General features: G+C 44.3%; 1 protein-coding gene across 11 annotated transcripts; it reads right to left on the bottom strand.

Annotated features, from left to right (window-relative positions):
• Positions 1-6,342: 6,342 nt before the first annotated feature.
• ADNP2 (ADNP homeobox 2) lies at positions 6,343-39,149 on the bottom strand. Of its 11 annotated transcripts, none has more exons than XM_053571658.1 (6): positions 38,741-38,875; positions 34,440-34,585; positions 32,057-32,220; positions 30,253-30,373; positions 16,654-16,743; positions 6,343-10,871 (listed from the first exon to the last, which is right to left on the bottom strand). In XM_053571658.1, exons 4-6 carry the CDS (start codon positions 30,358-30,360, stop codon positions 7,734-7,736), a joined length of 3,336 nt encoding a protein of 1,111 aa, XP_053427633.1. In that variant the 5' UTR covers positions 30,361-30,373; positions 32,057-32,220; positions 34,440-34,585; positions 38,741-38,875; the 3' UTR covers positions 6,343-7,733. The 11 variants fall into 11 exon arrangements, with proteins under 11 accessions (XP_053427633.1, XP_053427628.1, XP_053427625.1 ...); XM_053571653.1 differs by lacking the exon at positions 38,741-38,875 and adding an exon at positions 37,349-38,467; XM_053571650.1 differs by lacking the exon at positions 34,440-34,585 and having other exon boundaries at positions 38,741-39,149.
• Between the last annotated feature and the right edge of the window lie 20,869 nt (positions 39,150-60,018).

Below are 60,018 nucleotides of genomic sequence, written 5' to 3'. Positions count from 1 at the left end.
GCACAGAATGAAAAGAACCAGGTACCACACACTCGTGTGGCAAGACAAGACCTGTGTCCACTCATATCCTTCAGGTTTAAAGGGACAAACCTCTGGTACAGCAATAACGTGGGTATTAGCTCTTATCTCAGCTTCTCAGAAAAGGTGCCCCAGCCACCAGGGACAAAAGGGGAGGTGCTGCCTGACTCTCTCCTTTCTTCCCAAGAGGTCCAATGTCCTCCAACCTGGGGGAGGGAGGGGCTAATGACCCCATCTTTTTGAACTTTGAGTAAATCTAAAATGACAGCTGTGAAAGCAGGCATAGGCTAGGCCTGTGCACCCGAAAACTGAAGTCCCTGGGCTTCCCCGAGGCCAGGGTTACAGGTGAGACTCTACAACCATATTGCAGTTTTCCCATTGTGATTCGTAATTCACCTAGGCTTCAAGACTGAATCCACTTTGAAACAATTTCTTACTCTCCTTGCCATTCTTTGACTTTTTCTTCTATCTACAGGATCTTCTAGGCTTCCAGATTTGAGAACACTATTGTTAGAGAAGATGGAAGCAAAATGCAAGTTGAATCACTGCCTAGTTTCTGTCCCTCAACCTTATTGCTGTTTTAAGAATAGCTTCTGTGGTGTTCAGCCATCGGAGCCACCTCTTGCCACTCTCTCTGGCTGGCACCTCCAGAGAGCTCTCTGGGGTTTTTGAAACTTTTCTTAAGACTTGTCTTCATTATGAGGTAGCACAGCTAGGAAATAAATCAATAATCCCAAGTTAGACCTGGCTCTACCAGTAACCCTACCACATAGCCTCTCACACAGGACCGAAGAGAGGACAGAGAGATGGGTGTGTGTATGGGTGCTGGCCAGCAGGCTCCGACTTGCTTTCTAAGTTGCCCCCAGGCAGCAGTCCCCAAATCAGCATAGGTCTTTGAGGTTGATAAGAGAATTCTCATTTTAGCTGTGTATTATGAAAAATCTGGTAATATTCTAGACTTTTAATCCTTTTCCAACCTTCTAAGTCTCACATTTACACGTTTTATTCAGAATTCGTGGATCACAAATTTTAAAACTACAGAATTTAGACTCTGAAAGAAAATTAACTGGGACCACCGTAAATAGTATGTTTGATGGCACATTCACAGAATATGAAAATAGCTATATTGCTAAAGTGATTTTAAACTTGTAGTTAATATTAAAGACTAATACTCGGGACAAATTATCAGAAATTGGAATTCTTTCTTTTTTTTTCTTTTCAGTTTTTGGTCAGGGCTGGGTTTGAATCTGCCACCTCCGGCATATGGGGCCTGCACCCTACCCCTTTGAGCCACAGGCACAGCGGGAGAAATTGGAATTCTAAAGCTGTAATTTGGTATCTGCATAACAGAATACCTAAATTGTAGTACCAGTAGGTATGCTACAAAATAAAGTTTTATAATTGGAACAGTGTATTTCTTATTTACTTTTACCACCTATGAAAAGGGATTAATTTGAGGGAATTATTAGTTTAAAAACAAAAACATGAAATTCAATGTAAGTTTTAAAATCTTAAAAAAAAAAAAAAAAACGGGCGGCGCCTGTGGTTCAGTGAGTAGGGCGCTGGCCCCATATACCGAAGGTGGCGGGTTCAAACCCAGCCCTGGCCAAACTGCAACAACAACAAAAAAATAGCCGGGCGTTGTGGCGGGCGCCTGTAGTCCCAGCTGCTCGGGAGGCTGAGGCAAGAGAATTGCATAAGCCCAAGAGTTGGGGGTTGCTGTGAGCTGTGTGACGCCATGGCACTCTACCCGAGGGCGGTACAGTGAGACTCTGTCTCTAGAAAAAAAAAAACTAACAGTTCTTCATAGATGGAAATTTTATTCCTTAGCTTAAAAAAGTTCAGCAGGTAAATAGCAAACCCAGGTGCATTTATTTTATTTATTTATTTATTTATTTTTTGGCTATTCTCAAGCTCAGCCAGGACTTCCCTCCAATGTCATGTTTATTACAAGAGTGTTTAGAAGGGGAACTGGCACACAGCAAGTATTCCGGTAACCACCTTTGTGACTGATGTTTTCACCAGGAAGAGGATGTTGGGGGTCAGGATGCCCTGTACACGTCAATGCCCAGAGAGCCACATGCACATCTAAAGGTGGCACTGTGTTACTGCTAAGCAGTGTCACACTGGCCAAGTCACCTGGCATTTGGAGTGGACCTTCCCAGTTTCCAATATCCAGAGAAACTCAAGTTCTGAGCAAACTGGGACATCTGGTCACCCTACCTGATCTTTGGTTTCTTCCTCTGTAAAATACAGATAATACCCACGTTGTAGGATTATAGTGAGGGTTAAATGGGATAAGGCAACAGAAACCAATTGAGAACATGAAGCCAGGCTACCCAATTACGACCCTTAGCCCTGTCCATCACAGTTGGCTACTTGCCCTCCATGCTTCAGTTTCCCTATGTGTGAACCCCTTCCCCCACCCCCAGCATCTGGCTTTATTTCATAGTATGGAAATCGTTCAGGCCACTGAGACAGGAGCAGGCTTGTCAAGTCACCACTGCATCGCAGCTCAGTCCTCTCAAGAAAGCCACCCCCAAGACACAAGATGCGTCTACATTTCACCTGTTTTATGACAGGTTCCCTTTCCCTCATCAATTTTATTAAAACACCACATACTGGCTTCTTTCAGATGACTCCCTAAGTCTGGAGTTTGGTTAGAATGTTATGCCCACACAAACCAAACTGTAGCTCTGCTGTCTGAGCTCTACCACAACACCTGATGTAACAACAAATAAAAGTTGTAGGGAAAGGCGGCGCCTGTGGCTCAGTGAGTAGGGCGCCGGCCCCATATGCCGAGGGTGGTGGGTTCAAACCCAGCCCCGGCCAAACTGCAACAAAAAAATAGCCGGGCGTTGTGGCGGGCGCCTGTAGTCCCAGCTGCTTGGGAGGCTGAGGCACGAGAATCGCGTAAGCCCAAGAGTTAGAGGTTGCCGTGAGCCATGTGACGCCACGGCACTCTACCCGAGGGCGGTACAGTGAGACTCTGTCTCTAGAAAAAAAAAAAAAAAAAAAAAAAGTTGTAGGGAAGGGCGGCCCCTGTGGCTCAAAGTGGTAGGGCGCCGGTCCCATATGCCGAAGGTGGCAGGTTCATACCCAGCCCCGGCCAAAACCCACAAAAAAAAAAAAAAAAAAAAAAAAAAAAAGTTGTAGGGAAACTTAAAACCAAGGAATAGTCAATTCAGAATTTCCTGTTTAGAGGACAGAAGGCACGCAAATGGTACAGACCCAGCTCTTAGATGAAGCAGTAACTGCAAAGGCTGTGCCATTAAAATATACAAATACTGTCTCAAGTTCTCTTCATCAGTATCACCATTTTTGTAAAACTGATCCTTTACTAAAGAAAAAAAAAGCCAGTTTGAAATTGAACAGAATGTAGTACTCTACCGATTCTAAGTAAGTGTTTCATGAAAACATGACATTAAAAAGCTAAAGGGGGGCTCAGAGCCTGTGGCTCAAGCGGCTAAGGCGCCAGCCACATACACCTGAGCTGGCAGGTTCGAATCCAGCCCAGGCCCGCCAAACGACGACGGCTGCAACCAAAAAATAGGTGGGCATTGTGGTGGGCGCCCGTAGTCCCAGCTGCTTGGGAGGCTGAGGCAGGAGAATCGCTTGAGCCTAGGAGTTTGAAGTTGCTGTGAGCTGCGATGCAACAGCATTCTACCCAGGGCGACAGCTTGAGGCTCTGACTCAAAAAAAAAAAAAAAAAGAAAGAAAGCTAAAGGGGAAGAATATTAAATGGTACGGGACACTTCAATCAGGTCTGATAACAAAGCTGGCCTTACAATATTGATTTCATGCCATATGCATCATTTCCCAAATTTGGAGAGTAACACATACAATAATGGCCCGTTATTCTTCTCATGTCATTTTTCTTGCTCTTCATTTCCTCCAAGTCCTCTTATTTTTTCTGGAATGGCCATCAGAGCTGTCACAATATTACCCTTGACATCCTGAATGTCATCATAATGTCTTCCTTTTGATACTTCCTTTATCTTCAGATAAAGAAAAAAAGTCATTGGCGGCCAGATCAAGTGAGTAGGGAGGGTATTCTAACACAGTTATGTTTACTGGCTAAAAACTCCCTCACAATGCTGCCAAGATTTTCCTAATTGATACTTGGTCCACAATGCTTCTTGGTCAGCTGATGATTTTGACACATAATTCAATGAATTTTTGTAACGTTTTAATCGATTCTGCTCATTACTGGCTACAGGCACTTTCTCTCCCCTCAGAAAAACATTTCATCCATTTGCACACTGCAGTTTTCTTCATGGCATCATCCCCATAAACTTGGACTAACATGTCGCTGCTTGCATTTCTATGCTTGGCACGTTTTAACAAGAAATGTAATGTTTGTTCATTCCTCTAATTCAAGCTCCAACATTCTGACAGCACACAATGAAGCAACTCAGCAAGACACCACCACACATCCACATGAACGCAAGTGAGAGACAGATACACTAAGGTTAGAGACCTCACCAAGCTGTTTGTACAGTGCTGCCAATGTTAAGCCCATAGTGGCAAATTCATGAACCTCATTGTCAGATCTCAGTATGTGGGGGAAAAAATTTGAACTTCTGTTTCCAAATTTTTTAGTACAAGGTCACTGATGCCAACAAATTTCTCTACACCTGGTTCCAAGAGTTCCACAAAGCTGGTCTGATTTCTTTGGTTCTTGGGCACCCACCATTAAACTAACCATGCAATGCCCCCTGTGCCCCAACACCTGATGCAGAGATGGTGCAAACACACACACCTTCCAACTGACAAGGTTCTGTGCAGTAATAATCTGACAAGAGTTGGGTTTGTTGGTGTTCTTGATGGGCATAAACCCTCATTTGCAGGGTTTTACTTTGTAGATCTAAATGTTAATGTGCAGCACGTGCTGAACACAACACAGAACAGATACAGAAGCACCAAGAACAGCTGGTAAACTTCTGCCCACTTCCTAGCAATTCAAGCAGTTGACAAATGTTTATTATTTACTAAAAAAGACTTTAAAAGCTAATGTAAATACTAGCTTACAGTTTGGGGGCTGAGTTTTCTTAATTAGTGAGGGTTAACTATTGCTTTGTTTAGTGAACACTAAGAAATAACCACGCAAAAATCAAGACTGCTTAAAGAGTAAAGAATCCACAAAAGCTGAAACACTGTGCAGCATTTAAAGATTTCAAACACGTGTTATTTCTAAAACTGCGGCTGCCACATACATTAAATGTCATTTTTTTATTCATTTATTTATTTTTGAGACAGAATCTCACTCTATCACCTTGGCTAGAGTACTGTGGCACCATCCTAGCTCACATCAACCTCAAACTCCTGGATTCAAGTGATCCTACTCCAGCCTCTCAAGTAGCTGGGACTACAGGCGCCCACCACCATCCATGGCTATTTTTTCTATTTCTAATACAATCAGGGTCTCGCTCTTGCTCAAGCTGGTCTCATTAAGCAATCCACCTGGCTTGGCTCCCAGAATGCTACAATTACAGGGGTGAGCCACCAGGCCCAGCCTAAATGTCAATTTTAAAGTATACAACTTCTTTTCATCACTGTCCTTAAAAAAAAAAGTCTTCCTTCTGAATTTCGTTAGTTTGCAGAATCTTTACCACTGAACTATTAAAAATCTGTATTTTTTCACTTTCAAATAAATTCACTTACTTTCTTACATTTCCAAGAACTGCTTTTTGAACTATAGCCTATTTGAACTATAAGCCTGAACATTTAGTAACCAGCAACAAGCATAACATTAAAAGGCCAGCATCCAAAGGCCACAGTCAAAACACACCTGGAACTGGAACACCTTTGCCCCAGTGGTGCTGACAGTTCTGTCCCTCAAGGACCATTTAGCAATGACAGTTTCAGCAGCCACAACTGAAGTGGGGGCAGGGCATAGTGTTATGGGCATCTGGTGGGTGGAGGCAGGATGTTGCTCAATGTCCTACCATGCACTGGTAATCCACGACAAAGAATTACCTGGCCCCAAACATTCATAATGCTAAGGCTGCAAGGTCACCTGCCGGCCGACAGCAGACTGCCCCTCCCCACCAACACCCACCAAACCAGTGCTGAGACCCTATTTACAGCCTGCTTTGGCACTGTGGGGACCTCTAGCAAATATGAATCTCTAGCAAATCTATTTTCTGACCCTGGTATTTAATTAGCCCTTTCTGATTATGCTGACTTATTTTCACATGAGGACAAGTAGTGTTCTTTAGAAAAGGAATGTGTTATCTATTTCTATGTTTAGATTATTCCTCAGAGACAAACGTTGATAATGTTTTAACTGTTAAAAGAATTAAATAGTTCTATTTGCAGTGGTGTAACAAATTTTAATTCAAAATAGACACTCTGAAAACAATACCTTAAAAAAAAAATAATAAAGTTCAACAAGCTCTTTTTCAATTTACAACAGAAAACACCAACAATCACAGATCGGTTTCACAATTGCTCAAAAATGCACATTATAGCAATTACATGCAAGTATATTTGTAAAAATTCATATAGTAACATATTTCTCAGAGGCTGTCACGTCCTCCAAATATTTCTATCTAAAGATGTTAGACATGTTCCTCTGTTATGCATCACCAGCAATATGACTTATGGTCTAAACTGGTCTCCCTTACTGGTTCTGGTGTTTTATTTTAGTGGGAAAAAATGAGATTTAACATCTAAAGGACACAACAGAGATTCTTTAGCAGCACACTGTCCCACCCACCCAGACACGGGGCTGGAGAAAAGCCAGTCTCCCCAGGAAGCACTGCCTCTAGGACATGCTATCAAGGACTCAGTCGCCAACCTCAGAGAAGCAAACCCCGGACCACACACTTCACCCTGTCCCCTGAAAACCTAAGTTGAAGTTTGAGGATCCATACTCAGGGGCAGTAACTTTATTCCTGAGTATCATAGTCCTTCCCTTTCACTAGTTTATCAGCAGTTAGTGTAGAAGCATTTTTGGATGTGTTTTTTCAATGTTTCTTCTAAAGGCACTAGAGATTTACTTTCTTACCTTTGAATAGAGAAATGACTTATCACTGTATCAAAAAAGGGGGAAAGTCTACACTGAAAACTGATCTCAGTATCTACAGAATTACTTCATTTGTAAAAATAACTCTTGGTTTGTGAGCGACATACCAGACCTCAGATTCAGTATATTTTTAACAAATAAAAACACTTGGTTTTCTATGAGTTATGATAAAAAATTAAAAAACACAAACAGCTGTTAGGACAAACCTGAAAAAATGTAGATCAAAATTGTAATCTAATAAGCAAATAGCTTATAAAGAGCAGCATGGGTTTCCAGTCCGCCCTCCAAGAGCTGCCCGCTCTGCGGGCCGGTGCCCACAGCTCCACACACAAAGCTGAGGGGGATCAACATCCAGCTCACAGCTATCAAGTATTCTGCAACTGGTTGAAATTTCCTTAAATGAAAGAAGAAATATTTGTACATTTCTGTTTTTTTCCACACGATACTAACAAAGCTGGGAAAACAAGGCGTGCATGAAATACCAAAAGATTTAATTTACATGACAAAGGTGAAAAAAAAGAAAAGAACTGTTATAATAAATCTGAACGAACTATTTGCTTCCTTATATAGAAGCCTTTTTGAGCACCTGAAATAAATCTAAAGAGCAGCATAAAGACCACTGGAATTAATTCAACACAGTGAAAAAACTATTACCTAGTACTTTAGATTCACTAATTTTTTTTTTTTACAAATTCTGTGGTTCATATTCAAAGTTCAATCTGTGTTTAACATTTTTGAGTTTAGACATGTCAAAGCCTAAAAGTACAGAAGGCTTGTGATTTTTTATTGCTTTCATGCAAATATACCTTCTTTTTCCAAAAAATGAAGCCACATCAATTTTCCACACCCATAAAAGTGAAGATAACAGTTCTATTTCCTTTTTACTAGGATATGGTCTCTTATGGAAATAATCTTTAAGAAACTGTTTCTTTTCTTCATAAGAACGGTCTTCGTACTTCTTAGGATCTAATGCTAAAATCTGAAGAGCATCATCACTAGCGACCAGCCCCTCTGTCCTGGTTTCATTCCTTTGTCTTTTAAAAGGCACAACGCTGGCCCCTTTTTCCAGAACTGGGGCTGCATCCACACTCAGGACAAGAGGCGTGTCCTCCCCAGCCCTTTGGGCTTCAGCCCCTGAGTGGCCGTCGGGCAGCTTCCTCTTCACAGAAGAGGCAGTGTCAGGGACCACCTCACCATTCACCAGGAGCGACTCACTGTTTTCCACAGGGTCAGGCTGGCCCTGCAGGTCTGAGCCGCTGTCCTTGGGGGCACTCCTGCAGCGCAGCAGGTGGACGGCAATGGCGGCCAGCGTCATGTTGCCAGTGTAGACCCCGCAGCAGTGAATGCACTTGAAGGCAGGGGCCTTGAGCACTGTGTGCACCGTAGGCATGATGTGGTGCCTCTCTTTCAGATGCAGCTCATATGCCTCTGGCGCCACAAAGGTGCCAAAGCAAAAGGGGCAGGTTGACACCTGCTTGCTAGGGCTCCTGCACGTGCCCTCGGCTGGAGGCCGCACCTTTACATATACAGGCACGAGGGACTTGGAGTGTATCCCTGCAAGGATTGCCAGGTAGACTTCCCGCTCCCCAAGTTCCTCCTTTGGCAAGACAGTAATGAAGTCCAGGTGGGGAAACAGCAAGTTGCCGTTAGCATCAATATCTAGCTGGAAACCTTTGTTACTATAATCCACAGGTAACTTCTTCTTCCCGAGGTGAACAGTCCGGCTATGCTCTGAAAGACTTCGGATGTCATGGAACGTGTGTGGACAGAACAAGCAGCCCAGACCATGCATTAGGAGGTGGTGTATAAGCTCCTCCTCAGAGACCAGACATTTGCAGGAAAGACAGCGCACTGTCTTCTCTCTCATCCACTTGAGGAACGGCGCACACGCAGCCAGTTTCTCAGGCTCAAGCTTGTCACCAGCCCTGCACTCACTGTGCTTGTGGGCCACCTCCATGTGCACCTGGTAGACATTTGAGGGGAAGAGCTCATTGCAGACAGGGCATGTCTTCCATTGCTTGGCCTGCCTGAGCGCCTGGCTAGCATCTGCCACAGGGGAAGGGGCCTGAATGAACACGCTCTGGGAGGCGCTTACCAGCACAGGTGGCGAGGGCACACCAGGCAGGGAGCTAGCCACTGGGGCAGCTGCACCCGGCGGCAGGAGCTGGATAGGCACCTGTGGTGGGGCCACCGTTGCAACCCCTCCAGGGGGCACTGGCAGGGTGACAGACACTGGGGCCAGCGTATAGGTTGGAATCCCATTCACTTGCTTCCCTGTAGGTATGAGCTGTCTGAGAATAGAGCCTGAAGTGAGGAAAGTAGTATTCTGTGCCGAGCCAGGTCTAAATGGCTGGCTCACAGGCAGAATGTTGGTGCTGACAGGCTGACTGAGTTGCAGAACCCCAGGCCTCATAGGCTGGCCCACGGGGAAGACTCCTGGCATGACAGGCTGATTGAGCTGAAGAACACCAGAATTCACACCTTGGCTCACAGGGACAACTCCTGAAGAGACTGTCTGGTTGGGAGAAAGTAGCCCTGACGGGACGACCTGGCCAGCAGGAAGAACCCGTGATGGGGCCGTCTGGCCAACAGGGAGCACTCCTGACTGGACCATCTGGCCAGGAGGAAGAACCCCAGAGGTTGCTGTCTGTCCAGGGATAACCCCAGCCGGGGTCATCTGGCCTGAGGGAATAACCCCTGCTGGGACTGCCCGACTCACAGAAATCACCCCTGGTGAGACAGCCTGAAGAACCCCAGGGGTGACAGAGTGACTAACAGGAAGGACGCCAGGCCTCACAGGCCCCACAGGCTGCGTGAGGGGTAAAACCCCAGGGCGGACAGTCGGGCTTATGGGGAGGACACCAGTTCCGACAGGCTTGTTTATGGGTCCCACAGGCTGACTCAATGGCAGCACAGGAGGATTTACAGCCTGAGGGAGGGGAACCCCATGAGAGAGAAAGACGGGTTGCGGTGTGGAGGATGGCAGGCTGAGGGTACTCTGGCCCATGGGCAGAGGGCTAGAGACCAGAGTCACACGGGACTGAGCAGAGGCTGGAGGGGATTGAGTGAGGCTCCCGGGAGCACTCGGGGCCAGAGTCACAGGCTGCATAGCAGCTGGGCTAGGACTGCTCTGAGGCAAGGCCAGGCGGAAGCGTGAAGGCGGGGCTGCCACGCCGGGCACACTGCTGCTGGGGGGCGCCGCCACATGTGCTGTTGGCTTGGGAGCAATGTGCATCTGCTTCAGAAGTCCAGTCCTCTTAATATGTTCTGAAATCACAGATCTAAGCTTATTTTCCAAATCCCTGTGTATATCTGATGTCAAAATGTGATACATCAATGCATCCTGGCTGCTGGCATTGGCACTGCACTTTTTACAGTAGTATTTGTCAGATGATGGGATCTTCTCTGCAGAAGGAGTGTCATTAGTTTTCGGCTGTGTACCTTCCTCTGTTCGCAGCCCAAAGTAGGTGTGAATCAGGTAGTGAAAATGGGCCACCAGCACATGCTTCTTCATGCTATAGTACAAAGTGTTTGAAAAGTTACATTTTAAACATGTAAAACTTATCACGTCACTCCTAGGCGATTTAGTTTCGCCCAAAATATTCACTGTGTAGTTCTGAACTTTCCGAATGGGTGCATGGAACATTCTGAAGTGCTTTCCCACAACTTTAGGTTGAGATGTAAACACACAGTTTGGGCAAGGGATCACCAGCTCCTGGTCAATCTCATCTTCATGGTAACGATGTAAATGATTTTTGAATGAAGAAAGAACTTTTGTAGAGTATTTACAGAGGCCACAACAGTATGGCTTTGTTCGGTATCTCTGTTAAAAGAAAAGAAAGGTTTTAGGCAAAATTTAATAAAAACTATACAGAAGATGCTCTATCTCCCCGAATCCATGGCCCATCATGTTTCTCTTAGATACTTTTACATTATTCCTCCTCAAGGAACAAAGTTTTTCTAACCCGGAGTTGGCAAGATTTTCTGTAAAGGCCCAGTAGTAAATATCTTAGGCAACTCCAAAGTACCCACAAATAATATGCCATTTGTGGGCACAGCTGTGTTTCAAGAAAGCTTTACTTATGAACACCAATTCAAATTTCATATACTTTGCATGTGTCATAAAACAGTATTTTTATCTTTTCCTTAAATATTTAAAAACCTAACAAGCTCGTGGGCTGTGCAAATATAGGATTTGGCCCACAATTTATAATTTGCTAACCCCTGGCTCTGAGCCATCCACTAAAACCCCAAATCTCATTACTTAGGCCTATACTTCAACTACATTAATTAAAACAAACCTAGTTAAACTTTCTGTAAGAGAAAGTTACTCCTCCCGCATCCCATTTTTCTTGGTTCCAATGTTGTTTTTACTCCAAATTCTAAAACCTCTGGAATTTATCTACAATTAATCAAGCTTTCAGACCATTACACTATCATTATTGTCCTTTTATTTCCTCCATTCCTAGAGAAGGTAAGGAGTCAGACAATGCTTTGTGCATGCAGGTCCCACGAACTATATGACAGTGAAGAGCAGTGCACCTTGACTCACACAAGGAGTGAATGATCCCGAGACTGCAGAACATGATGCTGACCATATGGATCTTCAATTTAAGGCAAGTAAGGGTGAATTCAACAAGCTCGGGGCCTAAAAACAGACATCTATGTAACAGGGAGTGCAATCTAATCTGTCTTGATGAGTACTAAAACTTGCACCACTGTCACAGTCTCCTGGGGTCCTGAGACCCTAGAGCTAATGAGGCTTCGGATGCCCATTGGCATCCTACAAACCAGGAAGCAGAGACCTGGGCAGATGGAACGTTCTGTCCCAGGCCCCAGAACTGGCCATGGCATTATCATAGGGACCTCCCACCCTTCTTCTAAATCTGTGTTCTCTTGGTCACTCTCACAAACACACACACACATTTATTTCCATTCTTTTAAGACTCTTGTCATCCTCTCTCCCTCCTAGTCATGCAGTTTGTCTTCTGGGTCATGGGTTAGAAAAATCATCTAAACACACTGACCATCATGTCACCATCTTCTCAGCAATTCAAAACAATCTCAGGTTCTAGTATTTCAGGTAGGATATATAATAGTCCTAGGGCAACAGCCACAACTTCAGACAAAGACTAAAATAAAAACCTATGCTTTTTCGTATTTTACCGTCTCTGAAAGCTGGATGTGTCATTACAATTGATGGTTCACATCACAATATAGTTTAAGTATCACTTTTTATTAGTAGTTCAATAAAAATAGTGTTTTATACTCAATGAAATACAATACTGAGAAACTGTATACACAAAGAAAATTATACTCCATCCGAGAACTAATAGAACTTACTAACAAATGTGTTAGTATCTATTAGTGTTGAGTAAATCATTAGGTGAGGCAAACATTTCTTAAATATGACACCATAAACACAATCTATAAAAGAAAAGGGTGATAAAGTAGACGACACTTTAAGAAATGAAAAGACAAGTCACAGGCTAAGAGACAATATTTGTAAACCACCTAATGATTTGTATCTGGAAAATGTACTGTGGACATATTCAAGCTCAGTAAGGAGACACATGATCCAATTTTTCAAAAAATGCTTAAAAGATGGTATCTGGATGTAAAATATACACATGAAAAGATGCTCAACATCATTAGTCACTAGTGAAATGCAAATGAACACCCAAAGAGATACTATTACACATCTACCAAAATGAGACATCAGCAGATAAGTCAATACATACAAAACCTGACAATATAAAATCTGGCAGGAACACAGAACAGCTAGAACTCTCACACTGCTGTGAGAAAGCCAAATGTACAACCACTTTGGAAAACAGTCTGGCAGTTTCTTAGAAAGATAAGTATGTGTTTAACTTACCATACAGCCCTATCCGTTCTAAGACATTTACACAGAGAAAATGGAATCAGTAATCACAACCACCTGTAAAGGTTCTAGGACCGTGAGCAGCCATGAACAACCTGAGCCTAAACAGCAGCTCACCAGTGAGAGAGGAACAAGAAAGGACAGAAACAGGGTCACAGCACGAGGCATGGCAGAAGGACCAGTTGCAGCTTTCCTGCTGTGCTTCCTTAAGACCTGAGACTCAAGCTCCCATGCCTTGGGCCACCTCTGCAAGCCACTCTGTCCTCATCACCTGTGAAAGTCTAGCATGTTTCTCTGAGCCCTTGAGGACCTCACTGCAGTGCAAGCCACATAATCCACCAGGATTATGCAACTTTCCCTCTAGATCTTCCCAAACTGTCTTCATCTCTAAACCTTTCGTTTAGGTTTAGGGACAAAGGAACAAAGGACAGCAGGAAAACCACCTTCAAAACAAAAACATTGACCTAGCAGACTCCACAATCTTTCCCATTTCAGGCAACGGTGCTTTTATTGTATTTGAATATGGCTCCATTATAGTATGTCCAATCTCCATAATTTCAAATTATTACTTAGTATTTTATGCCTATTTTATGCCCCTACATACCCCAACAAAAATATAAACTCCTTGAGGAAAAGAACCTTAACTTTTACCTCTTTGTACTCAAACTCTGTTACCTGCTTTCTGGTAGGATTTAAAAACATGCTTATTAATGAAAACATGTCATTTTATTTATTTATTTTTTTGTAGAGACAGAGTCTCACTTTATGGCCCTCGATAGAGTGCCATGGCATCACACAGCTCACAGCACCCTCCAACTCCTGGGCTTAAGCGATTCTCTTGCCACAGCCTCCCGAGACTACAGGCGCCCACCACAACGCCCGGCTATTTTTTTTTTTTTTGGTTGCAGTTCAGCAGGGGCTGGGTTTGAACCCGCCACCCTCAGTATATGGGGCCGGCGCCTTACTGACTGAGCCACAGGCGCCGCCCCATGTCATTTTATATACAAGTTAGATTACAGAATTCAGGTGAGGGCGGCGCCTGTGGCTCAGTGGGTAGGGCACCGGCCCCATATACGGAGGGTGATGGATTCGAACCCTGCCCCGGCCAAACTACAACAAAAAAATAGCCGGGCATTGTGGTGGGCGCTTGTAGTCCCAGCAACTCAGGAGGCTGAGGCAAGAGAATTGCCTAAGCCCAGGAGTTTGAGGTTGCTGTGAGCTGTAACGCCACAGCACCCTATTGGGGGTGATAAGACGACTCTGTCTCTTAAAAAAAAAAAAAGAATTCAGGTGAGAAAAATCAATGAAGCTTAAGATTCATGAAGTCGAGGCCTGTCTGTTAAATGAGGCTATTTTAACAGCCATGAGTCACGCTGCACAGAATAACCAGTCCCAGTAGAATCAAGGAGGCTGGCAGATGGCAAAGAGGGGATGTCAGGTCAGAGAGGATCAGAGGCTAAAACAAGGATTCAAGAAAGTGGCTAACAACAGGAACATCGTTGTCAAAACAAGGACTAATTACAGAAGACACATTTACAGCTAAAATTTGCAAAGCAAGCATGACCTTGACAACAGAAGTTAGCAGGGAAGGAGGGATGACTCGGTCAAATCTGGGGCTAGTTTAATCATGATGAAGGTGCTGTGTCTGGTGAAGGGAAAGGGTTCCCACCAAAAAACCATTCTAATGCAGAGAATTTACCAGTATGCCACATGTTTTAGCTTAAATTTGCTTAGGTTTGAAATTTTAAATTATTAGAAGTGTTCTTTGATTCAAAGGCCTACATTTTTATTTTAGTTTCTGAAACCAGGATATACATTCATTGCATACACTTAATGTCACAACATTTTGTTTTACTCAGAACGGTAATTAAATCAAAGGTCTTTCTTACTCCAGTGGCATCTTATAATCAACAATAAATATTAAGATCCTTAAATATGAAATGTCTGATTTCAGGGCGGCGCCTGTGGCTCAGTGAGCAGGGCGCCGGCCCCATATACCAAGGGTGGTGGGTTCAAACCCAGCCCTGGCCAAACTGCAACCAAAAAATAGCCGGGCGTTGTGGCGGGCGCCTGTAGTCCCAGCTACTCGGGAGGCTGAGGCAGGAGAATCGCCTAAGCCCAGGAGTCGGAGGTTGCTGTGAGCTGTGTGATGCCACGGCACTACCAAAAAAAAAAAAAAAAAAGAAAGAAATGTCTGATTTCAAATCATTAGTTCATTATTTATCAAACAAGAAGAAGCACAATTAATCAAAATATTCACCTAAACTATGAACACAGTTTTGTGTATGTAGCTTATACATGCCAGCAGTGAAGAAGCCTGGAAATGAAATCACAAAAGGCCCTCCTCCACAGCTTATCGAGAACTGAGACTTTTTCCTTACAAGAAGTGGTCCAAAGCCTAGAATGAAGTGGTGGTCAGCTGGTGCCAGGCTGGATGACACAGATTTTCCAAGTCCAGCCCTTGTAGTTTGAGCAGTGTCATTTGTGTGACAGTGTTGTCTTGCAAGAGGGGCCTCTCCCTACTGACCAACCTCAGCTGCTTAACCACAAAAACCCTCATCGTGTCGTCTACCTGGTTGCAGTGACATCCACTGCAATCCACTACCAGGTTTCATGAAACAATAGTGGATAATATCAGCACTGAGCCACCAGACACCATTAGCTTTTTTTGATGAATATCTGGTTTTGGACTGTGTTACGGCATCATCTTTATCCAACCATGTGCTAAAATGTTTGCAATTGTCAAAAAGAATCCATTTCTCATCACATGTAACAATACAGTGTATAAATGATTCACCTTTATGTTGTGACAGCAAAGAAAGGCAAGTATCAAGACAATTTCTCTTCTGACGCTCACTTAATTCATGCAGAACCCATCTACCCAGCTTCTTTACCTTGCTGTTTTGTTTCAATATGGTTGGAATAGTTAACATCAAACCTTGCTTCTAATTCACATGTAGGTTGAGATGGATTTGTTTCCACTACAGCTTTCGGCTCATCATTATCCACCTTGCTTTTGGTCACCCACGTGGCTCATTTTCAAGATTAAAATCACCACAATGGAACTTCTCAACCATCGATGTCCTGTGTGTTCATTAGCCACATCCTTCCCAAACATTCTGTTGATATTTCAAGCTGCCTGTACCACATTGGTTTCACGATGGAACTCACATTCAAAAATAACATGAATTTTTACTTATCCGTGGTATCACAAAAATGCCTCTAAAAAAATTTGAAAGATAATCACAAAGCAAAATGTATGTTTGGAAGAGTAAGGAAGGGCGGCGCCTGTGGCTCAAGGAGTAGGGCGTCAGTCCCACATGCCGGAGGTGGCAGGTTCAAACCTAGCCCCGGCCAAAAACCAAAAAAAAAAAAGAATGGAAGAGTAAGGAAGTACCTTCACAATAAAAATAAAACAAGAAGTATCAAAGTGAAAGGCTAGAGATGTCAACTGTCAGTACTTCAGGAAACCGGACATTTCATACTTATAACCTAAGTTTCGCTGTATCCCTGTGTCCACTACATACAAAGAAAACTCTCCAAGCATCAATAATCCTGCATTACCCAACACTGAACTTTTTCTTCCTTCCTAAATGGCTGCATTAGGCCTCCTCCCCATTCACTCACCAGCAACCCCAAAAGGTGTGATGTCCCTCGGACTAAATTTACACTTACCCTAACTTTTGAGGAAACATGAAAACCAAATACAAAAAATACATACCACTTTCTTCCCAGATGGTTCCCAAAGAGAAACATCTCCCCATGTTGTGTTACAGAAGTACTTCTCTCCTGGATCAAAAGCTTTAAGGTCCTTTTCAAAAGGGAGGAAAAAAGAGATCATTATGCAAATTCAGAAGATAAAGAAATATTTAATTAGAACCTGACAATATGTGTCACTCGAGAAATCTACATGAGAAAAGAAAGTACAGTCATCCCTCTATATTCAAGGGGACCTGGTTCCAGGACCCCCTGCAGATGCCAAGTCCCTGATATGAAATAGTGTGATATCTGCATAGAACCAGGTACCGCCTCATTGCTGACATGAAGAAACTTTTACTAGTCTGGATAGATGGTCAAACCAGTCACAACATTCCCTTAAGCCAAAGCCTAATCCAGAGAAAGGCTCTGACTCTTTTCAATTCTGTGAAGGCTAAGAAGAGTTGAGGGAGCTGGAGAAGCTAGTTCATGAGGTTATAGAAAAAAAGCCACATCCATAACACACACTGCAGAATGAAGTGCTGAGTACTGATGGAAAACTGCAGCAGGTAACCCAAGAGAGCTATCCAAGAGCACCAATGCAGGGGTACACTACACAGCAGAGAGCAAAAAGCAGGTTTTCAGGGCAGATGAAACACCCTTCTGAGGAAGAAAGCACCACCTAGAACTTCCATAGCTACAGAGAAGCTGAGCACTTCTGCTTCCAACTTTTGAACAGGCTGATTCCACTGTCAGGAGCTAGTACAGCTGTGACTTTAAGTTGAAGCCCGTGTCCATTTACCCTTCTGAAAACCCAAGAGGCCTTAAGGATGACACTAACTCTACCTGCCTGTGCTCCATAAACGGAAGAGCAAAGCCTGGATGAAACAGCACAGTTTGCTGAGTATTCTAAGCCCACTGCTAAGACCTACTGCTCAGAAAAAAAAGATTCCTTTTAAAATATTGCTGCTCTTTAACAAACCTGGTAACCAAAGAGCTCTCATGGAGATGTGGCAAGGAGACTACAGTTTTCCTGCAGCTAACTCAGCATCCATCTACAGCCCCTGGATCAAAAGTAATTTCATCTTTAAAGTCTTATTATTTCAGAAATATATTTCATAAAGTTAGAGCTACCATAGTGATTCTCTGATAGATCTGGAAAAAGTATAGTGAAAACCTCCTGGAAAGGATTCACCATTCTAGATGCCATCAAGAACATCTGTGGGCTCGGCGCCTGTAGCTCAGTGGCTAGGACTCCAGCCACATACAGTGGAGCGGGAGTGTTCGAATCCAGCCCCGGACAACTACAACCAAAAAATACCCTGGCATTATGACAGGTGCCTATAGTCCTAGCTACTTGGGAGGCTAAGGCAAGAGAATCGCTTAAGCCCAAGAGTTTGAGGTTGCTGTGAGCTGTTGACGCCACAGCACTCTACTGAGAGCTACATAGTTGAGACTCTGTCTCAAAAAAAAAAAAACGAAAAGAAAAGAAAGAAAGAAAAGAACATCTGAGATTCAGGCTGGGCACACTGGCTCACGCCTGTAATGTCAGCACTGTGGAAGGCCGAGGCGGGTGGATTGCCTGAGCTCACAGGTTCGAGACAAGCCTGAGTCAGAGTGGGACCTCGTCTCTAAAAATAGCCAGGCATTGTGGCAGGCACCTGTAGTCTCAGCTTCTTGGAAGGCTAAGGCAAGAGAATGGCTTGAGCCCAAGAGTTTGAGGTTGCTAAGAGCTATGACGCCACAGAACTCTATGGAGGGCGATAAAGCAAAACTCTGTCTCAAAGAAAAAAAAAAGAAAGAACATCTGTGATTCATGGGATGGGGTCAAAATACCAACATTTTGGTTTGGGAGAACTTGATGGTTGATTCCAACCTTCACCGATGACTTGCAGAGGTTCACTTTTCTATGAAAGGGGCAACAAAAAATGCCTATGATTCACTTCATTGTGATATGCTTTATTACAGTGGCCTGGGAGTGAACCTGAAATATCACCAAGGTATGACTGTACGTGAAATTCTAACCAAAGACATTTTCTGAAAACTCTTTTTCTCACCTACCACCTCTTCAATGTCATTGATTCTTCCTAGCCTCCACTGCTAATAGTTTTTAATTTAGAATACACATGACAAATGCTGCTAGGAATAATATTACTTTTAATTAAATCTGAACGTTATTTCTCACATCAGTATCTACTAACATTAGTAGATACTAACTAAAGTTAACAGTAACTTAATGGGGAGGAGTACTTATTCAATCTTCAGACAATGCTTCACTCACTTATGAATTCTCAGCCCTAACCCAAAAAACATCACAATTCCCCTATGGCACAGAGCATAATATAGTAGAAATCTCTACTTTGGGCAACATACATACGCATACACAGAAAGAACAAACACGTCTTTTACTTTCAAGTTTATGGTACTTCTGGGTTTGGGTTATTAAGCAAGCAAATGCTCATTTCTTTTATATTTTAATGAGTAAAACATATAGTCACTATTCAAGAGGTGGGCCCACTTAACAAGACTGATTAAGCATCAGAAGTAGTGGTCCAGACTGATCCAGTACACTCAGACATACCAGATACTTTCCTAATGCTAGTTTTTTTTTTTTTTCTTTTTCTTTTTAAGACAGAGTCTTACTTTGTCACCCTCGGTAGAGTGCTGTGACATCACAGCTCACAGCCACCTCAAACTCTTGGGCCTTATCTCAGCCTCCCCAGTAGCTGGGACTACAGGCGCCGGTCCCAATGCCTGGCTACTTTTGGAGATGGGGTCTGGCCCCTGCTCAGGCTGGTCTCAAACTCACACAGATCGTGAGCTCAAGATCAGCCCGCCAGAGTGCTTGGATTATAGGCATGTGCCACCGTTCCTGGTCCCTAGTACCAGTTCTAAGAAGAGAATTCTCATTAGATTTTATATGGGGAATTCTGAATGCAACTATGGCCAGGCCACAGGTGGCTCACATCTGAAATCCCAACACTCTGGGAGGCAAGAGGATTGCTTGAGGCCAGGAACTTGATACCACCTGACCAAGAGCTAGACCTCATCTCTACAAAAATTAGAAAAATCATGGGCGGTGCCTGTGGCTCAAGGAGTAGGGCGCCGGTCCCATATGCCAGAGGTGGTGGGTTCAAACCCAGCCCCGGCCAAAAAAAAAAAAAAAAAAAAAAAAAAAAAATTAGAAAAATCAGCCAAGTGGGCGGCGCCTGTGGCTCAGTCGGTAGGGCGTCAGCCCCATATACCGAGGGTGGCGGGTTCAGGCCCGGCCCCGGCCAAACTGCAACCAAAAAAAAAAAAACAGCTGGGCATTGTGGCGGGCGCCTGTAGTCCCAGCTACTTGGGAGGCTGAGGCAAGAGAATCGCTTAAGCCCAGGAGCTGGAGGTTGCTGTGAGCTGTGTGAGGCCACAGCACTCTACCGAGGGCAATAAAGTGAGACTCTGTCTCTACAAAAAAAAAAAAAAATCAGCCAAGTGTGGGTGTGCACCTGTTGTCCCAGCTAGGAACGCTAAGGCAAGAGGATCGCTTGAGCCCAGGAGTCTGAGGTTACAGTGAGCTATGATGATACCACTGTTTTCTAGCCTGGGCAAAAGACTGAGACTCTGTTGAAATAAAAAATTCAGGGAAAATACGACAGAAAATTTCACAAGATCCTTTGGAGCATCAAAATGTAATTCAGTGCAAGCTCATGTAATTTCACTTCAGTTTTATGGTGCTCAAAATTGATTCATGGGCAATAAAAATCTAGAAGAGGGTCTTAAACACTGTCTGTTAGAATTACCATGGCCTAGGATAAAGCAAAGATAAAACAGAATTTAAAAAAACAAAATAATTTCTTTGAAAAGATCAAAAAGTTTACAAAATGTAGCTAGACTGAAGGAAATAAACAACACAAATAACTAAATCAGAAATCTAAGTGGGGGCATTACAACTGATCTTACAAAGGGATCAGAAGAGGGTGCTATGAACAACTGCTAAATCAACAAGATGAAATAGACAAATTCCTTGAAAGTCATAAGTCACTTAAAAATGATTTTATATTCATGAAGAAATAGAAAAATTTCAAATTTCTGTTATAAGAGATTGAATTATTAATCAAAAACTTTCGGCCGGGCGTGGTAGCTCACGCCTGTAGTCCCAGCGCTGTGGGAGGCCAAGGTGGGTGGATTGCCTTAGCTCAGAGGTTCGAGACCTGTATGAGCAGCAGTGAGCCAGAGTAAGACCCCGTCTCTACTAACAACATCAAAAACAGCCAGCACCGCCAGAGGAAGAAGAAAATGAACAAAAAAGGAGTACTTCAAACAAAGAAGAATGAACAAGCAAATTGAAATTAAAAATTAAAAAAACTTTCTAACAAAGCAAAGTCCAGGGCCAGGTGGCTTCACTGGTGAACCCAACAAGACATTTAAAAAAGAATTAACACCAATTCTTCTCAAACTCTTCCCAAAAAAACAGAAGAGGAAGGAATACTCCCAAACTCATTCAAGACGGCAGCATTACCCTGATACCAGAGCCAAATAGAGATATAAAAAAATTACAAATATTCCTATGAATACAGATGAAAAATCCTCAACAAAATACTAGCAGACCAAATCCAACAGTATACTAGAACAATTATACACCACGACCAAATGAGATTTATTCCAGGAACACAAGGAGATTTGAACATAAGAAAACCCATCAATGTAATTCATTACACTAATGGGATACGGGGCTCACATGATCATCTCAATTGAAACAAAGAAGGGGTCTGATAAAATCCAACACCCTCTTATGATAGAAACTGAAGGGAACTTCCTCAGCATGATAAAGGGCAATTATGGAAAGCACACACAGACCATCACACTAAATGACAAAAGACCAGAAACTTCCCCTGGTATCAGGGACAAGGATAAGGATATCTACTTTCACCACTACTGTTCAATATGTACTGAAGTTCTAAACAGCAATGAGGCAAGAAAAAGAAACAAAAGGCATTCATATAAATAAAAGTGAAACCATATTTTCAGAATTTATATTCTACATATAGAAAATCTCAAAAGAGCCACAGGAAAGCTACTAGAACTAAAGACAAATTCAGCAAAGTTGAATGTTATAAGATCAACACACAAAAATTAGTTGTGTTTCTACACATTTGCAATGAAAAATCTGAAAAGGATATTACAAACACAATTCCATTTATAGCACTATGTAAAATAACAAAATACCTATGAATTTAGTCAAGCAAGTAAAAGACTCATACACTAAAAACTATAAGGCATTGTGGAAAGAAATTAAAAACCTAAATATATGGCATCAATATGTATACGGGTATAGGAAGACAGTATTGTTAAGATGTGTTATTAGAAAAAAAAAAAAGATGTGTTATTAGGCGGGCACAGTGGCTCACACCTGTAATCCCAGCACTCCAGGAGGCCAAGGCGAGGTGGGTAGATTGCCTGAGCTCAGAAGTTCAAGACCAGCCTGAGCAAGAGCGAGACCCCATTTCTACTAAACACAGAAAAATAAGCCAGATATTGTGGTGGGTGCCTATAGTCCCAGCTACTCAGGAGGCTGAGGCAAGAGGATCACTTGAGCCCTAGAGTTTGAGGTTGCTGTGAGATATGATGACATGGCACTCTACTCAGGGTGACAGAGTAAGACTCTGAGTCAAAAGAAAAAAGAAAGTGTTAATAATACTCAAAGTGATATATGATATGATATATATGAGATCCAACAGTTAAGTTCATCAACTTAACCTAGAAAAAGTGCTACCTACCTCACTGTTGAGTATCACTACGTCACCTTGGGAAGCTGGGCACCAATGCCAGAACCTAGTCTACACTTCAAGGCAATTTTGGAACTCTTTTTCTGGAACAGCTATGAGAACTGTCATCGTATAAGGTCGAACCTCACTGCTGAGTATCACTATAGACACCTTTGAAGTACTTACTCCCCTTGGCCATCTGGTGACCACAGTGATATTCAGCAATGAGGTATGTATCACTTTTTCCAGAATGAGTTTGTAAACTTGGCTTATCTTGTAATCCTCAGCAAAGTTCCAACAGTCTTTTACAGAAATGGAAGTCAATCCTCATGTTCATATGAAATTACGAGAAGCCCTGAATAGTCGAACCGATAATGAAGGGAAGAACGAAGTGGGACAACACTCCATTTCAAAATTTACCATAAAGCTATAGTGATCCAATCAAAACAGTATAAAACTGACAGACAAATGGACCAATGGAACAGAATTAAGAGTCCAGAACTAAACCCATACATCTATGACCAACTAACTGATTTCCATTGACGGTACCAAGTCCATTCACTGGGGAGGGGAAGGGGCAGTGGCAGTCTCTTCAACAATGCTGGAAAAACTAAATTTTCACAAGCAAAAGAAAGAAACTGGACTTCTACTTCACACAATATACAAAAGTTACTCAAAATACATCAATGACCTAAACTAAGAAGTACAACTATAAAACTATTAGAAGAAAACATAGGGATAGATCATGACCTTGGACTTGACAATGGATTCTTAGATATGGTCTAAGAAATCACAAAAGAAATAAATTGAACTTCATAAAAATTTAAAACTTTTGTGCATCAAAAATGTTGTCAAGAAAGTAAAAAGTCAGGGCTGGTTGCAATGGCTCACGCCTGTAATCCTAGTACTCTGGGAGGCCACGGCAGGTAGAGTGTCCTGAGGTCACAGGTTCAAGACCAGCCTCAGCAAGAGCAAGACCCCCCCAGCTCAAAAAATAGCAGGCGCCTGTAGTCCCAGCTACTTGGGAGGCTGGGGCAAGAGAATCACTTGAGCCCAAGAATTTTAGGTTGCTGTGAGCGCTCTACTGAGGGCAAAAAAAAAGAAAGAAAGAAAGAAAAAAGTCAACCTATGGAAAAGAAAAAAATATATGCAAATCATATATCTGATTAGGGTTTAATACCCAGAATATACAAAAAAAATTCTATATCTCTATATTCTAAACAACAAAATGACAAAACTCTCAATTAAAAACAAACTGAATAGACATTTTGCTATGTGTTTTACAATAAAAAATTTTAATGTACTTGGAAGAGAAAAAAACAAAGACGATCAAGTCCATTACTTATTTTACACTGAATACACATTGAAATAATATTCTTAATACATAAACTAAGCTATTTAATTAAAAGAGAGAAAAAGCACCAAATGTATCCTGGCATGGAGTCACTACCTGCTATAGGCTGAGACAGGCATGTGGGGCCTGGCCAAATCCTGCCACGTTCACTTTATGCAGTGCCCTGTGAAATATGCAGCTGGCCCTTGATCAATCAACTGACCAAAAGGTAATTATTTCATTATTCATTTTTAGAGACAGGGTCTCACTGTCACCCAGGCTGGAGTGCAGTGGTAAAAATCACAGTTCACTGTAGCCTTGAACTCCTGGGCTCAAGTGATTCCCCTGCCTCAGCCTTATGAGTACCTGGTACTACAGGAACACATCAGCTAAATGCTCATTTTTTAAAAAAAACCCTCAAGAGATTCTATGTGTTACATGGTTTAGATCTAGTTCAGAAGAGGGGATAAAGGCCAGGCACAAGATGAAATATTTGGGATTTTATCTAACAAAGGACGTGAAAGATCTCTATAAAGGGAACTATGAAACTCTAAGAAAAGAAATAGCTGAAAATATTAACAAATGGAAAAACATACCATGCTCATGGCTGGGAAGAATCAACATAGTTAAAATGTCTATACTACCCAAAGCAATATATAATTTCAATGCAATCCCTATTAAAGCTCCACTGTCATACTTTAAAGATCTGGAAAAAACAATACTTCGTTTTATATGGAATCAGAAAAAAAGTCGAATAGCCAAGACGTTACTCAGAAATAAAAACAAAGCAGGAGGAATTACGCTACCAGACCTCAGACTATACTACAAATAAATAGTGATCAAAACAGCATGGTATTGGCACAAAAACAGAGAGGTAGATGTCTGGAATAGAATAGAGAATCAAGAGATGAATCCAGCTACTTACCGTTATTTAATCTTTGACAAGCCAATTAAAAACATTCAGTGGGGAAAAGATTCCCTATTTAACAAATGGTGCTGGGTGAACTGGCTGGCAACCTGTAAAGACTGAAAGTGGACCCACACCTTTCACCATTAACTAAGATAGACACTCACTGGATCAAAGATTTAAACTTAAGACATGAAACTATAAAAATACTAGAGGAGAGTACAGGGAAAACCTTTGAAGAAATCGGGATGGGCGAGTATTTTATGAGGAGGACCCCCCCGGGCAATTGAAGCAGCTTCCAATATACACTACTGGGACTTGATCAAACTAAAAAGCTTCTGCACAGCGAAGAACACAGTAAGTAAAGCAAGCAAGCAGCCCTCAGAATGGGAGAAGATATTTGCAGGTTATGTCTCTGACAAAGGTTTAATAACCAGAATCCACAGAGAACTCAAACGCATTAGCAAGAATAGAACAAGGGATCCCATCACAGGCTGGTCAAGGGATTTCAAGAGAAACTTCTCTGAAGAAGACAGGCATGCAGCCTTCAGACATATGAAAAAATGCTCATCATCTTTAATCATCAGAGAAATGCAAATCAAAACTACTTTGAGATACCATCTAACTCCAGTGAGACTAGCCTACATCACAAAATCCCAAGACCAGAGATGTTGGCGCGGATGTGGAGAAAAGGGAACACTTTTGCACTGCTGGTGGGAATGCAAATTAATACATTCCTTTTGGAAAGAGATATGGAGAACACTTAGAGATCTAAAAATAGATCTGCCATTCAATCCTGTAATTCCTCTGCTGGGCATATACCCAGAAGACCAAAAATCACGTCATAACAAAGATATTTGTACCAGAATGTTCATTGCAGCCCAATTCATAATTGCTAAGTCATGGAAGAAGACCAGGTGCCCATCGATCCATGAATGGATTAATAAATTGTGGTATATGTACACCATGGAATATTATGGAGCCTTAAAGAAAGATGGAGACTTTACCTCTTTCATGTTTACATGGATGGAGCTGGAACATATTCTTCTTAGTAAAGTATCTCAAGAATGGAAGAGAAAGTACCCAATGTACTCAGCCCTACTATGAGACTAATTTAGGGTTTTCACATGAAAGCTATAACCCAGTTACAACCTAAGAATAGGGGGAAGGGGGAAAGGGAGGGGAGGGAGAGGAGAGGTGGGTAGAGGGAAGGGGATTGGTGGGATTACACGAGCGGTGCATCTTACAAGGGTATATGTGAAACTTGGTAAACGGTCTGTGAAGCTAGTGAATGATGCCCCATGATCATATCAATGTACACAGCTATGATTTAATAAAAAAAAAAAAAAAAAAAAGCCAGGCACAGTGATTCACACCTATAATCCTAGCACTCTGGGAGGCCAAGATAGGAGGACCACTTCAGGCTGGAAGTTTGAGACCAGCCTGAAAGAGAGAGAGAAAGACCCTGTCTCTACAAAAAATAGAAAAATTAGCCAGGCAATGGTGGCACACTCCTGTACTTCCATCTAGTTGGGAGGCTGAGGCAGGAGGATCGCTTGAGCCCAAGAGTTGGGAGGCTGCTGTGAGCTATAATAATGCCACTACACTTTACCCCTAGTGACAGAGCAAAAGGAGAGGAGAGGAGAGTTTGTTTGTTTCTGTTAAGCAGGCTTAAGCAAGGTTCGAATCTGCCACCCCTGGTCTGCAGGGCCAGCACTCTAACCAGAGATATGGCGCCCAGCCCCAAATTTCAAATTATTAAAATAAAAATTTCCCCCAGAAAATGAGTAGCACTTAACCCAATAGTTAACCTAACTAACTTAATAGTTTTAAACCATTTGAATCTCCTAATTTTCCCCTGGGAAATAAATATGTATCTCTGTGTCAGTAAAGTCTTAAAAAGAAGCAAATAGTCTTGAAAAATTCAGATGAGCAAACACATTTTGACATTGACTGAATTTCATAAGGAATGTTCAGGTTGAAAACTTTCAGTTATTACTGACATTTTATCTAAAAATAAAACCAATTTTGTAAAAGAATTAAAATCTTAAAAATCAAATTCACATTAAAGGGAGACTAAATGAATACTTGCTCCTAGACTGGGTCCATTACTGAAGGGAAAACGCTACCAACGATTACATCAGACAAAAACGTCACATCAACGTTACATCTGCTCAAGCTGACAACCGCCCTGCAGTGACACACAGACTACCTGTAAGCAAGAGGGAGGAAATGTTAACAAACAGGACCACATGTTAGCTGATAAATCTGGGTACAGGGTAATCAGTATTTTTTGTACTCTTTTCATTCTTGTAACTTCTCTATAGCTTTGTATTATTTTTTTCCAAACACAACCTTGTTTTAAAAATTGTATTCACTTAGCCTGCTTTAACGGGGTTTAAGTCAACTTGGATGTAGTTCCAAATTCCATATTCTTGCAATACCTTCTCCAATTCTTTCCACTAGAGAATCTCAACCATTCTTTAAAAAAAAAAAAAACCAAAAACAGGCGGTGCCTGTGGCTCAAGGAGTAGAGCGCTGGTCCCATATGCCGGAGGTGGCGGGTTCAAACCCAGCCCTGGCCAAAAACCACACACACACACACACACAAAAAAAAAAAAACAACTTTTTTTCTTGGGCAGCGCCTATGGCTCAGTCCGTAAGGCGCCGGCCCCATATACCAAGGGTGGCGGGTTCAAACCCGGCCTCAGCTGAACTGCAACCAAAAAATAGCTGGGCGTTGTGGCGGGCGCCTGTAGTCCCAGCTACTCGGGAGGCTGAGGCAAGAGAATCGCTTAAGCCCAGGAGTTGGAGGTTGCTGTGAGCTGTGTGATGCCATGGCACTCTACCGAGGGCCATAAAGTGAGACTCTGTCTCTACAAAAAAAAAACAAAAAACAAAAAACACTTTTTTTCTTGAGACAGAATCTCACTTTGTTGCCCTCGGGATAATGCCGTGACGTCACAGCTCACAGCAACCTCCAACTCTGGGGCTTAACCAATTCTCTTGCTTCAGCCTCCCAAGTAGCTGGGACTACAGGCACCTGCCACAACGTTCGGCTATTTTTTTGTTATTGTTGTCATTGTCATTTAGCTAGCCCAGCTCGGGTTTGAACCCATCAGCCCCAGTGCATGTGGCTGGTGCCCTAACCAGAGCTACAGGCACCAAACCTAAAAATAAATAAGCTTTTAAAAACAAAAACAATTCAAATCACAACTGCTCTGTAAAGGTTACATCAGCCTTTCCAGCCAGGCCCAGTGTTTCTGCCTGCTACACACTGTGAGTGCTCTCAGCAAATGTTTTAGCTCCTGCCAGATTGTCAACGCCCTAGAAGAGGGAAGTGCCTTGACTTAAACTCTCTACATTTCTTCATTTCATTTTTGAATGAGGATTACAATAAAAGCTTCTGTTTAACCCACTAAGGATCAGAAGAACACAGTCTGTTTGTTAAAGATACTACATCTTAAGGCCAGTCGTGGTAGCTCATGCCTATAATGCCAGCACTTAGGAGGCTGAGGTGAGTGGATTGTCAAAACTCATAGGTTGGGGACCAGCCTGAACCAGAGCAATACCTCATCTCTAAAAATAGCTGGGCGTTGTGGCGGGCACCTGTAGTTCCAGCTACTTGGAATACAGAGGCAGAGAACAGGTTAAGCTCAGGAGTTTGAAGAGGCTGTGAGCTGTGACGCCATCGCACTCTACCAAGAGCAACAAAGTAAGACTCTGTCTCAAAAAAAAAAAAAAAAAAAAAAAAAAAAAGATACTACATCTTCAGGGTTTGTTTTTCAAAGCATCTCCCATGTGCCACATACCATTCTATGAACTCCCCATACATTATCATTCGAAATGTCCTTAGTCTAGACACATGCTGTGCTGTTACTCATCATCTTAGTCTATTATTAATAAACTATGTATTTATGATGTCTACATCCAACCTATTAGCAACTATTCTCAATGTTGTCTCCAATATTTGAAACCAAATCCTTGCTTTCCTTCCTCATATGAAATGTGACTTATAGACAGAGCTGCAAAAACCTCCGGATTTTTCTTATCTGAACACTACCCTTGAGCAAGAGGTTCTACCTGAGAGGTTCAACTCTCCTCTCCTTATACTTACAAATTAACTGTCACAAATTGTTATTAAAAGTATTTCTCTAGTTTTTACTTTCATTCCTTCATCTGAAACATATTTGCTAAGAATCTATGTGCAGATACTATTCTGATTACATGTCAAATAGTGGATAACAAATCAATGAGGTCCTCACCTTCTGTTCAAACGAGGGAGACAGATAAGGTAGTAAGTTCTGAAGAAAATCACATCGGTTAAAAGAATAATGCAGGAAGGGCACCCTCTGACAAGATGAAATCTGAACACAGACTTTGCTGAAGTCCTTTAGAAATGAATACTATCTGTCTCCCTGCTTGAGAGCAAAGATTAATTCTGACCATTAATGAAAATACTGGTAATTATTAGTCTTTAAGTATTGGACTGCCATTTTATAAATAAAAATCTATCTGAAAGTCTGAGATTTAAAAATTAAGAAACTGAACTCCCAGTTCTCGGAATCTTTAAAACTCTGCCTAGTTTTTTTTTGGTAGAGACAGAGTCTCACTTTATGGCCCTCGGTAGAGTGCCGTGGCCTCACACAGCTCACAGCAACCTCCAACTCGGGGGCTTAAGCGATTCTCTTGCCTCAGCCTCCCGAGTAGCTGGGACTACAGGCACCCGCCACAACGCCCGGCTATTTTTTTTTTTTTTTTTTTGGTTGCAGTTTGGCCGGGGCTGGGCTTGAACCCGCCACCCTCGGTATATGGGGCCGGCGCCCTACCGACTGAGCCACAGGCGCCGCCCAACTCTGCCTTGTTTTAAAGAAACCAAATTCTATACAAGTTTTAAAAATTCAAAGCAGACATTGTCCCTGTTTCTACAATTATAAATAAAACATGCATAAAATTATCAGTTTAAGTATAGGACATACAGTAACTCTTATTTAACATTTTTTAAAACTACTTACATAGGACGACTATATAGTCTCCATTTATAAGAAAGTATAAAATTATAAGAAAATAAATCTATCAATAAAGTGTTACTATGACCTTCATTTTTAAACTTTTCTAAGACTGTATATGGATAAAATTCATGAATCAGAACAAAGAAAAGAAACCATCATTTCATATGCACATTTGTTGCTCATTCTAACAATACTGGGAAATTAACTTACAGCCTTCTTTTGCTAAAATAATAATTCAACATATTCCCCTCAAATATCAAAAGCAAAATTTTTAAAATAACTATAAAAATCCTCTCCTTAAAGTAGCTTAAAAACTTAAATGGCTCATTTCAAGAGAGACATGAAGTACTAATGATGCTTTCACACAGCCACTGAAAAGATTAGCAATTTTCTTTTTCTTTCTTTTCTTTTTTTTTTACAGTTTGTGGCTGGGGCTGGGTTTGAACCCACCACCTCCAGCATATGGGGCCGGTGCCCTACCCCATTGACCCACAGGTGCCATCCAAGATCAGTAATTTTCATTCTTTGGAATCTTATCCATTCTTCAAAAATGACCAGTTTAAATCTTACCCCAACACCCCCAACCCTAGCATCTTCTTTCCACCGGTAATTTATATCTTCTTACCTTCAGTAACTCTTTGCAGCTGTCAAGCCCAATATCCACAAGAATGCCTTTCACCTTTTTTCGTACCTTTCTGATGTTGTCAAGATTTTCCACAGGAATTTGAAACATTTTTGAAATTTTCCTTAAAAGGAAAGATAAAAAACGTACTAAGTATATACTAAAAAATATTTTTTAACAATGTTGGTAAAACAATAGGGGTAAAGTATAATTGTCAACAAATGGTGGCAGACAACTGGACATTCATATGCAAAAGAATAGGGTTGGCTCTTTCCTCACACCTTCCACAAAAATTAACTCAAACTGGATCATACACCTCCATGTAAGACCTAAGCAGAATTTTTGTAACCTTGGATTTGGCAATAGACGCCTAGATATGACACAGAAAAGCACCAGCAACAAAAGAAAAATAACAGTCAAGTTAGACTTTATCAAAATTAAAAACTGTGCTTCAAAGGACACCATCAAAAAAGCAAAAACATTCACAAAATGGGAGAAAATATTTGCAAATCATATTTCCGACCATGAATTTATATCCAGAATACACAAAGAACTTATAACTCAATAATTAAAAGACAAATAATCTGGGCAGCACTTGTAGCTCAGTGGTAGGGCACCAGCCACATACACCGAGGCTGGTGGGTTCAAACCCAGCCCAGGCCAGCTAAACAATGACAACTGCAACCAAAAAATAGCCAGGCGTTGTGGCGGGTGCCTGTAGTCCCAGCTATGTAGGAGGCTGAGACAAGAGAATCTCTTAAGTCCAAGAGTTTGAGGTTGCTGTGAGCTGTGATACCACGCACTCCACTGAGGGCAACATAATAAGACGCTGTCCTAAAAAACAAAAAAAAGGACAAATAATCTAATTTAAAAATGGGCTAAGGATCTGAATAGACACTTCTTCAAAGAAGATATGCAAATGGCCATTAAGGGAAAGAACATAAAAAAATGCTCAACAACTCTTCGGGGCGGCACCTGTGGCTCAAGGAGTAGGGCGGCGGTCCCATATGCCAGAGGTGGCGGGTTCAAACCCAGCCCTGGCCAAAAACAAAACAAAAACAAAAAAAATGCTCAACATCATTAGCTATTTGGGGAAATGCAAATCAAAACCACAATGAGATAGTATAATACTTTACATCTGCCAGCATATCTATAATTTTTTTAAGAAAGGAAAATAATGTGTTATTATAGTAACACATAAAAAATGTGTTATTAAGTATGTAGAGAAATCAGACCTCTCATACATTGCTAATAGTAATGTAAAATTGTACAGTCAATTTAGAAAACAGCCTGGGGCGGCGCCTGTGGCTCAGCGAGTAGGGCGCCGGCCCCACATGCCGAGGGTGGCGGGTTCAAACCCAGCCCCGGTCAAACTGCAACAACAAAAAAAAAAAAAAATAGCCGGGCGTTGTGGCGGGCGCCTGTAGTCCCAGCTACTAGGGAGGCTGAGGCAAGAGAATCGCGGAAGCCCAGGAGTTAGAGGTTGCTGTGAGCCGTGTGACGCCACGGCACTCTACCCGAGGGCGGTACAGTGAGACTCTGTCTCTACAAAAAAAAAAAAAAAAGAAAACAGCCTGGCAGACCCTCAAAAGATACAAGATACATATGAACCAGCAACTGCACCAAAGAGAAATGGAAACACACACATTCACTCAAAAACGTTAAATAGGACGGTCACAGCAGCATTATTCAATTGCCAGTATAAACAACCCACATGTCCAGAAACTGATGACTAATAAATAAAACATGATACTACCCATTTAATGGAATATTTGACTATTAAAAGAAATGAAACACTGATACACACCACAATGTGGATGAACCTTGGAAACCCACTAAGCGAAAACATCCAGACACAACGACGCATATCCTATGATTCTTTTTAGCTGAAGCATCCAGAACAGATACATCCACAGATGGAAAGTCCAGAACTGGAAAAACTGGGAGAAGATGGGTAAGATGGACTTCTTCCTGGAATAAGGACAATGTTCTGAAATCAACTGTGGAGACACACTCAAACAGCTGTGCATGTGCTCACAGCCACTTAACTGTGATATTAATGGGCAAAGTGCACAGCATGCAAATTATATCTCAATAACGCTTTCATCTGAAAGGTAAAAAATAAACCCCACAGTACCTGACAGACTACAGGACACTGAAATGACCTCACTGATGAACTTATTGACAGCTATAAAGACAAACACAGTAGAAGGGTGTGCACACATACACACAGACTCCACAGCTCTGCCCACACCCTAGGAGCAGTGGGCATAGCTAAGACCCAAATCTTTAGTTTTAAATACCACTTCCCATTAAAAGAACCAGGACTCCTTGGAAAAATGGCTGATTCTAGGGCTTGAGTAAAGACAAGCCTAGAACATTCTGTGCTGGAAAACAAGACAGTCTGCTCAAGTGACAGGGCAGGTGTGTCAAAGACACCAAAGAAACTAGTTCGAAGTAGCTCCTCAGCCTATATGGGACAACTTGTGCATATATCAAGTAACCAGTTATTACCCAAATTACCAAAAAATGCAATAATACCTCCCAAACCACAAACCCTTACAACAGGACTCTGACACTCCTGCCAAAAGTTGGGCTATGTCCTCTCCTTTTGACTCTTAGGCAGAACTTTGAGGCTGTCTCAACCAATAAATACGGAGGAAATAGTCATGAGAATTCTAAGACTAGTCATAAAAAAACGCCACATCCTTCCCTCAGCACTACGTTCAGAACCCCAACGCTTGGGTACAGCAAGTGTGGCTCGACTGGCCCACCAAGACCCCATGTGTGAACTGCTCAGTGGACACCAGCATGAGAGAAAGATGCCTTCACAGGACTCCAGGCTCCCACCTGCCTGCAAGTCACCCTTGCCTGAGTCTCCCCAGATAAGCCCCATGCATTATGGAGTAGAACGAGCCATCTTCCCTACCTGAATTCCTGACCCACAGAACTCATGAGCTTTTTTGATAAATTGTTTTACCCCACTAAATTACGGAGTTGTCTGGTATAAAACCAATAGGCCATAACCCAATAAAATATAAGCTTAAGTTCATACTGATGTAATTAAACCAAAAGTCAAACAAGCCCAAATTAAGACACATTGTACAAAATAACTAGGCTGTAATATTGAGAAGTATCAAGATCACATATGGTAGCACTGTTCACAACAGCCCAAAAGTGAAAACAAGGAAAACATCCGAATGTCCAAACAAATGATGAATGGACAAAGTGAAGTATATACATATAATGGACTACTATTTGGCAATAAAAAGTAACTAAGCAGTGATGCATGCTACAACATGCTAAAAATAGAAAAATTAGCAGAGCACAGTAGTCCCAGCTATTTGGGGAGTCTTGAAGCAGAATAATCAATCACCTGAGCCCGAGAGTTTAAGAATGCTGTAAGCTATGATGCCACAGCACTTTAGCTGGGAAAACAAAGCTAGACTGTCTCAAAAAAACAAAAACAAAAAACAAACAAATAAAAAAACCCAAACCCATTATGTTAAGTCTAAGAACCCAGATGCAAAAGTACTCATATTGCCTGTTCCCATTCAAATGAAATATCCCACGCTAGGCATGCGAACAGGTAAGTAAACAGAAACATTTTCTGGTGAGATACTAGAGAAGTTGTAATATTAGACCATGGTGATGGTTCACTACTCTGTATCTCTACTTTAAAAAAAATCAATTGGACGGCGCCTGTGGCCCATATACCAAGGGTGGTGGGCCCCAACCAAACTGCAACAAAAAATAGCCGGGCGTTGTGGCGGGTGCCTGTAGTGCCAGCTACTCAGGAGGCTGAGGCAAGAGAATGGCCTAAGCCCAACAGCTGGAGGTTGCTGTGAACTGTGACGCCATGGCACTCTACCGAGGGCGACAAAATAAGACTATCTCAAAAACAAACAAACAATTATACACTTAAAAGTATGCATCATGGACGAAAAAACTGAAGAACTACCCTAGATTGGAGGAGACTAAGTTGATGTGCCATTGTGGACTAGTTCATTTCACTACAAATGATGTTATTAAAACAAGGCCCTCTACAACTTCAAAGGGGTCTGGAATTAGATGGTGACAATGTTTTCATTTCCTGATTCTGATGGTTTTCTCATGGACATATATGTAAAAGTTCCTGTTTATAGGAAACAGCATTTGGCATAACGTGGCATCTTTTTTCAGCAACTTACTCTCAAAATGATTCTGGGTTGTGGCGGGCACCTGTAGTCCCATCTATTTGGGAGGCTGAGGCAAGAGAATCACTTAAGCCCAAGAGTTTGAGGTTGCTGTGAGCTGTGACGGCACAGTACTCTATCCAGGGCAACAGCTTGAGACTCTGTCTCAAAAAAAAAAAAAGGTAACTTTCAAGATTGATAACATCCAGTGGTACTAAGACTAAGTGGAAAAACACTGATCTCTACATAGTAAAGCGCGCATTTCCACTTTCACACCCCTCCTCAACTTCTCCCCTTGTCACCCAAAGGCAGGTTCAGACTCAGCAACCAAAAGTCCATCTTCCATTGTATTCACCTCACCATGCTGCAATTATCTATCTTGTTCCCCTACTGGATTGAACTTCTTCAAAGTGGGAATCAGTATTTGCATGTTTAGGGCCCATTACAAAGCACAGTACTCAGCAAATACTCATTACATGAGCAAAGACATAAAATAAAGCAAAGCAGGGCGGCACCTGTGGCTCAGTGAGTGGGGCGCCGGCCCCATATACAGAGGGTAGTGGGTTCATAACCCAGCCCCAGCCGAACTGCAACAAAGAAATAGCCGGGCACCTGTAGTCCCAGCTGCTCGGGAGGCTGAGGCAAGAGAATCACATAAGCCCAAGAGCTGGAGGTTGCTGTGAGCCGTGTGACACCACAGCAGTCTACCGAGGGCAGTAAAGTGAGACTCTGTCTCTACAAAAAATAAATAAATAAATAAAGCAAAGCAAGAACCATAAGCCATGCAGAAGATGCTATGAATGTTCCCTTCCAAAGAGGGAAAGGCTTTGGAGAACTGGCACCCAAGACATTCAAGGTAAGTCAGCATCAGAAAAGGACTGAGGTAAAGAAAAGTCTAAATGTATTTAGCAAAAGGTAAGTAAAACCAAAAAGACAGACTGAAATCAAACCAGGGAAGGAGTGGAAGGAGAAAGAATTAACATGGAGGAAGGAATTTTTGGTGGGTAACAAAAGTTTTTGAAAAGCCAATTTGGAGTGGGTAAGTGTCTTCTTACCCACTCCACAATGCATCTACATGAAAAGTGTATCTTAGTCTCAGCAAAAGGAGGGATTTAAGAATCACTAACACTGAAGAACTGGAGGATATAAAAACCATAGGAAATTTAAAAATACTAAAATTTCTAAAAGTAAAATGCAATAAATTGGGTTCAAGACTTCAAAAGCTTACACTGCGAAAAGAGATGTCAGGAACCCCATGGTGCATTTCTTCCTAAATGCTAAGTACAAGGTCACTTTCAAGCCTTGACTGGCTCCTTTGGCCAGAGAAAAGCTCAATAAAAATTTCGCCAAAGATGTCCCCTCTATCAGACTTCATTTCCTCCCTAAAGTTTCACTATCTTCTCTATCCCCTGGGGTACTTCTTTCCCCAAAAGCTGGCAGTTAAATAGGACCGTCTCAAGCACAGTCCATCATCGGCATGTATTTGAAACAGGGAAGCTAAATTTACTGCATGCAAGGAGCAGTCTCAACTTACACAACCAAGAGCTGACCTTATTATAGGGATAGGAGTAGTGGACTCCCAGCAATAGTGTTAGGGATTGGCTGATTCCACTAGTAGGATACTGGAAACTACTGCTGACTGGCTGGCTCTCAGGATGGCATTATTGAACCAAGGCTATCAATGACCTCTATAGTTATTCCCAAGGCTTGGAACTAGGACCAACAAACTATCAACGTTTTTCGGAACTTGAGGAATAGGAACTTTTTATTCTCAAATATAAGTGCCCCCATCATCATGGTTCCCCCCAAAACAAGCACACAGATCCCATTTTATTTTTAAAGAGAAAAGGTTTCTCTTCTTTAGCAGTTTGCTAACAGCTTTAAGGAAAACAACTGAGAATAAAGTATACAACACAATTACATAAGTTTCATAACTGTTACTTACCAATTACTTAGGGGAAGGGAAGCTGACTTTTACTTGTAATTTATCCGTTCTAAGATAGCATAATTTACTCATTTTTAGATCCATCTTTAAGACTTTTACCATAACTTATCCATTCTGATATACAAGTCCATATAAAATGCCCAATGAATTAATAACTAGGAAAGAAATGGTTCAGTGATTTTATATTTATAGTTCCTCTGCAGATACTGTTCTCAATGTATTCCTAGTACTCTGTAAAATCTATATTTTCACCACTCGGAAACAGCACTCTAGGGCAGCCAACTTTGTTTCCATATTATGCACTAATAAATATCTTTTCTCCAATTTTGTGATAAACATGGAACTACTATAAAATTTTACTTATGTACACAAGAAAATATTTTCCACAGGGGTATTAAAGGGTTACTTTTGCTGTTTTAGTATCATGGTCACTTAAGGATGTTTTATTATGGAAAAACACACTTTAAAAAAAGTCATTCAGATAATAAACAATATTTCTTTCTTTCTTTTTGCAGTTTTTGGCTGGGGCTGGATTTGAACCTGCCACCTCCGGTATATGGGGCCCGCACCCTACTCCTTTGAGCCACAGAACTTTTTTTTAGTTCCTGTGAAATCTAAATTCTAAAAGAATTTTCACTTGAGGCAGCACAGCACAATGCTCACCAGCACGGATTCTGGAGCTATGTGCCAGAATTTAAACCAACTCCTCTTGTCAACTACCTGGGTAACCTTGGGCAAACCTCTTTACCTCTCCAGGCCTTGGTTGCTTCATCTGTAAAGCGGAGAGTTAAAGGGTGAGGGGCAGGGCTAATTTACCTCCTAACAGTGCTGCAACTGTAAACTTGGGTTCAAAGTTTAAAAGTGTCCCCAAAATCCTAGGATCTCTTCAGCCAGAAATCTGGCCATCATTGTGGTCATTGCTCTTAACCAGGGATCAACTCCTATTACACATGCCCTAATGCAGCCCACACAGTCTTACCCTCGCTACTGGACAGCTGAAGGACGGCCTCTTGTCTCCTCCCTACTCCGGTCCATGCTTTCTGAACACAGATTTGTCACTGTCATGCTTAATTTATGACCACTGGCTCAAGGCTGTCTTCAGAGTGCAGTGCAGCACACTCATTACACCGCCACGCGAGGAACATCCCCGAGTAAGTTACATACTTTACTTGACTTCCAACCACAGATGAACACAAACATTTCACAACTCCTACCTTCTCACAGGTGGTCCTCTCTCCCACAAATGCTCCTAACCCACCAAATGCTACCCAGACTTCAAAGCCCCTCATTTGATGAAATCTGGGTGTGCCTTCAAACAAGGTTAAGCGATGCCCACAGAACTTTAATGCTACAGCACTTGCCAGTCGGCATCAGCTTCCTCCTCCACGTCCCCGCCCCCCCAGGCACATTCCTCAAGATCTCAAGAGACAATGATGACCCATTCTATTCAGACATTATGAGTTCTAAGCATTCCCAAAAGTCTTCTGTTCAAATTCAAAGGAATACTCAAAATATTTAATTAATCATTCTGCAACAACAATACATTTAAAAGGGTAGTTACAATAGGCCAAATGTTGGTAGAAATTTTATGAATAGGATTTGGTGGAAATCAGCAACAGCAGGTGAAAAGTTAAAATTTTAAAGTCTCCGTCTGCAGAAATTCTCATCAAAAGCTCAGTTATGGAAGAACAGGGATTTGCTATCAGCTGTACTTGAGACACACCTTTCTTTCTGGGGGGGGAGGGGGACTGGACAGATACAGGTGTGACGAGCTCCTGCCCCACATCTGCTTTGCCATCTTTCAAGGTTCCAGCTGGGAGACATTTCCAGCGTAACCTGGCGTGGGGTTCGGTTGAGGGCACTTCTGGGGTTCCTCCCGAGGCTGGCACAGCTCCTGCACCCTCCTCCACCCACCCACCCTGCTTGGCTTCCTTCTCATCCCCTGCGGCGCCCCCTACCCACCGCAGTCCCTCTTTCCTTTGCCCTGTCCCTCCTCTGTCGGCCCTTCCATCTCCTTCCCCTCTCCCTCCTGCCTACGGTTCCCCTCGGTACTCCCTGTCCTTCCTACCCACTTTCTCTCAAATTCTCCGGTCTCCCTCTCCCGCCCCACTCTTTCTAGTAACCGACTCTCTACCCCCTTCTTTCCCCGCCCCCCACGGGGCGGCCCCGCTCCCACGTGACCGGCGGGGCGGGCCGCGGCGCGTCGGGGGACAGCGAGCGCCGCTCGGGTCGCGAAGCGCGCGCCTCGAGAACGTCCCGGGACGGCCGAGGCGGGCGCGGGCAGAATCCGGCGGGCGCGGGTGTGGGCGTGGCCGAGAGGGGCCGGGGCCGGGGGCGTCGCCGCGCGGGGCCGGGCCCCAGCCGTACCTACCGCTCGGCGCCCGAGAAGCGCCGCGTCCCCGCCGCCGCCGCCTCTAGCAGCGCCGCCGCGTCCTCCACCGAGAGCTGCCGCGTCCCGCGGGGCCGCCCGCGCCCCCCGCGCCTCCGCCCCGCACGGCGGGACCCCTGCCTCAGCGCGAGCCCACCCCCAGCGCCACCCGTCCCTCCTCCCGCGCCACCAGAAAGAGAAGATGGCGCTCGAGTGGTCGCAGGAAGTGACGTCGGGCCTCATTTGCATGCTGGCCCAGACAGCCAATGGGAGTGGAGTGTGCATGGGGCCCCTGGAACCCCCCCCCACTGGGCCCCTGGGTCCCTGGGCGAAGCCGGGCTCAAGGCTCAGGAGCAGGTGTGGGGGTGCCCTGTGGCGCCCCCTCCCCTGAACCCGCTCCTGGCACGGGGTGCTGTCCTGCCAGCCTCTCACCCAATCTGTGCAAACTCTCGTGAGAATTTGAGTGGGTGGTGACATCCTGAAGGGGGCGGGGACAGTGGTCATCGACATGTGACCGGTCACGTGGGATCACCAGATCTTTGAATTCATTTGCATGGAATGGGGTGGGGCTAGTGGTAGCTCTTGCGTGTTGCCCCGCCCACTTCTCAGAGCCAATGGAAAGCTAGCCGTGAAAATGCTTCTTGCCATTGTAGGGTAGAACTTTGGCTGTCAGAACTGGGGCAAGTGTGACCGTGATTGACACATCTTGATGAACACTTCTTGGATAGGGTCTCCTGACTTCATAATTTCTTTTCCTAGGAAAGTCGTTACACCTTTTTTTGAAAATTCTGACTTTTAAGCTAGATCTACGTGTTAAGTAGAGAGAGGGTTAATTCCATACATTTGTATAAACTCTTAAATTACCTGAAAGTCCACTCTTGCCCCAATTTTGTTTTAAATTGTGTAGCAATAAATAGAATACTTTTCAAAATGGGTGAAAACACGGAATAAGGGCTTTAGGAAAAGTTCTGGATCTTCATCCATTGAGCCACCAAGCTTCTCACAAGGATTGCCTTACAGCACCATCCCAGCCTGTCCTCCCCTCACTCCAAGCTTCTCCCAACTCCAAGGCTCCCCACACTGCCCCTGTCCCTGTCCCTCCTCACAGAGGAGGCGAGGCCTTCTTCGTCAGACCATCCCCTCCCTTATCCTCAGAGGGCCAGGACTCCTCCATCAGACCTGCGCCACCTCCTCCACATCCACAGATGACCCGGCCTCCTTTGTCAGCACTGAAGTCCTGAGCACCTGTCTACCTAACAGCCCTCTGGATCCTAAGCCCCCAAACCCAGGTGAAGTGTTTGGTCCTCTTCCTTCTGGGCCTGCCTGTCCTTGTAATCAAAGAGCTCCCCCTTGCCCGCAAACTCCCCCCATGATTCCTCAGCCTTCTCTAGCCCCACCACTCATCCCTGTGTCCTCAACAGCTTCCCCTCCCCAGCCCGTCCTTGTATGTCAGCCTCCTCTGAAGTCTGCCTGGTCCTCTGGTCCTCCATCAGGTGTCCACTACCCGCCTCTCAGGGGGCAGGTGCTGGGCCAGTACTGGAATTGCCCAGGTTTCATTTTCTTTCCCTACCTCATTAATCTCAAACCTTGTTATTGAGATTCCAAACAGGTATCTCCACCTCTTTCCTGAGTTTCAGTTTTCTTCCTCTGGCTGCCAATTGGGCAGCTCCACTTAGTGTCCCAGTGGCACCGGAGACCATAATGTCTGAAAGTGAGCCCATCACCCTCCCAACAGCCCTCCTCTGGTAGCAGTGCGCTTCTCTCTACGCGGAAATGGATGTGTGCAGCCACAACACGTGCTTGCGGGCCCTGCATGTCAGCTGCCCCTAATGATCTAGCAAAAAGCACATCTGACCGTGTCGTCCCTTCTTGCCATGACCACGCCAACCCTCCATAGTATCTGGCCCTGTTGGCCAGTGTGGAACACAATCCTCTGGACCTAACCCTACCTCTGGCTCCTGCAAACACCATGGGTTTATCATGGAGTTCCTGCCCAACCACTTGGACTAACTTCATTGCTAGCTGTTGCCATTCAAGGCTGCACTCTGCCTGCCTATCCACCAGGAAGATCTCCCTGACCACCCCCCACACACAAACATGCCAAAATGTGGTCTTCTCCATACTCCTATAACATTCTCTATGTTTCTCACTGCCCTCCCCACGTTAGTTTATCATCATCTCTCTCAAGGAGCACTGAACCAACATTCATCACTGTATTGCTAATGCTAGGTTACCTTAATATAATTAAATATAAACACAATATAAAGTATTCTCATAAATATAAATATCTGTATAATGAGTTTTTGACAAATATAAATATAATAAAATTCTAATAAATTTTGAATGAGGTTTTTCCCTAGCATTATATTATGAAAATTTTGAACATACTGAAAAATTGAAATAAGTGTTCAGTGAACACCTAGCTCTCACAAGTAACATTCTTCTTTATTTACTGTATCACATATCTATTCAAATATTCATCTCTTGATCCATCTTCTTTTTAGTACATTCAAGGAAAATTACAAGTATCGATGCATGTCATCCTCAAACACATTGACGTGGGCACTTATAAAGAGGGTTGAACCTTAGCTCAGCGTGGAGGTCAAGAGGGCTGCCCGTCCCACAGAAGGGATCAGCAGTCTGACCTGGGGGCTCTATGAGATTATTTACAGAGACTCAGGAAAGTGCATGACAGTGAAATCATCGAACAGAAGACACAAATTAGATGGCAGCATTTAACTACCAGGGAGTCACAGCACCTGCAGGGTTACTCACCCCATTCTCTCCTGCACAGTTGTGTGCAAGGCCAGGGCAGGAGTTTGATTTCAGCTGTCTAGTTAGGTTGAAAAGCGAGGGGCCTCTGCTCCTGTACTGAGCCTCCCTGCTCTCTCACCTGGTAGCAAAGCCTGAGATGCCAACCCAGGCACCTCTGTGCAAGTTAGAAAGTGGGCCCCTGTGTGTGTGCTGCCCTCAGGACCCTGGATGGTCAAGGAAAAGTGCCTTTGTGTGCTTTTCCCATGTGTTCCTTTCTCTGGGCAGACCTGCCCCACACTGGGCACAGATCTGGATTTCAGCTCACCTCCTCCCTGGCTGCAGGAGACTCACATACACACAGTGCTGTGTACAGACACCACTGCACACATGCTTATCACAGTAAAATAAATGGCTAAAGTTAATCTAAAAACAGTGAACTTTCTATAGAAAAAGGATATCTCTAGAAGTAACTCATGTGTATTCCTCCCCTCCTCTGTTTTACAGTCACTTTGTGTGTGTCCACCAGGTGACAAGGACATAGGGATAGCAGATTCCATCTCTCCTCCCCGGAGCTCAAAGTCTAGTGGGTCATGATGCTGGTCCATTGCATTCTATGGAGTCTGAAACACTGCTGGGCAGTGTTTTTGGGTTGGTGCATCTTCAGCAGGCAAGGGAGACTCTCTTGGACATTTCCTCTTCTTTTTTTGAGACAGAGTCATACTCTTTCACCCAGGCGGGAGTGCAGTGAAGTCATCACAGCTCACTGCAGCCTCTGACTCCTGGGCTAAGCAATTCTCTTGCCTCAGCCACCTGACTAGCTATAACTACAGATGTAGCCACCATGTCTGGCTATGTTTTTATTTTTTTGTAGAGATGCGGTCTCACTGTGTTGCCCAGGCTGTTCTCAAACTCCTGAGCTCAAGTGACCCTCCTGTTTCAGCTTCCCAAAGTGCTGGTATTATAGGAGAGAGCTACTTAGCCCAGCCATTCGACATCTTATATAAAAACACCAATGCCATCTATGAGGGCGCCACCTTCATGACCTAATCACTCCCCAAAAGCCCCATTCTTAACATTCATCACATTTAGAGTTAGGATTTTGACAGATAAATTTTGGTGAGACATAAGCATTCAGTGTGTTGCCCCAGCTTAAAGAATTACTATGTCCTTGAAGGAGAGAACTACATGGCCAGAAGGACAGTGGGAGCCTTCAGCCAAAGAGTGCAAGGTCTCTGAGAATTTCCCTACTTTTAATTTAAGGATGCCATTGGTTCTTTCAAACTGTTTAGGATAGCATGGGTACTAAAGGTAGTGTGGTTTTTGAGTAAGAGGTAACATTTTAAAGAGTTCTTTTATAATAGTCCCATAATGTGTATGCCTTGGTCACTTGATATAAAAGTTGGGATGCCCCAGATTGGAAACACAAAAGCAAGCAGCTTTTTAGTAACAGCAAGGGCTGTGGCTTTTTGACAAGGAAGTGCTTTAACCCACCCCGAAAATAGACAATAACTAAAATATATTCATGAAAGGTGGAGGGCACATAAAACCCAGTGGCTAATCACTCCCCAAAACCCAGGTATACAGTGAACCCTTGAGACCTTGGTTCCTGGCCATATTCCATCCTTACAGATTATCTATGACTGTACTATTAACAGATCATGACATGACACATAGCCTGAAAATAACTACAACTGTCTTTTGAGAGTTTTCTCACCAACACTGATGTAAGATATTAAGCCATTTGCCCATGCTAAGATTAGCAGTTTCATTGAAATATTCAGCCAGTATTAACTTCCAATTATATGGTACCACCAAGCAGCTTTGTTGGAAGTGCCAGAGATTGTGAGTGAAGGCAGACTTTTCTATTCTTCTTATTCAAAATCAAGGCTTTGGCTGGGCCTGATGGCTCATGCCTGAATCCCAGCATTTTGGGAGGCTGAGGAGAAAAGATCCTTTGAGACCAGGAGTCTAAGGCCAGGCTAAGTAACACAATGGGACCCTGTAGCTGGTGTGGTGGCATGTGCCTATGGTCCTAGGTACTCAGGAAGTTGAGGCAGGAGGATTGCACAAGCCCAGAAGGTAGTAGCTGCCATAAGCTATGATGACATCATTGTGCTCCAAGCTGAGCAACAGAGCAAGACCCTGTCTCAAAAAAAAAAAGAAAATCAAAAACAAAATCAAGGCTCAATGCCCGTGGCTCAGCAGTTAGGGCGCTGGCCACATACACCAGGGATGGCAGGTTTGAATCTGGCCCGAGACTGCTAAACAACGACAGCTACAACAACAAATAGCCAGGCGTTGTGGCAGGTGCCTGTAGTCCCATGTACTAGGCAGGCTGAGGAAAGAAAATTGCTTAAGCCGAAGAGTTTGAGATTGCTGTAAGCTGTGACACCACGGCACCCTACCAAAGGCGACATAGTGAGACTCTGTCTCAAAAAAAATAAACAAAAAAAAAAAATCAAGTACCAAAGATGGATATCTTACAAGGGCCTCTTCATATTTGAATCCCCCCAGGAATTTATTCTTTAGGGATATATTTAGGTTCACAATCTCTGTGAAAAACCTCTTAGCATAAAGACTTCCTAGAGTATTTTCTTCAGTTTCTCTGGTATCTCTTCTTGTATGAGGTTCAACCTTCATAACAGCTGCCTTCCTAGGAAGCAGGAGTGCAGCTAAAAGCTACTGTCCAGTTTGGAATGAGGTCCCAGTGGAACTTCCCAAATCATCCCAAAGTCAGGTTCTACTCCAAAAGCCCATCTGCTCCCTGTATGTGTGTTGACCTTTGGACTTTGACTAGTTGCCAAACTCTGCTAAGTGCAATAAGCTATGCCATCTGGGCTGTTTGCTTTAAGGAGAGGACTAAACTCTATAGGAGAACTTCAGTTGGAGGTGGGCATGGTGACCTGCAGCCCCAGCTACTCAAGTGGCTGAGGTAGGAGAATCACTGGAGCTCAGCAGGTCCAGGCCATCCTGTCAAAAATAAATTGATAAATAAAATGGAGACCGGGAGTGGTGGCTTATACTGTAATCCCAGTAATCTGGGAGGCCAAGGCTGGTGGAACACCTGAGCACAGGAGTTTGAGACCAACCTAAGCAAGAGCAAGACCCCATCTCTACTAAAAATAGAAAACCCAGCTGAGCCTTGTGGTGGGTGCCTGCAGTCTCAGCTACTCAAGAGGGCAAGGCAGGAGGATCATTGCAGCCTAGGAGTTTGAGGTGGCTGTGAGCTATGATGCAAGACACTCTACCCAGGGCTACAGAGTGACTGCCTAAAAAAAATTAATTAATTAAAATAAAATAAAAGGATGGGTGGCACCTGTGGCTCAGTCGGTAGGGCGCCGGCCCCATATACCGAGAGTGACGGGTTCGAACCCAGCCCCCGCCAAACTGCAACCAAAAAAAAAAAAAATAGCTGGGCGTTGTGGCGGGCGCCTGTAGTCCCAGCTACTTGGGAGGCTAAGGCAAGAGAATCGCTTAAGCCCAGGAGTTGGAGGTTGCTGTGAGCTGTGTGAGGCCACGGCACTCTACCGAGGGCCATAAAGTGAAACTCTGTCTCTACAAAAAAAAAAAATAATAATAATAATAAAATAAAATAAAAGGATAATAGCATATCCTGCTTGATAACCTGCTATTTCAATTCTGAGGCATAACCTATCAACTCATAGCACTGGGTCAGGGTTGTCAACAGGAGTCTCTGGTAAATCAGAGCAAGATCCAGAAAGGGCCCTGAGGTACAGTTGGAACACCCCTTCTCTGGAAGAGTCCAGGGCACCACAGGAGAGAGCAGGAGTGTCAGAGGGAGAGGGTCAGAGGGCTGATTAGGGACTAAACCATATGGTCGTCAGTCGGGTGACGTCTGTGCCCTGTGGGGAGATGAGCACTGGTTGCACAGAAGCCCAGGAAGGCTTCTGCATAGGCCACTGTCCTGGATGTAGGCAGCCATGGGAAGCTCTGGGTGTCTGAGATGAGCTTATGCAACCAACGGGACACTACACAGGGGAGGCCCCATGCCTGTGTTTGGGCTCCACAGCAAAGGATCTGTTACTGAGAACTCAGTCAATTCACACACAAGTGCTGCCATTTTGGAAAAATTTAGCACTCATTTCTGCAAGACCCAGAAACCCCTTAGCTGTGTTCTGCAGAGTGAAGTGGGCCATCTTCAATGTGCCGGACAAGCCTGCTTTTCCCCTTAGATAGGGCACGACCTAAATAATGGACTATATTTTGGCAAAATGGTAATCTATCTTTTAGAACTTTATGTCCCAGCTCTGTGCCTGTGCCCCAGTGGTTATGGCGCCAGCCACATGCACCGAGGTTGGTGGGTTCAAACTTGGCCTGGCCTGCTAAACAACAATGACAACTGCAACAAAAAAATAGCTGGGCATTGTGCCAGGTGCCTGTAGTCCTAGCTACTCGGGAGGCTGAGGCAAGAGAATTACTTAAGGCCAGGAACTTGAGGTTGCTATGAGCAATGACACCACAGCATTCTACCAAGGGAGAATCTCAAAACTCTCAAAACTCATAGAACTTTATGTCCCTCTTTGCTGAGGCTGAGAGGAAGTAAATGGAACCCTCTGCACAGGCTTCTTTGTTTTCAGAGCAGTGTAGAAGATCGTCTGTACGTTGCATCAGAACTGAATCACAAGGAAATTCATTTTTTAAGTATCAATTGAGAGGACCTGAGAAAGAAAGAGGCTTCCCTGTGTGTGACTGTCCAGGTGCTTTGTGGCCTCCCAGTGGGACATCTCACACAGGGTGTGCGGAAAGAGGCAGCATCAGGACAGCAAGAGCAAGGAGCTCAGGGTGTGTCAGGCTTAGCTCTGCTGATGGCTCTGCTGCCTTGAACAAACCAACATTCTCTTCCACTTGGTATCTCTGCTGGCAGGACAGCAGCACTACATGCAGCATGGAAGCCTCTGGACATCAGGCCTTCAACTAGAGGTTTGAACCCTTACTTTGCTTCTGGCTTTAAGGAATATTGGGAAATCTAGGTGACAGCATGGAGGGTGCTATTTGAATGCTTAGGGCTCTCCTCCACTGGTCTTGCCTGTGTCAGTGGGACTCTCCAGATTTTTTTTTTTTTGAGACAAAGTCTCATTTTGTCACCCTCGGTAGAGTGCTGTGAAATCATAGCTCACAGCAACCTCATACTCTTGAGTTCAAAGCAATTCTCTTGTCTCAGCCTCCCAAGTAGCTGGGACTACAGGCGCCCACAATAACCTGTGGCTATTTTTTAGAGACGAGGTCTTGCTCTTGCCCAGGCTGGTCTCAGACTCCTCTGAGCTCAGGCAATCTGCCCACCTAGGCCTCCCAGAGGGTTCCCACGCCTGTTGGATTACAGGTGTGAGCCACCTTGAAGTGTCCAGATCGTTATCTGTGGTATCAGATATAGTTCAGAGGACAAATGTCCATCCAGAGCTCAGTTACAGAAATGTCCTCTGGGCCTCAGGAAAATTCCCTCAGTTGAGCACTTTGTTTTACAAATCCATCTTGAAGGCCAGTCTCTCTCTGCTCTGTTGAACTTGCAAGAGTAGTATCATTGAGCACAAGGAAATGTTACAATCAAGCCCCAAGGGTTACAATCAAGGGCTGGAATGAGGGAAAACCTTGTTTGAACACCCACCACCCTGGAATGGCCATTCCAAGGAGGAGGCTGGACAAGGTGGCAGGGAATTCTCCACCAGGAGCTGGTGAGGTTCTTCACCATCATCTTGAGTGATATAAATCTGCCTTGAGTATTTGAGGCTCTGGTAGGATACTGGGCACTCTTCCTTCCTGGGAACTCACTGATCTGAGCCAACAGCTTTTTCCTTGTCTGGGTGTTTCTTGTACAAATGGTATAACCAGCTTCTTCAGTGACCCCTATATAATCCTCTCCTTTAACAGATTGCTGGCACTTTTGAGTTGTTTTCCAGAACTGGTGGATTTTCTTCAAGACAAAGGAGATTCCAAAGATTCTTGAGTAAGATTCCTGATGCCAACAACCACTCCCCACAAACCTGCCCTGACAATCCCCTCATTAGTTACAACTGAAAGGCTCACAGCACTGCCACTAGCAGCCCACAATCCAGCCCCCTAGCTAGAAACAGAATTGAAGCATCTCCAAACAAGACGTCCATCATAGTGAAGACCCAGTTCTTCCTTGTCTCACTAATTGGACCCTTCTGTGACAGCAACTGGGCCCATTGACATCCCTCAAAGTCCCACAGCGATGGACACTTTTCTGTTTACAGTGTGTGCCAGTGTCCTTACTAGCAGGGAGGGTAGGGGGGTGCCACCCAGTTGTGGGACCTCACAGCCACAGTTCATATTGGGTTCTGTCTCATTTAAAGTTCTTTCAAAATGTTCAGCTGAAGGGGATTTTTGCCATTCTAGTTTTTTTTTTTTTTTTTTTGAAGAGACAGAGTCTCACTTTATGGCCCTGGGTAGAGTCCCGTGACAGCTCACAGCAACCTCCAACTCCTGGGCTTAAGTGATTCTCTTGCCTCAGTCTCCCGAGTAGCTGGGACTACAGGCGCCCGCCACAATGCCCGGCTTTTCTTTTTTGGTTGCAATTCAGCTGGGGCTGGGTTTGAACCTGCCACCCTTGGTATATGGGGCCGGCGCCTTACCAACTGAGCCACAGGTGCTGCCCCCTCTAGTTTGTTTTTGAAGTAGGCATCTGTTTGGGGAAAATCCTAGGACAGTACAGAAAAAAACACACCCCAAACTAAGATGGAGTTGAGGGACCAAAGAATGACTGAGAGAATTCAGGCTTGGTGAGCTAGGCGGGGTTACTAGAGGTCACTTGCAAGAGTGTTTGCTCCTGGAGGCACAGAACTTTCTCCATGGGATCTTCTTGCATGCAAAGTCCACACCAGCCCACCTGTAGTATGCCTTAAATTCCTTCCCTGGGGAGAGGCACGGTCCTCATGTTCTATCACTGTGTGTCTTCACAGAGACAAACCACACAGGCCACGAGGCACAATCATGTGCCTTCACACAGCATGCTATGTTAATAACAGTGCGAGCTCCCATAGACTTTTTAGCATCACAACTAGCTGGAGGGTGTCACAGGACAGCAAAGTGGTGCCAAAGCACTCAGGGTGGGTTTAAGCCAAAACCCAAGCAGGAAAGTGCTGGGCACAGCTCTCATGTCCAGTCAAGGATGGGGAGCCTATGGTCATGTGGCCACGTGTGGCCATCTAGATGCTTGAGTGTGGTCATTTTACTAAATCCAAATTGTGCAGAGCCCTGGACTTGGCTGAGGGTCAACATCTCAGTCAGCATGGCTCATTGCAGTCTTCGTGTGGAAACTTGCAGTTCCCCATGTTGAATTTCAGGGTCACCTCACTGACAGAATGAGATGAGAGGGCCACTGTTACCACAGCACCTTCTTTAACTCCCAAGTGTTGTCGAGACATATTTCTTAGTATATCCCTCAAATCTCCTATAGTATTGTCTTTTTGATTATTTGCATGATGAATTACAGTACAGTTGACTTTTACTAGAAATGTTATAGATTTGACTTTTAGGAGACATTGACCTATTTTTCTGGCCCTTTTATGACCCACAGATTTACTGTGGAAGGATAAATCTCATTGACCCCTCTCCAGGTCAGTCTGGTCAGCTTTTGCCTCCAGGACTTTGCATCTGAGATTCTGACCAACATGTGCCACATTGATGTAGGTTAGGTCACCCTGGGTCATGTGGATCTACAAGAACTCTACATTTCTCCAAGAACAGTTGCCAGTCTCACTTGGGTTGAGGGAAATCCACAATTAGAGCTCTCTATGCAACTTAGGGGCAAGGCTGAAATTCTAGTTACCCACAGTATACACCTGGGATATGGAAGAAAAGTCTATTTATAGCCAACACATTTTGAGGTTTTAGGACAGTTGTTGGGAAAAGGCAGGTCTGGACACAGGAAAGAGGAGGGCAGAGAAGACAAGGAGTGGAAGGAGGAAAGCAGGAAAGGAAATGGAGAGGAAAGTAGGGGATGCAAGCAGATGCTGGGTGGCTGGCCTTGCCCAAGTCCTCAAATTGTTCACTAGCTTTGGTCAAACAATCTCTTAGTGAAATGATTTTTTTATTCAGAATTTCATTTGGGGTCCCTGCATCCTAATTAAAAACTACCTCCAGGCTGGGCAAAGTGGCTCCCGCCTATAATCCCAGCACTCTGAGAGGCCCACATGGGTGGAATGCTTGAGCTCAGGAGTTCCAGACCCACCTGAGCTAGAATAGACCCCATCTCTAAAAACAGCCAAGTGTTGTGATGGGAGCCAGCTACATGGGAGGCTGAGGCAAGAGGATTGCTAGAGCCCAAGAGTTTGAGGTTGCTGTGAGCTTTGGAGCCATGGCACTCTACCCAGGGTGACAAAATGAAGACTCTGTCTCCAAAAAACAAACAAATACTGCCTTCCATTTGGGTGGCAATGGGTCCCCAAGGGGCCTCTCAAAACAATTTTTTCTTTCCTGTTTTCGAGACAGAGACTCAAGGTGTCACCCAAGGTAGAGTGCTGTGATGTCATAGCTCACAGCAACCTCCAACTCGGGCTCAAGCGATCTTCTTGCCTCAGTTTTTCTATTTTTAGTAGAGACAGGGTCTCGCTTTTGCTCAGGCTGGTCTTGAACTTGGGAGCTCAAGCAATCCACCTGCCTCGGCCTCCCAGAGTGCTAGAATTACAGGTGTGAGCCACTGTGATCAGCCTCAAAACAATTTTTTCAACCGAAATGTTCCCAGAGTTTTCATTGACGGCCCAAACCATCCTTGGTGAAGTTATGCCCTTTAGAAAAATCAGCACAAGGACCTGTAAAAAGCAGCTTTTTCTGGGAGTGGAGAGGTGCCATCTTGGATGCTCACGAGCACCAGTGAAGGTGCAGAGACAATGCTCGGGCTGCCCCATCCATAGCCCTGGCAATCTGCAGTGGCCTGCACCCCTGAGCAGGCAGAGTGACAGAATGCTCTGAGAGCCAAGCTCCCAGGACAAAAAGTCAAGACCAAACAGGAGTCTTGCCCAGTCTCCTTGGTGGCCCACAGTGAAGTCCCTGACACAGACGCTGGTCCCGGCAGGGGCCTGATCTGCCCTCTACCTTACACTTCTCCTTGCTGTGACTGGTAGTTTTAGAAGAGGATCACAAAAGATAACGATGGGATGGAAAGAAATGACCTGGTCCCCAGTGATAACAAACAAATAGGAACCATTGACAAGACCCAGGCACCATGCTGAATGAGTAGCCAAGCATCTAGCACAAGGAGAGGCACCAGATCCCTGGGATGGTGGCTGTGTGGGTGTGAGCAGAAGGGCACATGGCTCCTGGAAAAAGGTGGGGCTGTGGAACCAAGTGGTACAGTGTATGGAGGAGCTCTCAGGGCAACTGTGGACATGGATGAAGACCCTCCAAGGAGGGCAGGCAGGGGCTGGCTCTGGCAAGAGTCTGCCACTGTCACTTGTATTTGACGGAGATGCCAAGGCATGCTGAGAATCAGGAAGGCTTCACAGCAGAAAAAGGGAGGGCTTCAGGTGTGCCCTGATGGCACTGTTGTGACAAGGAAGCTACAGGTAACTCCCTTTGGGATTGGTCTGGGGATGATATTTAGCTTTCTCTGAGTTGGAGGCAGAAGGAGAAACAAGGAAACCGCAGTCACTGACCAAACCTGACTGTGGACCAAGGTTGCAGAGGGTGAGGTCTGGCTTCTTAGGCTGGGAGCGGAGTTCTGGCATGACAAACACCTGCCTGTTGTCCGGGAACTTGCAGTCTCTTTGTTGGGATCTGCAGCCATTGCAGAAACAAGATGCAATTTTACAGACAGATCAGCCTCATGGCTAGAGGTAGCATGGGGAAGCCCTGAGAGTGTGTATGGGATGGGTCTGAAATACCATGAGACAAGCAAGCTATTTGGGCAAAGTCCCACCTATCTCCTGCGTACATTGTTCTTTCTCAGAAGCCTTCAAGGCAAGACCCCTTTCAGCCACAACTCACCCATCTTGCTTCCGGACTTCCCTTTTCACCTGGTCTGTGCTTGGGTAGAAAGGTATGAGAGGTAAGCATGGTGACTCAGAGGCCAATAATGGCCTTTCTTGAGGTGTTTTTTGTCAAAGGAGCCTGTACCCAGAAGTCATTAAGACACAAAGCAGTGACTGCCACAGTGGGTCAACGTGGGGTTCTCCTGTCTGTCCCAGCCCTTTCCACATGACCACTGACTCTCTGCTCCTGAGCCATCCAGGGCCCCAGGGGGGCAGCACCTGTGCCTCCCTGGGCCAAGTCTTTCCTGTCTTGGATACCCCGCCAGGCAGTGGCTGCTCAGGCCTGCCTGCCATGCCACACTCTGCCCACGTGAGAGGAAGCAGCTGAAGGCATGGTACACTCCTGGCAGGGGCTGTCCTTGCCACAGACCCTAGCAAAGACTCTCTCAGAGGGATGCACCAGCAGATTTATAAATTGTTACTGGGGCTGGTGCATTTCTCACACACAGAATCCAATTGTGAAATGAAAATGGCCCTGACAAACCCATTAATGGCATTTCCTGCACCGTGGACAATGCTTGCTATTTTTCATTATTATTATTACCATCCTACCTACCAATCCTGAGTGGTATACCATTGTGTTTTGTTTTTTTTGTTTTTGTAGAGACAGAGTCTCACTTTATGGCCCTCAGTAGAGTGCTGTGGCCTCACACAAGCTCATAGCAACCTCCAACTCCTGGGCTTAAGCGATTCTCTTGCCTCAGCCTCCCGAGTAGCTGGGACTACAACCATTGTGGTTTTGATTTGCATTTCCTCAATGACCACTGATGTTGAACATTTTTCATGTACTTATTGGCCATTTATACACATATATCTTCTTTGAAGAAATGTCTTTTAGATCCTATACCCACTTTTAAACTGGGTTAGCTTTTTGTTGTTGAGTTGTATGAGTTCTGTATATATTCTGGATACTAAACACTCATCAGCATATGATTTGCAAATATCTTCTCCCATTTTGTTGATTGCCTTTTTACTTTTTTTTTGAGAGTCTCACTCTGTGACCCTGGTGGAGTGTTGTGGCATCAGCTTCAAACTCCTGGACTCAAGCAATCCTTCTGCTTCAACCTGTCAAATAGCTGGGACTATAGGCACCTGAGACGACGCCCAATTAATTTTTCTATTTTTAGTAGAGACGGGGTCTTGCTCTTGCTCAGGCTGGTCTTGAACTTCTGAGCTCAAGTGATCCCCTGGCCTCAATCTCCCAGAGTGCTGGGATTACAGGGGTGAGCCACTGCACCCAGCCTCTTTTTACCTTTTTTTTTTTTGCAGTTTTTGGTGCTGGGGCTGGGTTTGAACCCGCCACCTCCGTTATATGGGGCTGATGCCCTACTCCTTTGAGCAATAGGCGCCACCCCTTGCTTTCTTGATAATGTCCTTTGATGTACATTTTAAATTTATATTTATTTTTTAATTAATTTTGAGACAGTCTTAATCTGTGTTCCTGGGTAGAGTGTCATGGTATCAGAGCTTAACAACCACCTCCAACTCTTGGGCTTAAGTGATTCTCCTGCCTCAGCCTCCCAAGCAGCTTGGACTACAGGTGCCCATCACCAACACCCAGCTTTTTTTTCTGTTTTTAGTAGAGACCAGGTATCTACTGACTACTGAAGAGTGATCAGAGACTGCCTGCCCTGTCTGGCAGCAAAAGGCAATATAGGATGGCCTCAAGCCCAACCCGATTGCAAGTGAGGCAAGGCTATTTCAAGACTTAAAACAGCAGAAATAATAAAAATCAATTCCTGTCTTAGAATGGCATAAATACAAAAATCTTATTATTATACAGTTCTGCCTATCTGTAGGTGGGGGGTTGCAGAATTGGAATTTCTCAACAACTTCACCTGAGTGTCCGTCACCTTGCACCACCACAGCTCCAAGTGCGGCCAGATGGTGCCCAGAGCTGCCCACCTCCATGAGATATCTGCTTCAGCTGCATCTTCAGAGGGGCCTCCTCTCTGTGAGAAGAGGCCCTGGGCAGTTCCTCCATGGAATTAAAAGTCCCTAAAAGCCCTGCTAAGCATACTGACACAGAATTCAGGAGGCCTAGGTATGGGTCTGGCCTGAGATGTGCATCTCATATAATCCCCCCAGGGGAGGCTGAGGCTGGAAACCTCCCCTGAGATAGGCTGGTCAGAAGAGCTTTCTTTGGATAAAGAAACAAGATGGGCAAAGTAAAGGCTGACTCTTTGGAGGGTGGTGATGCCGTATTACCCAGAGCTGACTAGAAAACTTAGAAAGCTTTAAGAAGGATGCATCAGGGAGAAATCATTCAAGTTGAGAACTGTTTCACTTCCTGTTTGTTTCTCCCTCTGACCAGGGGAGTGTTTCATGTGTACCAGTGGCCAAGAAACCATAATAATAAACCTCCCAAAGTGAACACTCAAGCTAATGCTACAGGAGAGTTCTGCAGAACTGAGAACCCTACGGAGCTGGGGAGAGCTGTCTGGGGCAAGGTGGATGTAGCAGATGTGTTTTCCTGGCTCCTAGTGTCTGTCTCTAACAGGTGTTTTCCATTGCACTTACCACAGTGCACGACATGTTAAGATTTTAAAAATCAAGCTAACCAAGATTACTTTTGCCAACCTCAACAGTGGCAATCAGGGAATAGGATTGAGTTTACTTGAGCCCAGAGTTTGAGGATAGCCACCCGGGAGGACACTGACTCCAAAAGGATGGGGTTAGTACTCCAAAGTGGGGAGGTTTGAGGGGTATTCACATAGGCACACCCAGAGAGTGCAGCAAGGCTCCACCACCTCCACAGAGTCGGGGAATAGCTACAGTGACTTATATGTACATAGAGGATGCCAAAAAAAAAAAAAAAATGTATGGAAAAAAACGTATTAAATTTGTAATACTCAAGTTATGTTTGACTTCTGCTGCATTTACAAGAGGTCGCGAACATATCCTGAATTCATCTTCTGTTACCAGTATATACTGAGGATTACAATTTTAATACCGTTTTTTCCTTTCTAAAATGTATCAACATATATATATAATATATTTTTTAATTTTTTTTGAGACAGAGCCTCAAGCTGTCGCCCTGGGTAGAGTGCTGTAGCATCACAGCTCACAGCAACCTCAAACTCCTTGGCTCAAGTGATTCTCTTGCCTCAGCCTCCCATGCAGCTGAGACTACAGGCACCTGCCACAACGCCTGGCTATTTTTTGGTTGCAGCTGTCATTTTTGTTTGGCGGGCCCGGGCTAGATTTGAACCCACCTGCTCAGGTGTATGTGGCTGGTGCCTTAGCCGCTTGAGCCACAGGTGCCAAGCTGATATATTTTTAATTTTTATTTATTTATAAGAGACAGGGTCTCCCTGTGTCACCTGGGCTGGAGTTCAGTGGCACAACCATGGTCCGCTGCAGCCTTTAACTCTTGGGCTTGGCTGAGCCTCTCTCCTCAGCCTCCCAAGTAGCTGGGACTACAGGCACACACCACCATTCCTAGCTAAATTTTTGTAGAGACGGGGTCTCAGTATGTTGCTCAGGTTGGTCTGGGACTTCTGGCTTCAAGTGGTCCTCTTTCTTCTGCCTCCCAAAGTGCTGGAATTAGAGAGTAAGCCACCACACCCATCCAGTCACAGCGGTGTGACTGGTGATAGGAAGTGTTTCTCTGTTGGGAAGGGTCTAGTTATCATCTACATCAAGGATGCAGCAGTCAGGGGCCTATCTCAGGGCTATCTGGTCCCTGTTGGAAACAAGGAAATGGGAGGAAGGTAGTCTATAATAAAGAGAAGTAGTTAAGAGGTTGAGCTGTGTGAGTTGGTCTCCAATGTCAACCTTCCTTAGGGCTGTATAACTTTCAGAAGCCCCAGGGTAGACAGGCTACATTCTTTAAAGGAAAATGTCCATAAGCACACCCTGCCCCTGCACTATAGTTCATCAGATGCCTGGGTTCTGTGTCTGTAAGCAGCAATGTCCAGTACAGATGAATCCTGTTCTTCATCCCCTTAGAAAAATACAAAATCAAGACATTCACAGATAGATACCAAAGCATATAACTTGTCCAAAAATAAAGGGCAGAGTTTAGAAAGTTTGGAACCATGCTATTTCATAAGTGTCCTTCCCAAGACAAATCAAATGCATGGAGTGCAGGAAGCCCACATCAAATGCAGGCCATGCTGACCAGCAGAGAGAAGAGCCTGCCTCATGCACAGCTCGGCCCCTGCACAAAGCCAATGATGGCACAGTCTGACCTGCTGTGAAGCCCAGTGCTGCTGTCTATCCATGTGGACGTGCTCTGTCCATGTACACTGTGCTGCAGAAGAGCAGCCCCAGTGAGGGGGTGCCTGAGCCTAGTCTGCACACAGATCACTTCTCTAAAATCTAAAACATCTGTGTTCCTGAGACTCCAGTGAGGGTGAATGAGCACCACTGACCCATTCCCCAGGGCTCTCAGATTCACACTGCCTGCTGACCCACACCACACAGCCCTGTGCCTTCAGAACACCCCGTGGCCCTTGGGACAGTGCACAAGGCCCTCAGGCTCATAGGCCCTAGGCAGTGGCTCTTACTCTCTAAGGAGAAGGCCCTTTACTCTAAGACCAGGGACAGAGGGTGAGGAGAGAAGTGGGGGAAAGAGATGCAACTGGGCCAGACTAATATGCCTTTGGTGTTCTCAGTGGAATTTTAAGAAGAAGAAAAGGTTTTATGCTGAATAATTGATGCTACTGATCATCTCCACTAGTCTCGGCATGTCTGAAGACACAACATGACTGACAAAAATACCAGGCTATCATTTTTTAAATAAGACAGCACATGGATACTGATTTGTATGTTCTGCCCAGTCAGTTAAATATAAGACACTGGGTTTGCGGGGCGGCGCCTGTGGCTCAGTGAGTAGGGCGCCGGCCCCATATGCCCAGGGTGGCGGGTTCAAACCCAGCCCCGGCCAAACTGCAACAACAAAAAAAAATAGCCAGGTGTTGTGGCGGGCACCTGTAGTCCCAGCTGCTCGGGAGGCTGAGGCAAAAGAATCGCATAAGCCCAAGAGTTAGAGGTTGCTGTGAGCTGTGTGACGCCACGGCACTACCTGAGGGCGGTACAGTGAGACTCTGTCTCTACAAAAAAAAAAAAAAAAGACACTGGGTTTGTGCACACCTAAAGCAACTACTTGTATCTATCCTGCCCGATAACAACTAAGCACCATAAAATGAAATAAAGACAAATTATTTAACTCTAAAATAAGTACATCTCAAGCTAAATCCTCCCCTCCTGCAGTGGTAGTTAGCCCATGGGTAGCCTGTGGACAGAAGCCACTCTCCCTTCCTCTGGTATTTTGTCCATTTAGGCCATAAATTGTAAAAGTTGATCTTTGTCATTCGTCAAATGCCATACATTAAAGGCATCTTCCTATGAACACGGAGAGATGAATAAAAACTTCCTAAGTATCGTATGAATAGGTAGCTGAAAGAGAAATGGCACATTTTCCTGCAGCTTCTTTTCTCCTGTCCCCATTAGGCCACCTCCAAGAGTCCCTAAAATCCTAGAAACCTGGATTATTTCATGGTCAGGCCCACAGGCTTCACGAGCCCAGGACACATGTGGCTGTGAAGCTATAAAGATTGCTCTGTCCTTATTCTCCTAGACTGGCCCATGAGTGGCCAATCCCCATGCTATACACAGAAGTTCTGGGAGAGGGAGGAGTGGAGGTAGGAGCCTCTCCACTACACCTTCCTGGAACAGAACAGAAGCAGCACAGTTAAGTGCTGGTGGACAGAATACCCAGGAACATTGTGAGTAGCTTTTCATGGGTTGAGAGCAATGTTCTTTCCTGCATTTGCAATAGACACCTGGCTTGGTGGCACTGAATTTAAGCATGGTAGGAGGTCCAGTGGTCTAGGCAAATGTTATGGAAAAGGTGAAGAAAATTTTCCATAAAATGTGGGTCACATGAGTTTTTGTCTCCTAAAGTTCTGGACTTTGAATCCTCCCAGTGGCTTTTAATGTCCTATCCAGTGGCAAGGTGGGTAGATATGAGGGAGTGAGGGAACATGGAAAAGTCTTAGCTTACTAAGTTCCCCCCCTAGCAGGCTTCCCAGAAATCCACAGGAGGGGCAGGTCATCCTGGAGATCAGGAATCAAAGAGTGTGAGGTCCGTCCTCACTGGGACCCCAATGTTGAAAACCCGGGATGGGGCTTGGTGCGATGGCTCACACCTGTAAACCTGGCACTCTCAAGAGACTGAGGTGGGTGGATTGCTTGAGCTCAAGAGTTCGAGACCAGCCTGAGCAAGACAATATCCCGTCTCTACTAAAAAAAAAACCAGAATAGAAAAATCATCCAGGTGTTGTGGTGGGCACCTGTAGTCCCAGCTACTTGGGAGGCTGAGGCAAGAGGATCTCTTAAGCCCAGGAGTTTGAGGTTGCTGTGAGCTCTAACACCACAGCACTCCAGGCCAGGCATTGGCACAAAGTAGTACCCTGAGCCAAAGCACTGCCCAGGAGGGGTGCTAGTCACCTTTTCCCACACCTGGAAGGGGCCAGCACAGGCCAACCACCCTACTGTATCCTGGCCAGACTTAGGGCTGCAGACCTCAAGGACACACCCCCACACACCTAGTGGGCCTGGGATGCCCAGCCAAGGCTGACCCCACTGCATGGGACAGACCCAGACAGGCAGACCCTAACCCTAACCCAGCCCAGGTTGAGGGGCAGGCTCCCCTCACACCACCATGTAGGAGGGCTTCCAAGCCACCTGTCTACCCTGCTACTGACCTAATGCTGGGCCTTAGGTTGGGGTTAGGGGTCTGGGGCCTCATCTTCCCTGGCTCTATGCCATCGAACCTGGCCTGTCTTTGATGAGTCAGGCTGGGCTCAGCAGGTGTGGAACAAGGCACAGGTGCTCACTGTTGTTCTGGGATATGAGGAATGTATGAATCCATTTGTATTTCATCTACTTATAAGGGAGCACATTCTATATGTTGCTCTGAGTGCTTCCCCTATGAAACGGGGGCTCCCCTCCACACAGGGTGAGCCAAGAGCCAGTACCACTTCCCCCTGGCTTCCACACCCTGCCCTACCATGCAATGTGAGCACAGCAGAGGGCAACTCTAGGACAAAGGCTCTGTCTCCTCCTGATGCACTGAGAATACTGGGGTCCTGGTGGTGGTTTCACCCCAGAGGAGGCAGGCCAAAACCTCAGGCTACTGCCCACCCCCTAATCTGAACTCCTAGGTGATGGATGACTGGTGTCATTGAAAAAAGCTCACCCTCCATACCCCAGCTCCAGGGCAATGGTTCCGAAATTTTGCTGTCAAGCAGGTAACTCCTAGTCTCTTCCCAAAAGAACTGATTTTGTTGCAATATAGAGTGTGCAAAAGTTCAAGCCTAAGGGTGCTCTCAACAACAGTGGAGGCTATGAAAGGTGAGTAGAGGAGACTGGTAGGCTCATGGAGAGAAAGGCTACACTACAGTTTGCCAGAGAGAGCTGGGGAAAGACAGCTGTAAAGAGCCGCCTAAGGTCAAAACAAATCTCAAACGCTGACCCAGGAGCTGTCCTTCAAAGGGTCCTAGATTTGATTCTTTAGGCTGTGGAGTGATTTATGTCCCAGAGCATTATTGAAGCAATAGAATAATTAGTGGACTAAACACTTAGATGTGGTCGGAGAAAAAAATCAGATAGCCTGGCTGTGACCAAATGAGAGCCTCACCAAGACCCAGGGTGGCACTAAACACATCCAAGGTTGAGTTCTCTGAGTAGCAATATTAGATACTTAACACTCTGGGAGTCTGGGGGTAGAAGAAGATAGATTCCCATAAAGGAATCCAGCCAGTCACTAAACAAATAAACAAGTAAATTACAATAAACAAGCCCAGGGAGAGAGGCTTGTACTTAAGAGTTGCTACATACGTCATCTAAAATGTCCAAATTCCAAAAAAATTACAGCACATGCAAAGAAACAGAAAGGAAAAAAAGGGGGGGGGGGCAGGAAACAAAGTTCCTTTGATAGTGACTGGATGTTGGACTTAATAGAAAAAGCCTCCAAAGTAGCTTTTACAAATATGTTCAAAGAACTAAAGGAAACCTTGATGAAAACAAAGAAATAGAAGATATGAAGGCAACATGGCATCAAGCAGAGAATACCAATAACGAGCAGCAATTTTAAAACCAAAACAAACAGAAATTCTGGAGCTAAAATTCACTTGAGGGCTCAATAATATATTTGATCTGGAGGAAGAAAAAACAAGCAAATTTGAAAATAGACCAATAGATGGCAGTCAGAACAACAGGGAGAAAAATGAAGACTCAGAAAAACACAGAGCACTATCAAATGCACCAATATACATATAATGGAAAGGAGAAAAAACGGGTAAAGGAGAAGAGAAATACTTGATGCCTTAAAATGTCCTAAAACTAAAAAAGAAAAAAACTCAATAATCTATCTACCTAGGAGCCTTGATGAAATCCACATAAATACACAAAGATTCACAGATATTAAAAAAAAAAAATCTACAGATATATAACAATAAAAATGCCAAAATGCAAAGACAGGAAGAAAATATTGAAAATAAGAGAAAACTA

This window comes from Nycticebus coucang, chromosome 19 (genome assembly GCF_027406575.1).
Source record: "Nycticebus coucang isolate mNycCou1 chromosome 19, mNycCou1.pri, whole genome shotgun sequence".
NCBI classification, from domain to species: Eukaryota; Metazoa; Chordata; class Mammalia; order Primates; family Lorisidae; genus Nycticebus; species Nycticebus coucang.
The sequence above is the reverse complement of the archived record's forward strand: the minus strand, read 5'-3'. Positions and strand labels throughout refer to the sequence as shown.

Excerpts from the sequence above, each read along its gene's own strand:
- ADNP2 (XM_053571650.1), bottom strand. The coding sequence starts at position 39,022 with ATGCACACTCCACTCCCATTGGCTGTCTGGGCCAGCATGCAAATGAGG. Across the intron at positions 30,374-32,056 it reads CAAGGTTCATCCACATTGTG|GAAAATTTCAAAAATGTTTC; the intron begins GTGTGTATCAGT and ends TTTCCTTTTAAG. Across the intron at positions 10,872-16,653 it reads AACCATCTGGGAAGAAAGTG|AGATACCGAACAAAGCCATA; the intron begins GTATGTATTTTT and ends TTCTTTTAACAG.